The following is a 60,948-nucleotide window of genomic DNA, read 5'->3' as shown; positions in this document are numbered from 1 at the left end:
CAGCCACTAAAATGAGAACAACAATCCTGCATTTGGTGTCTCCTAATAGAGGTACTCAATACCACCTATGAGCTATGAGGCTGATTGTGACCTTTCTCCCCCAAAAGAAAAGTGACCCTTCCTGTTAGTGTTACCCAGTGTCAACACGGGCTCAGTCTTGTTTCTTCCTCGATAACCTCCCCTTCCTGGGTTGTTTCCAAAAACACTCACCATGTTCTATCACATCATCGGAAAATACTTTGAAATATATAACTCAGGGAAAAGAACTTTTTTTTTTTTTTAATGTGACCAGAGGGTTCTTACCATACTTGGAAAATTCAGTGCTAACTCCTTAACACAATTTAAGAGCCAACCAGAGTTCAAATGACGCTGGTCTGCTTCAGTCGGAGTTGTTTTCTTATAGGCAAAGGAAACGTGTAGAAATAAGTTGCCCATATACTGTAAAACTTGCATTGTTTTTGAAGATACATTCTGAGGACAAGATAGCAGTACTGTGACAGCTTTATTTATGTCATTTTAACGAACAGCAGTGCTTTAGCCATCAGCACTTGAAACTGGTGATTTAGTTTTTCTTGCCTCTCTCCTCTTCCTCCCTCCTCCACTCTTCGCCTGACATATCTTATTCACTAAAGCTACCCAAGGCATTCAGGCATATTATTTACTTCCTGAGAAAAATGGCTCAATGTTTGTTCCGCTAGTGGTGGGAAAATAATGCACCACCTGTGTGCTTTTGTGAGTAGGAAGTTACTGCGGCTGCAGCCCTCCCAGCCGGCACCCCCCAGCCCGGCTATAAAGGAAGCCCTCCCTGCCGCCCACCCACCCTCGGCCAGCCCTGGACGTCCCAGCTGCAGCCCCCTTGGCGACATGAAGCAATTCCTCGCTCCATCCACTCTTCTCTTTGTGGTTCTTCTCTTTCCAGGTAAATCAGAAACGGGACCTAGGCCTGAGGCCCAGGGTCTCTCTGCGATGGTCATTTCCAGGGTAGGAGTCCCCTGGGCCTTGAGCAACTCAGCTCTGGGAGCCCAGCTCCTGGTGGGTTGCTCAGCAGGTGTCTCTGCCTGCGTTTGTGAACAACACTTTTTTTTTTTTGGTGCGCCCTGAAGCTTGTGGGATCTTAGTTCCCAGACCAGGGATCAAACCCACACCCCCTGCTTTGGAAGGCGGAATCTTAACCACTGGACCTCCAGGGGAGTCCTGTCAATGACACTCTGAAGGTGCTGGTGGCGCAGCTTCCCAGGAGAGAGGCTGCCAGTGCTGACTGTGCTTTCCCATTCTTTTAGCACCTCCTTCCCTTACAGAGAAGGACAGTGTGTGTCAGGAAGGACTGACATTCAGGGGGTCTCTACGACTACCTTGGTGACAGCCTGGCAGCTGCTCAGCTTAACTTCCATGGGGACTCAGGTTCCGCCACTTCCCATTTCAGACACCGCTCATCTCTGTCTCTGCCTCTCACACACACAGGTCACGTTTGCCCCTCTTCCAGCCCACTACATCCATCCTCCCCTTTCTGTTTCTGCAGCTTTGTTGAGGTATGGTCCTCACACAGGGTGCTGCACCTACTTAAGTTTGGACGTGTGCAAACACCCGTGGCCCTGTCCCCATGGCCAAGGGGATGGACACCTCTGTGCCTCCCAGAGCTTCTGTGTCGCTCTCTGTGCTGTCGTTTTCCTGTGGTTACAACACTTAACATGAGATCTTCCCACCTAGAAAATTTGGAAGCGCACAGGCCATGTTGTCACCTAAGCCGGACAGCAGGCCTGGGACATGTCCGTCCTGCATGACCATTGATGGCTGATTCCCCCGCCCCTCTCACTTCCACTCTCGGCTCGTCTCTTGGAGTATAAGCCCCTCACTCTCCTGAGTCTGTGAACATTCTCTGCTGTGTGTTTACCCTGAAATAGGACTTTCCAGAGTCACACATGCTAACCGCCAGGACCCCAAAGGTCCCAGGAAACAAGAAGAATCTCTGGGACGGGGAACAAACAGGTCTCACCCACTTCACCACCAAGTAAAGCGCTACCTTGTGCCTCGCAAGCCCCCCTTCCCGGGTAAGTGACAGAGCCCGGGATGGGTCGGTCCATGGCAGGACCTTCAGAGGGAAAATGGATGGGAGGTAACTGTGGGGGCGGGTGGGCTGAGCGGTGGAGTGTCCTGAGACAATACATGCATGACTTAGTCTGCTCTGCCTGTGGGGAAGGTTAGGGAGGAGTATGACAGGCCCCCAGGGCAGGACCCCCGAAGATCTCCTGAAACGTGGGAGCATCAAGCCAAGAGAGTGCAAGCAGAATGTGACACAGTTGGCTTGGAGACTGACTGCGGTGCTCTCAGAGTGGTCCACATACTGTGGTCTGCCTGCTGGAGGTTCTGGACCACATGACTTTTGTGTCCCCAGTGTGCTTGCCCTATGTCTCAAAGGCACATGCAAATGAGTGGAGAACGTAAACCTGAGCAGAGAGTTAGAGATCAGCTGCCCGTTCGCTGTGTAAAACCCAACACGCAGAGCAGGACTTAGCATGTTACAGGTTCAGTAATGATGTCTTGAGTCAATACTCAGGTGAGTTGGTTTTGCTTCATGAAAACAGTGCTCAGTGTACAAAATATTGTTATGAACTTGCCTTTATTGTACAGGAGACTCATAACACTGGATCATTTTGCCTTATAACTTACGGAGGCAATCCAGAAGACTAGGACGTTATCGCAAACGATAATATTTACATTCTGCTCACTTAATGTGGGTCTGTTCCAACTGCTTCCCATAATTTCATTTAATCTTCACAATAGGCTTATAGGCTTATAATCTTCACAATAGGAGATAAGCCCTATTATTGTCCCCATTTTGCAGATGAGTAAACTGAGAAGAACAAGTGGACTGTCCCCAGGGCATGACAGAGCTGTTAGCCGCTGGGCCAGTCAAAGGTCTCCAAATACTCTGCCGTCTTTCCTCTGGTTGCTCCTACTGATTGGTTAGAAGATTCCAGGGCTGGAGGCTTCTAGGATCAAAGTATGTCCCACCTGTTTTAATTAATAGGATAATGATTTGTGTATAATAAGCACCTGCGATGTGCTGGGTGCTTTGCTAGAACTCACATACAATTAGAAGATAGGATTTATCACCTCCTTTTGAAGGTCAGGCAACTCTCAGCTCCTTGAAGAGTTTCTTTCTTAAATCACAGCCACCTAAGCAGCAGAAAAGTCGTGTGGATTCAGAACTTCTTCCTCCAGAGCCTGCAATATTATCTTCTCTTGTTTCCATTCAGAGCACTAGTTTTCTGAATGTTTTATAGTTCATTTTGGTGACTAGAGATGCAGATTGAATAGGGGTCTGGACTGTGTGTGGGTGCAGTGAGAATGAGCTCCTCTGTTGGGTGACAGGTGTGTGTCGCTTCTGTCTCCCACTGGAAGGACCTGGAGAAGACAACCAGACAGTACAAACGCCTGCTCCAGAATAACCTGAAATCAAGCAACCTGTGTCATCCTGAGACTGGAGCACTTGGAGGGATACAGTAGCTCCCCTAAGACAGGATTATTTTGAGTAGATTTGAACACTAGACAAAGCCACAGAGTGAACATCGTAGAAAGTGTTGGATCCCCCAAAGAAAGGGATCCCTAACAATGACTATTGCACAGCTTAGTCTGCCTAGGGTGCCCTTAGGCACAGGGCACCCTAAACATGACATTTCTCAGCAGCGTTGAGACAATTCTGGGATCATCTGCCATCGAAGCCATAATGCAAACAATCTTTGGATTGTGTTGGGGTTTAACTCAATGAATAATAGATCTGAGGAGATAACTCTGTCTCTTGGAAGAAGCAGAGTTATATACCTGGACTTGATTTTACAGTTTTGAACTCGAAACCATGAACCTTATGGGGTATTGAAAACTATCAAAGACAGAGGAGTAGACAATCGCAACGTCTCTGGGGTTCCCAGAGGAAGCAGCTAGCGAAGTCAGTGGGACTGTTGTTCATTAGGATTAAAATTTCAGTGATGCTAGAGGTGTGCTGTGCATCATAGAGCCTATAGCTAATGGTGTGGGCTATGCATTTAAATAGCTGTTAACAGAGTAGATCTTATATTCTCACCACAAGAGAAACAAAAACAAAACAAAAAGGGACACAGGGAAATTTTTGGAGGTGATGAATATGTTTATGACTTCGATTATGGTGATAGTATCAGGGTTTCTTTCTTTCTTTTTCTTGCAGGGTGGGGGCTGGCTGTGTTGCATGGCTTGCAGGATCTTAATTCCCCAACCTGGGATCAAACTCAGGGCCTTGGCAATGGAAATACTGAATCCTAACCACTGGACTGCCAGGGAATTCCCTACATTCAGGTTTTTATAGGTTAAAAAAAAAAAAAGACTATTGTTCTGAAAATGAAGTGATAAAATAATTTGATTGATCAATTGATTCATTGATCTAATCAAGGCTTATTGATGACAAAAATTAGGACAGGGAGAGGGTAACACCTCTTCAAATCTCAATGGTCAAATCTCACATCAGCGACAGTGCCTGTGATAAACAGAGCACCCTGGGCATGGTATCCATCAGAAACCTTCCCCACTTACTTCTAAGTCTCTGAGATTGTGCCTCTGCTTTCATTGTATTCATCAACTTTTTCTTTTTTTTTAATTTATTTATTTCTTTGGCTGAGTCAGGTCTCAGTCACAGCATGCAGGAGGCTTAGTTGCTCTGAGGCAGGTAGGATCTTAGTTCCCAAACCAGGGATCAAACCTATGTCCCTGCATTGCCAAGTTGGATTCCTAACCACTGTACCACCAGGGAAGTCTCCCAGCTTTTTCTTTCATCATTGCACCATAATATATTCTTTAAGAGAAAAATTTGTTTACCAATTTCAGTACTTGAAGTACAGAGTGAGATATCAATACAATTACTCTGGTAACTTGACTCATGTTTAAGGTATCAAATCCAGGCACTCTCTCACAGTGGGGAGAAAGCACGTCTTTTTAACTCTTTGCAGTTCTACCCTCTGCTGCCCCTGCTTGCCGAGCCCAGGTGTGTCATCCCCCTTGCAGGGTGGCTCCGCCCACTTTCCTCAGGGACCCCTGCACTTAGGACTTGTCTCGTGAGGCCATGGCACTTCACACTTGGCCTCAGCAAGTCCTTCTTTGTCCCTCTACACAACTTCTAGATTATTTAAATTACAACCTTTGTATTCTAAAGTATCCCTCACCATTTCTCTTGCCAGTTGCCTCTGAATTGAAAGTTCATTTTTCAGGGAGAGTGAAGGTGACTTTTAAGCCAGAATCAAGGATCTGAGTTTGATGGTAGATCGTATACAAAAGAAGTCCATTTCCTGTCCCTTGCCATCCTCCACTGTACGCCTTTGGGTTAAGATAACTAGTGTTTGGTTCTTGAGATGGTCTTAAGATGCTAACGTTGACTGTTTCTTTATACAGATACAGACCCAGGATTCAAAGTTGTCAGGTGCATAAAAGGCGATGGCAAATGTCAAAAATTTTGTAATTACATGGAATTCCAATTAGGCTATTGCTCTAAAAAAAAGGACGCTTGCTGCTTACCTTTGAACAGAGGTGTTGACATGGAAGCCAAAACTCTGTCCGCTGCCTCCTGGGCCATCCATCCTAATGCAGGTGTTTTGGACAAGAGCTGAAAGGCTGAGCAGAGAGGAACTGGGGCTTTGTCTGTGGCGCCAATCTAAACTTTCACTGCAGCAAAGGAAAAGATGAAAACTGCCACACGTGATCTTTTGACCTGATCTTAGAGAAAACGGCTAGCTTGAGATATACAATACTTTCCAGATCAATACAGTTTTTACTGGTAGATGTGGATGTAATAAACTCTCCCAGGAAAACATTCAAATCATTTGTTCTTTTATTCTAAACATATTTTTGAGTACCTCCTTTGGTTCCTAGGCACTGGGAAATGTAATGAGTTGGAAGTACGACTATGTGGGGAGAAAGATATCTCAATAAATAAAAACAACAGGATGCTACTTATTCTAAAATGTGCATGTATCCAGCATGTGGGGAAGATAAATACAAATAGAATTAAGAAAGGATTCCTAAGAAAATTTGAGCAGGATTTTGGAGTATGATTAGGAGTTTGTTAAGTGAAAGAGAAGCAGAGATTCTCAGGCCAAGGGTGCAGTTGGTAGGAAGTTGCAGAATCTTGAAAGAATGATTTGCTAAGAAAATGTGGAAAAGCTCAGCATAACTGTAGAAGAGAGGGACTGATTACAAGTATCACATGAGGAGGGTGCAGGAAGAGCCTGTGATGTTGTCAAAGAAAGAACAGATCTTGTACTAAAGACTTGGGATGGCTAAATAAGACAAGGTTCCCAGGTGCTCCAGGGGTGTGAACATAATCATACTTGCGTGTTGGAATGTTCATTCCAACAAAAGAATTGGGCTTGGACTGGAAATGTGGGAGAGCAGAGGCCGGAAAGAAGCGGTGTTCCTGACAGTGGAGGCCACGGTCAGTGACTGCAGTGGAGACAGTGCTCTGAAGAGGGAACAATTAAGGGATTTCTGCAGAGACTGGGCTTACGCCTTGGTGATGGAGAAGGAAGGAAGGGAAAAAGTCCTGGGGATCAGGCAACATCAGGAACGAGGAGAGCAGGAGGAGCAAGGGGCTGGCTAGACAGGTCTAGGGAATGTTGGATTTGAAGCCTGCAGCATTCACCACATCCAACTGGGACCTGGAGGAACTTGATGGATTCCAAGAGAGAGGAGACAAGAAATAAGAGTCAAAGTTAGCCACAGAAAAGGATGAAATTTTAAAAAAAAAAAAAAAGGATGAAATAACTGGACAAATGGCATTATTTGTCCATAATAATGCCAACAGGATACAGTTTTTGTATATTTGATGTAAAATTAATTGTGAAAAATATGTCCAAAAGCAAACAAAAATATTTTCATTTCCAGTGTTAAGATTATTGGTGATTTTAAGTGATTTTATCTTTAAAAAATGACTCTGTGAAGTTATTGAAGTACTCTTCAATTTTACATTTAAAAAGACAGAATTGATGTACCTAAGGGAAATGGCAACCTACTCCAGTATTCTTGCCTGGAGAATCCTACGGACAGAGGAGCCTGATGGGCTACAGTCCATGGGGTTGCAAAGAGTTTGACATGACTGAAGCCACTTAGCATTAGCAAGGATAAATAAGTATGTATGTGTAAACAAAGACTACTTCAACCCTAGGCAGAGCCAGTCTATAGTAGACTTAAAACGACCTCAAGAAAGTCATAAATTTAACATAAGGAAGGACTTCCTGGGCATTGAGAGTATGAAATAGTAAAGCATGTTATCCAGAGAGGATTTTGCATTTCTGCCTGGAGACAAGGGCGTGAGCCCCCGGGCTCCTCAGGGTCAGTTCTGAGCCAGCAGCTCTGTTAGTCACCTTGTCTATCTTTTCAGGGAAGCAATTGAGCACAGGCCCCCGGGCCTGGCCAGGCTTATAGACACCTGCTGTACTCCTGGTGGGAAGAGACCCTTTAGGCAGCAGGTTGCTCTGGGTCATTGCAGAGCCAGTCGTAACACACCTGACTGCCTGCTGTCTGCTCCCCTCGCCCACTGTGTCCTCTCTGCCCACTGCACCTGGAGAAGCCTTCCCCCAGAAGGCTTTGATCACTCGGCTCCCACTGGCTCATCCACCGCCCAGAGCTTCCCGGTCATCAGGAAGCCCAGGGTGGCCCGGCTCTGTCACTCACATCCCCATTTGGCTTCCTATGACTAATAATGGCCACACCTAATCTCTCCTTCCTGTCCGCACATGCGGTGGTCATCAGGGCCCTGCAGGTTCGGCCTGCTCTGAGCTGGTTTGCCCTTATCTCTTGGGTCATAGGAGGATATCTTACTAGACCCAGGGAAGCTTTTAGCAATAAAAACAAAAATTAAAATTAGTCTGTCCTAATGAAGAGAGTCAGACATGACTGAGCAATTAACACACTGACTTTAACACTAATGAAGAGAAATTGAGTTCATTAACACAGCATCTTTCTTGATGGACCAGAGAGGTTTCCTGGGGTCACATGAGTCACATCAGTGTTACTTTTACAGCGGAGATGGGATTGACCCCAGCAGCCAGGGGCAGGGGTGCGTTCCACAGGGGACTGATGGAATGGCTCTGTTAGGCCTATGTGGACAAGTGGGCATGGGCTTCCCTGGTGGCTCAAAAGGTAAAGACCCCACCTACAATGTAGGAGACCTGGGTTCCAGCCCTGGGTCAGGAAGATCCCCTGGAGAAGGAAATGGCAACCCACTCCAGTATTTTTGCTTGGAGAATCCCATGGACAGAGGAGCCTGGAGGGCTACAGCCCATGGAGTTGCCAAGAGTCAGACCCAACTGAGCACACATGCCTCAGTGGGCACTGTGGTGAAGCTTTCGGGAGAACAAGAAGGCCTCAGAGGGTCTGTTGTTTCTCTTCCAGCAGCTTCCTCCCTTCTCTGAGTTTTGAGAGCTCCTCTAGGAAAGCTAGGAACTACTTCCTGCCTGTCCATCCAAGGCTCCTGTAATGGGTAGTTCTCATGTCTGCCCCATTGTAGGACAAATTAAGAGCAGAGTTTGTTGAGCCAACCTAGATGACGTGGCGATCAGGTGACATGCCAGGACCCTGACCCAGCTTACTTTGAGCCAGAAGTCTCAAGGTGTGGGTGTGGGCTTTTCTGCCTTACACAACTTTGCTCTACCTAAGACGACACACATTCCTTTCTCAGGATGTTTCCTGGCAGCACTGACTGGGACAGGCTTCTCAACAAGCCCTGGACAAGGGCTTTCCGGGCTGGAAGGCTTGCGGCCCTGTGAGTCCCCGATGACTGTGGATCTGAGTGTGTGAGTATAAGCAGCACTTGTAGGAAGGCCGGTACTTGAAATCTAGTCTCAACTCCAGTGATGACTGTGTTGATGCCCTGGGTAACTCTTGATGAGCACAGTGGGCAAAAATGTCCTGAGCCCAGCGACTTGTGATTGTGTGAATGAGTAATTCATCCTGGGAAGCAAGTAGCATGACCACAGCTGGTGAAGACCATGAAACAGACAGCTCTTCTGGAGACCTATTTCCATCAGTTATTTGAGAACCTCGGGAGACAAAGGAAACGTGACTGTATGGGCTTGGTGTGCTCCCCTGCAAAGAATCATGTTGAGCCTGGAAGAGAAAAAAGACCTGCAAGACACATGAGATAAGAGTTTGGTGTAAGATGTTAAGAAATGGTAAATAATCGCCCCAACTTTCTCCCTGGCTTAACCGAGGATCGGGCTAGCTGTACAGGGGGTTTGTGTAAAATGGGGGATTATAGGAAGTAACTGAAGAATTGAGTTAGGATAGTGAAAAGAAAGCCCAAAGGACTTTTCAGGGCTTGGAGGAAAGGAGGCTGGTTATGCTGACCAGTCGCTCTTTAACTGAAGTTCCCGATGGCTTAGTGGTAAAGAATCTGCCTGCTAATGTGGGAGATGCAGGTTTGATCCCTGAGTCAGGAAGATCGCCTGGAAGGAGGAAATGGCAACCTACTCCAGTATGCTTGCCTGGGAAATCCCATGGACAGAGGACCATGGTGGGCTACAGTCCGTGGGGTCACAAAGAGTCAGACATGACAGCACAACAGCACACTACAGCAGGAATAAATACAAAAGAAAGACACACCAGATGGATTCTAGGATGAGAGGAAGTCAGTGGGAAGATCACTTCAAATGGATATTGTGGCAAGAATCCTTAGCCACAAATAAGAACAACTGCCCTCAGCCAAAGTCAGGTGGTGGGGACCCAGTGTATTATTTCACTTAGTCTACACGCAAGGGCTGTGTTGATGTAATTCATGTAGCTGGGAACCAAGCCAGCTGGTTTGGTGGAAGCCAGCTGATGAAGCCTCTGATGGAAGAGGACGGAAGCCTCTGAGGAACAGAGAAATTGGTCTTATTATAGATAATCAAGACTCTCACTATGGCTTTTATGGGAGTGTGAGATAATTCCATCGGGATACCGAAGGCTGAAAATTCTGCTTATTTCTTCAGGAATAAAAGGGAGATTATGAAACACTCTGTGTGGTGAAATAGACATATGATGAGTAAGAAACGCTTCAGTAAAAGTGAAAAGCCAGTTTGGACAGAGAAAACATAAGTATGAACCTAAGCATGACTTGGAGAGGGAAAAGATGAATTTAGCCAACCACTAAATACTTTTCGCTAGTAGCTGTTACTTCCTGAACCAACAGAATGGCAAAGCCACATAGTTTTAACATTGAAGGTCCTGCTTTCTGTCCTTTGTTACAAGGACACCTGAAAATGAGTTTGAAAATGGCAAATCTAAAGGTGGAAAATAACATCTGGTATTCCTTTTCTTAAAAACAAACAAACAGGCACTGTAGGATAGAAAAAAAGGTAAATTTTACAACATTTTCAAAAATAGCATTTGGATGTAATATTTTCTGATTCCTTGAATAATTTAGAATGATTTTCTTTCTTTCTTTTTTAAACCCATAAGAGATAATCAGTTATGGAACCAAAGCATTGCAACAGTTTTCCTCTTTAAATCTCAAAGGTGCCAGTTCCTCATCTAGCATTTAGAATTGTGTGAGAGATACATAAGGCAGGTCTGCTTTTGTTCTCTAACAGGACTCCTGATTTTTGTAGGCTTTCATTTCTTTTTGTTTATGCTTTCAACATTTCATTAAGAGATATGTAACTGCAATTCTCATTTAATTGGTTTTACCTGAAAATTGGTAAGTCTTATCAACTGGCTTATTTCATTAATTTTCTACTTTATAAACTATTTTTAAATTGGATTTTAGCACTATTTCCTTTTTAAAAAGTAATTTTATTATGATAAAAACACTTAGCATCATATCTACCATATATATATTAAGAGTACAATGTATCATCGTTGACGGCAGGCACAATTTGAATAGCAGATCTCTAGCGCTTATTCATCTGAAATGTCACATGTGTTGATTAATAAATTCCTTCCCTCTAGCTCACATTACATCTTCTCTGAAAATTCTGTTTCCTTCTCAGGAATGCCATACTCTTTAGGTAGGTTGACTTGCCTTCCTCTGACTTTCGTGTCTCACCGTCTCTAACAGTTTTCATGTCTGTGTCTCTTTCCTCTTCCACCTGGATTGCCAACCAGTGAAAAGGGGAAAGACACTCCCTCCTCGTGCTGCAGAGTTTTGGTACCTGGAAGCTCCAGTGCCTTGCTGTCGTTGACAATCAAAAGAGCAACAGCCTGTTCTTTCAGGAGGCTGCAGCAGACCTCCAGTTCATTGGGCTGTCCCCAGCAGGTGGCTATTATCTATCAAATATGCCTTATTGCAAACGTGGCATCTGGAGTTTTACTTCCCTTATTTATAGTCCCCAAATAATCCCTTGAGGAAACTCTTATTGATTCCCTTACTCAGATACAGAAACCAAGGTCATAATCAATGGGCAAATTAATGCTTATTTTTTTTAAAGAACGGAATTCTCCTTACAAGTTCTAAAGTAATAGACGACTGGATTAAGCTTGCTAAGAATGGGACAGAGGGAAGGCCTTGTCCTTTTATAGGGTCTTCTAGTGATTACAGTCACATCCTTAATGTATAGAATATTGTATGTATACTCAGTCACTTCAGTTGTTTCTGACTCTTTTGCAAGCCCATACTAGCCCACCAGTCTTCTCTGTTCATGGGATTCTCCAGGCAAGAATACTGGAGTGGGTTGCCATGCTCTCCTCCAGGGGATCTTCCTGGCCTTGGGATCAAACCTGCATTATCTCCTGTGTCTCCTGCGTTGCAGGTGGAATCTTTACCTGCTGAGCCATCAGGGAAGCCCAATGTATAGAATATTGATATCAACCAACTAATGATGAAGCTTCTCCTGCTAAGGAGTTCCCAGATGTTGGGGTACTGGTGTTAAGAGTCTGTTAGTTAAGTGACAAGGTAACAAAAGTGCGACAATATATGATTAACACATTAGGACAGTAGAGTTTAAATTATGACCAGGTATGTAGGCAGTGAATATTGCACAAGGAACCAAACGATCCCCACGCTAAAGCCTATGGTTATACAATATGCGTGAACTTACACCCCCATGCTTCTGTTTCTTAACTATTGAAGCTGGAATAGTGATAACTACGCTTGTCTAGATTATGAAATTGCTAAAGAGATAAAGCTTATGAAAGTCTATTTTTAATGATAAAAATGCACAAAAGAAAGGTATTATGATTAATCTATAAAATAACTTCATCATTTAACTTCTAAATTCCGCTATTTCATGTTTCTCACAAGGCCAAAAAGAAGTGTAGAAATATCATGGAAATATGCACCATTTTGTGGTCCAAAGTGCATTTTCATTATGATAGTATGTCAAATAGGAATTTTTCTGGCATTTAAATCATTAGGTCAATCATTAGGTAAATCTTTAGGTCAATTTTTAAATTATTATTATTATTTATTATATTCCCCTGGAGAAGGAAATGGCAACTCACTCAGATATTCTTGCCTGTGAAATCTCATGGACAGAGGAGCCTGAAGGCTACAGTCCAATGGGTTCACTAAGAGTTGGACACAACTTAAATAAACAACAACAACAAACAATTTATTATATTAATGAATTTTAGAGGTAGGATCAAAAATTGCATAGCTTTCAGCCTCTTAAGGATTTAAAAATCACAAGGTTTCATTCCATAGATAGAGAGATGGAGACTCTGGCCTGAAATTTATTAAGATTTTAGAGACTATTGCATTGGTGATGCTACATCCTCAATTTTGTAAGGGTAGTGAAATATATTTCATTTTGTTTGGATACGTTGTGACTGAACATTCCATAAAGAATGAATTCTACAAATAATGTGACTGAACATGAATCCACAAAGAATTCTTTTCTCTTTATGGAATTCTACATAATTTTATCAAGAAGTCCTTTGTCTTCAGTTCCAAAAGCATCACAAATTGCCACCTATAGACATAAAGGTGGGATTGAAAGAGTTTTACTTTATATTTCACAAATAAAATCAGAGCACATTCTATTTGGAATGAAAACTGACATTTTCCAGTCCTGTGGCCACTGCTGAGTTTTCCAGATTTGCTGGCATATTGAGTGTAGCACTTTCACAGCATCATCTTTTAGGATTTGAAATAGCTCAACTGGAATTCCATCTCCTCCACTAGCTTTATTGGCAGTAATGCTTCCTAAGGCCCACTTGACTTCACATTCCAGGATGTCTGGCTCTAGGTGAGTGATCACACCATTATGATTATCTGGGTCTTTAAGATCTTTTTTGTATAATTCTTCTGTGTATTCTTGCCACCTCTTCTTAATATCTTCTGCTTCTGTTAGGTCCATCTGCTTCCAAATCAGCAAAGGAGTACATCAAGGCTGTATATGGTCACCCTCCTTATTTAACTTATATGCAGAGTACATCATGAGAAACGCTGGACTGGATGAAGCACAAGCTGGAATCAAAATTGCTGGGAGAAAATATCAATAACCTCAGATATGCAGATGACACCACCCTTATGGCAGAAAACGAAGAAGAACTAAAGAGCTTCTTGATGAAAGTGAAAGAGGAGAGTGAAAAAGTTGGCTTAAAAGTCAACATTCAGAAAACTAAGATCATGGCATCTGGCCCCATCAGTTCAGTTCAGTTCAGTCACTCAGTGGTGTCTGAGTCTTTGCGACCCCATGAACCACGGCATGCCAGGCCTCCCTGTCCATCACCAACTCCCGGAGTTTACCCAAACTCATGTCGATTGAGTCAGTGATGTCATCCAACCATCTCATTCTCTGTCGTCCTCTTCTCCGACTGCCTTCAATCTTTCCCAGCATCTGGGTCTTTTCAAATGAGTCGGCCCTTTGCATCAGGTGGCCAAAGTATTGGAGTTTCAGCTTCAACACCAGTCCTTCCAATGAACACCCAGGACTGATCTCCTTTAGGATGGACTGGTTGGATCTCCTTGTAGTCCCAGGGACTCTCAAGAGTTTTCTCCAACACCACAGTTCAAAAGCATCAATTCTTCAGCACTCAGCTTTCTTTATAGTCCAACTCTAACATCCATACATGGCTACTGGAAAAACCATAGCCTTGACTAGGTGGACCTTTGTTGACAAAGTGATGTCTCTGCTTTTTAATATACTGTCTAGGTTGGTCCTAACTTTCCTTCCAAGGAGTAAGCGTCTTTTAATTTCATGGCTGCAGTCACCATCTGCAGTGATTTTGGAGCCCAGAAAAATAAAGTATCTCACTGCTTCCACTGTTTCCCCATCTATTTGCCATGAAGTGATGTGACCAGATGCCACGATCTTTGTTTTCTGGCCCCATCACTTCTTGGCAAATAGATGGGGAAAAAATGGAAACAGTGACAGAATTTATTTTTGGGGGCTCCACAATCTGCAGATGGTGACTGCAGCCATGAAATTCAAAGACGCTTGCTTATTGAAAGAAAAGTTATGACCAACCTAGATTTTTCATATTAAAGAGCAGAGACATCACTTTGTCAACAAAGGTTCGTCTAGTCAAGGCTATGATTTTTCCAGTAGTCATGTGTGGATGTGAGAGTTGGACTATAAAGAAAGCTGAATGCTGAAGAATTGATGCTTTTGAACTGTGGTGTTGGAAAAGACCCTTGAGAGTCCCTTGGACTGCAAGGAGATCCAAGCAGTCCATCCTAAAGGAGACCAGTCCTGAATATTCATTGGAAGGACTGATGTTAAAGCTGAAACTCCGATACTTTGGGCACCTGATGCAAAGAACTGACTCATTTGAAAAGACCCTGATGTTGGGAAAGATTGAGGGCAGAAGGATAAGGGGATGACGGAGGATGAGCTGGTTGGATGACATCACTGACTCAATGGACATGAATTTGAATAAACTCCAGGAGTTGCTGATGGACAGGGAGGCCTGGTGTGCTACAGTCCATGGGGTCGCAAGGAGTCGGACACGACTGAGCGACTGACCTCAACTGAATTGAACTGTATTCTATTTTATATGGTGAGGGATAGAGTAGTTTGTGTGTGCATGTGTGTGTATGTACTTAGCACCACAACTCATCGCATTAGTGGAAGAAATACCTTTTGACCGTTCAAGGATCTGGTTCCTGGGACTAAAAGTAACCATCCTGTCCTTAGGTGAATTATTTTCTCTAAGATGAGGTGATTTTAACAACACAATTATTAATTAATAATGTATTAGTTGTCTATTTTATACATAGTAGTGTATATGTGTCAATCAATCTCCCAATTTATCCCTTCCTCCCCTTTCCCCCTTTGTAACTGATATCTGTAATTCTATTTCTGTTTTGTAAATAAGTTTATTTGTACCATTTTGTTAACATTCCATGTATAGCAATATCATATTATATTTGTCTTTCGCTGTCTGAATGACTTCACTCAGTATGACAATCTTTAGATCCATCCGTGGTCCTTTATATGGCTACATTGCAATTCATTTGTCCATTAATCCATTGATGGACATTTGTGTATTTCCATTTTTTGGTGATTGTGAATAGTAATGCTAAGAGCATTCATGTACAAGTTTTTTCAATAAATAAAATATTATTTAAATACATAAAATGAAAATAAGTATTTCCTAACCTAGATAGCATATTCAAAAGCAGAGACATTACTTTGCCAACAAAGATTCATCTAATCAAGGCTATGGTTTTTCCTGTGGTCATATATGAATGTGAGAGTTGGACTGTGAAGAAGGCTGAGTGCCGAAGAATTGATGCTTTTGAACTGTGGTGTTGGAGAAGACTCTTGAGAGTCCCTTGGACTGCAAAGAGATCCAACCAGTCCATCCTGAAGGAGATCAGCCCTGGGATTTCTTTGGAAGGAATGATGCTAAAGCTGAAACTCCAGTACTTTGGCCACCTCATGCGAAGAGTTGACTCATTGGAAAAGACTCTGATGCTGGGAGGGATTGGGGGCAGGAGGAGAAGGGGACGACAGAGGATGAGATGGCTGGATGGCATCACTGATTCGATGGACGTGAGTCTGGGTGAACTCTGGGAGTTGGTGATGGACAGGGAGGCCTGGCGTGCTGTGATTCACTGCAAAGAGTCGGACACGACTGAGCGACTGAAATGAACTGAACTGAACTCAAACTTATTGAGGAACCATCCAACTTTTTCTACAAACTTTTTCTAGCTGCACCATTTTGCTTTCCCATCAGCAATGTATGAAGGTTCTGATTTTTCCACACTGTTACTAATAGTGTCTACTTTCCAAAATATTATTTTTGTTACTTTTTTTTTAAATGACTTTCCTAGGGCGAGTGAAATGGTATCTCTCTGAGGCTTTGATTGCATTTCCCAAATGATTAATGATGTTGAGCATTTTTTCATGTGCTTATTGGCCATTTGTATTTCTTCTCTAGAGAAATGTCTAAGTCCTGTGCCCAATTTTTAATTGGGTTGTTTGGCTAATTATTATTTAATTGTATCAAGTTTTTATAATATATAAAAATGTTTGATGTTGTTTTCCAGTCTCTCAGTCATGTCTGATTCTTTGTGGCCCCATAGACTGCAGCACGCCAGGCTCCCCCGCCCTTCACCATCCCCCGGAGCTTGCTCAAACTCATGTTCATTGAGTCAGTTATGCCATCCAACCATCTCGTAATGGCATAAAAGTGTTTAGCTATTATCAAATGTTTCAAACCTGTGTATCTTTCATCTCTCCTTATACTGTTTTCTTCTATTTATAAGTGTAATACACACCAGAATAATTATCTTCTGTGTTGGAACAAAATGAACTTTAGTTTCTTTCAACCCTGTAATTATAGAAACCAATGAACCTATGACCAGATTAATAAGACCATTCAATGAACTTGATTTTCTACTTTAGCTTCCTTAAGAATGGCACACCTAATTCTCCAGGCTGTTTATGCAATTCTTCCTTAGCGGTTGCATTCCAAGTCTGTGACTGACTTGAAAATAGATTAAAGTATAGGGGGAGATGTGGGTGATAAAACCTGATACTGTTAATTTATTTCTCACCCAAATGAGCTGATTTTCCAACATAGTTCATGAAATTTCCAACTGTACAGAAAACAGTTTCCAAACTATAATTTCACAACTATTAGGGCTTTAATGCTAGAAAAAATATACCATACACCTTTACCTTAAATGTTCCCTACATTAGGTCAGTATAAATACCAAGGATGAACACAAATTATAAAGCATGCTTTTTATTGTGTCATTTACGAAGGTGACTTTTTAAAAAATGACCCATACAATCGAGTATATGCACTTTAGTGTTTTCATTGAACAATAATCCTTCTCTCTTATAGAGAGATCCATTTAGAATTGTAATTATTCATCAGAATCCTTGAACTTTTAGGATGTATTGTTTTGGTATGTAAGCCTATTTTCTCAGGGTTAAATCAATCCGTTTATACATTTAAATTTTCAGTTATTTTTAATTAGCGGATAATTGCTTCACAATATTGTGTTGGCTTCTGCAATACATCAGCATGAGTCAGCCATAGGTATGCATATATCCCTTCCATCTTGAACCTCCCTCCTACCTCCCACCCGATCCCACCCCTCTAGGTTGGCAATTTTTACAACAGGTGATTTCAGACATAGGTTCAGAGCAATGAGCCATAAAAAAAGAGTTTAATGTTTTAATGTTAATGTTTATTTTTAATGAAAAATTTTAATGTTTATTATTTACCATTTGAATCACACATAGACACTATCTTAATATCTATTTTATAATTACATAGTGCTTTGTGAACCTTTCTGTTGGCACAGAGAGGTAAAGTTCCCAAGTAACTTCCCCTTAAGCCCTATTTTAATAGGTGCTTTTACAAAGTACAGATAAGCCAGTGAGTAAGGGTATCCTTTGTTAGGACCCACTTCCTCTGCTTAATCTTTCTAGAACTGGAATCTCTGAACTGAATGCCTGTGCCCTCTTCTTCTGGGTGCCTACTCTGCTCACCTGTGCCCTTATTCACCTCCAGAAGTATGGGGCTGCCACCTGACATCTCTTTGTCAAAATCCATTTTCTCGGTAAGACTTGTGGTCAAACATGTTGGCAGCAAATTGGTTAAACAGGGGCAGGAGACCACCTATAAGTGGTCTTGTAGCTATTGTGCACCTGAGAGTGTGTCCATGTGTCCAACTGTGGTAGATGCTGACCAGTCAGAAGCTACTAGAAGGCAGGGACCCCATCTTTGCATGTCTCTGTCCTCATCACTTGGCCCAGCACCAGGTGCTAAGTAACCATCACCCCAGCGGTTCTTCTGCCACTGAAGCCAAGTTATTGGTCAGGTCCTGAATACGATGAAGCCTGTCTATTTTTAGGCAGAAAAGAGTATCCAGTAACTTCTGCCCACAGCCTTAGTCAGTAGACCAGATAAATGTGCTCATTCCTCATTAGTGTCCCCAAACCTATAAATGTCCCATTTTTGTGACCTGTCCTCTCCATTCCACTTGGCTCTTTCATCAGATTTGCTTTTCTGCACAGCAGGGCGGGGAGACCTGAGAGAACTTTAAAACATGAAGGTCCTCTTTCTGTTCACTGTTCTCTTCTGTTTGGTCCAAATGAACTCAGGTAAATGTCTCCTGGTCAGGGTAGAAAGCTGCTCCCAACCAGTAGGGATTAGCTGAGACAGGCTGGGGAAGGCTTTGCAGGAATTCTCTTGATGTGTGTGTCCCTGGCGGGGGTGGGTGGGAGGTGTCTGTGTGTTGGTGGTGGGTGCAGGTGGACCCCTCTGGGACTCAGCTCTGGACCATTTTGATCTTCCCTACAAAAAGGTTTTTAGAGGCTAAATATGAGTTTTCAGGGTCATAAAACAAGTCATAGAGGCATCTTTGCTCCAATACAAATAGAAAAGATTCATCACAGTCTGAGAAAAGTTCACAGAAAGAAATTACCGTCATCCAACTGTCATAGCTGGAAGGGAATGAATCTTCTATGGAAGCCCCACACTTTACAGGGAGAGGAAACCACACTCCCAAGAAAGGCTGCTGTCCGGCAGAGCAGTTTACAATCACGGTCACAGCAGCAATTCCTACTGCCAATAGCATTTCTCCAGCTTCCACAGACAGCCTATTTTACAGAGGAAATCTGAGGCACAAGCAGTTAAATGAGTTATCCAAGGAGAAATCATTAGCTACTGGGAGAAGTGAGGCCAGCTCTGATCTCCAGATTTCTGGGCTGTGGTTCTTTGACCTTCTTTAGGTATGTCGCCCTTTGCTTCATTGGGCTCCTCTCCAAACCATGGTAGAGCTGAGATGACACAGGCTCAGAGGGTGTATACCCCATTTGGATATGAGATATTGTGCAAGGTTGTTTTTTTAAATCATGTAAGACCAACACTGTGAGTGTTTTGGTTTTTGAATAATTTTATTTGTGTATTTATTTTGGGGTGCACTGAGTCCTCATTGCTGCACACGGGCTTTTCTCTAGTTGCAGTGAGCAGGGGCTACCTTTCATTGCAGTGTGCGGGCTTTTCACTGTGATGATTTCTCTTGTTGGGGAGCATGGGCTCCAGGGTGCTCGGGCTTCAGTACTTGCAGCATTTGGGCTCAGTAGTTGTGGCTCCCAGGCTCTAGAGCACAGGCTCAATAGTTGTGGCACATGGGCCTAGCTGCTTCCTGGAATATGGGATCTTCCTGGATCAGGGATCAAACCTGTGTCTTCTGTATTGACAGGTGGTTTCTTTACCACTGAGCCACCAGCAAAGCTTGTTTTTTTTTTTTTTTTTTTTTGAGTCATGATAGATTGACTTTTGCAGATCTGATATAAGACCTTTCTTTCGACCATCTCATTCTCAAATAGAAAATGCTGTTTTTGAAAAATTGAGATATATTCAACATAAAATATTAATTTCAGGTGTACAACATAATGATTCCATATTTGTATAGTTTGCAAAATAATCACCCTAAGTCCAGTCAACATCCATTACCACATGTAGTTCCTCTTCTTTTTTTTTTTCTTGTGACAAATAGAAAATGCTTTCCTTATGGGAACATTGGGTAGTTCTGCTTGACCTATAAATCCACAAGTCATGGTGAGGAGAAGTCAGTTTTCTTTATTTCATTTTAGTCTGTAAAACTGAAAATTAGGCCACAAACTGAGGATCAGAACACTTTCCTATTTTCCTAAAGACCAAGACTCATCCTTCCAATCATTCCACTCTATTCTCCAAAACTCTGTTTTTCCTTGTTGTATTAGCTCATATCCACACCAGGAGGCTTGAGAAGCCTGATATAATACAATAACATATACAAATACATGTATTATATAAAGCTTCCCAACAACTTTTAGAAGTATGTATTATTGTCCCTGATGCTGGGAAAGATTGAAGGCAAAAGGAGAAGAGGGCAGCAGGGATGAGATGGTTAGTTTCATGTTCATTCACATTCATAGATTAACCATCAACCCAATGAACATGAATCTGAGCAAACTCTAGGAGATAGTAAAGGACAGAGGAGCCTGGCATGCTACAATCCATGAAGTTGCAAAGAATCAGACATGACTTAGCAACTGAACAACAACAACAAAAGTTATTGTCCCTGTTTTATTTTTCCAGTTGAACTGGAACCTGTCCAGACAATTTTTAAAGAGTATGATAAACAGTGTGGAGGTGGCCTATGTTTATCCTTCATTTTTTGCTGTGTGAACTAATTTGTTAATTTGTTCTATCCATAGGGGATGTTCCACCTGGAATTAGAAATATTATCTGCCTTATGCAACATGGAACCTGCAGACTTTTTTTCTGCCGTTCTGGTGAGAAAAAATCTGAAATCTGCTCTGACCCCTGGAATAGGTGCTGCATACCACATTCAGAGGAAGAAAGAAAATACAGACCAGAGATGGACGGCAGATCAGGCACCTAGAACGTAAGCTTCCAGAAAGCAGGCGGGATCTTGAAGTATGCTAAGTGTTTAGAAGAATGTGTGACTCATAACAGGTGCTTAACAAACATTTGTTGAATGAATCCAGCATCAAGGGTGAAGGTCTGATAAAAGATTTTTCCCGAAAGCTTGCCTACTTTCTGATTTCCTGTTTTTTTTTTTTTTTTTTCTTTAAAGACTCTCAGAATTTCATAATATTCACCTCCTTTCCAGGGACTTCTCACAGTTAGGGGTAGACCAGAAACCAAAGTACAAATCCAGCTCATCTTCAGAGAGTCAGAAATGCAGCTAGTCTAACTGGCCTCTTTTCCACCGAATGACATCTTCTCATCAAACCCGAGCCCAGACTGATATCCTACTGATTTCCAGACTATCGTGCGCCTGATCCCCTTTCCACAGCCTCCTCAAGTCACAGGAACAATAAGTCACATGTAAATAGGATTTAAAATTTTTTTCAAACAATCTGAGGTTATCTCAGTTGATCAACACAGTCTCATGGAGTATATGATAAGGTTGAGGCAGTTCCATTCTAGGGATGGGCAGAAGATGGAAATCAGAAGGTTAAGTGAATGCCCCTAGGTTAGCAGTTCCCAAATGGATTCCTGGCACTGGTATCACCAAACCAGTGCTCATTGTTCTGTGTTCTTTCTAAAGAGCATATTCCTGAGTAAACAAAGCAAGGCAGGACTTGACGTTCACAACCCGCTGTCCTTTGTTTTTCTCTGAATCTGCTGAAACTTGTCACCCATCCCATATCTTTGAGCAGTCATCCGAAGGGCAGTAAATATTAATTACAGGTAAGAAATGTAAAGAGTGATAAAAGCAAGTGTCCTAATGTACGAGACCATGTGCCAGACTTTTTCTAGATCAGTTAGAGAGCCTGGTAAGGTACCTTCTTTCTATGTCTGTGTTCACTGCCTGAATCCAGTTTGCTCTCCCATAAGCTGAATGTACTCTAAGAGTCACAAGGAAGATCTGCCTCTGGGCTCCTGTCTTGATTCCCAGCTCAGGCATCCAGCCACACTTGGTGCAATGCCTTGGCTTCTCCCCAGGCCCTCCTACGCTCACTCTTGGTTGATTCCTAAATATCATCAGACAGGCTCATTGGGTTGTGAGGAGTGGAGCGTGTCTTAATCACAGGCATCTCTGTGAAGCCCTTGGTCATCCCCTCAAAGGACTGAGGGCCAGTTCCAGATAGGCAAGGACTGTCTTCTTGGGGAGGGATCTCACTCAGGCTTAGGTCTTGCTCCCAAGTGAAACATGATGCTCTCCATGCTTCAGGGCAGGCCGACAGATACTCTGCCAAGAGTCCTGCCATTCCAAGTCCCACATCTCTGTCCCCTGGAGATTTCACACACGCATGCATGCACACACACATACACACACACACACACACACACACACACACACACGGATGGGCCCATGTCCAGAATACTGGGGAACTGGGGTCTGGTTCTACCTCCTCTCTTGACCTTATTTTCTTAAAAAATAAAATGAGGGAGATGGTTTAGACCTCTGAGAGTCCTCACAGCTTCCCATGTGGGTGTAGAATCAGGGCCCCATCAATGATCAGGGATAACTGGGAGCAGGGCAGGGGGGACACCCAGGATTTGGGCAAGTCTCTTCCTTGGTGGAAATGGAGTTGGGAGCATGGACCCTCTACTGACCCAGGAGGGGCTGGACTCTTCCTGGTGGTGATCCTGGGCCATGGACAGCCAGGAAAGGACAGAGGGACTTGACTGAGACCAACAGGGTCCAGCATTTCTACTCGGGAGGTCTATACACCTTCTCCATGGCTTTTTTTCTGAGCTAAATATAATTATCCCCACCATTCATCTCAAAGATGCAGCTTCCTCTTCTGAGATGGCTAACGAGTAAGAGGGCAGGCCCTCCCTAGACTCCAAAGGGCTCCAATGTCCCCCACTCGGGCCCCTCCCGGGTCCTCCCCTGCCCAGCATAGTGGAATCTATCACTATGGCTCATGGCCCTCAGGCTCCTTGGTGCTTCCCTCCTTGCCTTTTTTTGACTTCCCTGGTGGCTTAGATGGTAAAGCAGAAGATCCCCTGGAGAAGGAAATGGCAACCCACTCCAGTACTCTTGCCTAGAAAATCCCATGGATGGAGGAGCCTGGTAGTCTACAGTCCATGGGGTCGCAAAGAGTCGGACACGACTGGGCCACTTCACTTCACTTCCTCCCCTTTTAGGACCTGTCACTGTGCTGCTGTGATTTATTCACATGTCTGCTTTTCTCGCTGCACCTGGAAATCCTCAGGACAGGTCTGGGTCTTACTCCTCTGCAGGACTTTAGTGACCAGCCAAGCGCAGTCAATGTGAAACAGATGAAGGAATGAATAATTCAAGCCTCAGACAGATCTCCAGTCCACTGCTGCTTCTGTCCTTTCTGACTTGAGGACAGGACATGGGATGCCCCCCTGTGATGATCGCCACATCCCTGTCACAGCCTAATGCCCGCCTCCCCTCTTTTCTCTCACAAATGGCCAGAAAGTAGGACAAAGCTCTCAGCAGCTCTGCCCTGTTGCACTGCCTCACAGCTGAGCACGTGACTCTTTCATTTTCAGGGCTCCCTGCTCCCCGCTGTGAGCAGCAGGACTAGAGGAGCGAGGCTGGCAGAAGCCTGAAGAGTCTCCACCACGAATGTTCACCTGCCACCCCCTGCCCGTCAGACACAGAATCTTAGGCCAAAAAGGGCCCTGAAAGGTCATTTAACAAAACCACCCGCTCTCCCCACCCCCACATAGGCAACACAGTGTCATGGACTCTTCACTTGATCTTAGCCAAAAGGCTGAGAAGCAATCATGAAAAGACTCTTGAGCAAGGAATCAAAACCCCCGAATTCTAGTCCTGTGACTCATCCCTGTCAAGCTCTTCATTTGTGATGTGGTCATATGTTTGTATCCGCTCATCTCAAATGGGTCATTAAACTTTTGTTATTTAATGTTGGAATTTTCTTGATTCAAATAAGACACAGGGAGAGTGAGTTGAGATTGTTTTTCGATGTGGAAATAGTACACATTATATTTGAATTCCTGTAGGTGGAGCAATTCAGTAATGAAAATACAGACATGCATATACATGGACACATTTACAGAAGCTCTTTCTCTGTACAGTTATAACATGAGAGGGTGTTTGAATCCTTCATGAGTGAAAAAGTCCCTCAGCTGAATGTCGATCATCTTTGTCTTGTTCATCTGGACTCCTCAGAAGAAGGCACTTGCTCTCCCCACATCTTGGGGTCTTTGAAGACAGAGCTGAGAGGGGCTTCCCAGGGGGCTCAGTGGTAAAGAATCTGCCTGCCAAGCAAGAGACACAGGAGACATGGATTTGATCCCTGAGTCAGGAAGATCCCCCTCCCTCCCCATGGGGAAGAAATGGCAACCCACTCTAAATATTCTTGCTAGGATAATCCCATTGACAGAGGAGCCTGGTGTGCTACAGTCCCTGGGTTCGGACACAACTCAGTGACTCAACAACAACAAACTGCAGAGAAAAGTGAGAAGCTTGCCTCTGAAGATGACCTTTGCCACCAGATCCCACCTATGAAGCCCTGTGCTGGGGAGGTGAGTGTGCTCATCTCATGAAAAATCTCTCAGGCCAGATGCCGCCTGCTTGTTTCCCAGAGCAATTCTGTGCTGTCTGAAAATTATGCTGTCCTTGGAGGCGACGTGGCAATAAAAGACTGAGATGAAATTTTAATACCACCACCAACAACAAAAAAGAAAATCGTTCCAACTAGCTCTTGTGTAAGGCCACAGGCCGTACAGGCTCACAGTCATGTTGCACTAGCTCAGCCTGTTAACCTTCCTCTTCCGGAACCTCCCGCAGAATCCTCCATGAAACACCCATAGTGTCATCTTCTCAGAAGATGCATGATCGTGTACGTAAAAGCCAGGGAAATCCAGGCCCCCAGAAGCTCAGAAATCCACCGTGGTCCCAGGCTCCATCTGTTACTTGGAGGTGAAGTAAGGAGCCTCCAAACTCAGGAGTCTGCAGCCTATCTCTGTGTCTGAGAACAAGAGTCAAACACCAGGCCTTGTCTTCAACAAGAGCTGTTGACCTCCCTGAGGTCAAGGCCCAGGACTCTAGGTTTCTCCTCAAGGAATGCTTTCTCTCTGTCTGGAATGGGGTGTTGCCCATCTGACATCTCTCTTCAGACCACTCTATCTTTCTCCATACAAACAAGCCCACCTCCCTCGGCCCCCAAGTGAGTTATTTCTTCCAGAATGTGCCTGTCTGTCTGACATGAAGTGGATCATGTGACCGTCTCCTCTGAGGGCACCTTCTCTCTCTCTGAGGAGGAGGCCCAGCCTTTCCTCTCACAGGTTTTTAGGGGTCTGTGGGATCATGTGGTGAAATTATGTTTATCAGGGTTCACTGCAACTTCTCTGTGTTCCACTTACTCGGAGCCTTAGCTGTTGGGTGGCTATGGTGGTGCCAGCGGTCATGTGACTGCAGGGAAAGGTAGTGAATTGCTGGAGGGGGTTCCCGGGATCCCCAGCTCTCTACCTGAGGCCGTGGTTCTCAGTCTGGATATACAACAGTTTCATTCAGGTGCCATTACAGAGTCAGCTAAGGATCCACCCTAGATAATCCGTCAGACCCTATAGGTGGTGCCTTGGGGGCCACATGTAATTCTTAAATGCTGCCAAGATGTCCCTGCGGACCACAGGGCTAGGGAAGATGATTGCTGAAGGGGGAGAACACCCGCCTAGACTTGGACTGAGAGCTGGTCCGTCTGAGCTCCCCCAGCTTCCTCCCAGAAGCAACACAATGACAACAACAAGTGAAATGTGTGGCTTTTCCAGTTTCCTGTGGTGCCCACCTGGAACCGCACCACACCTGCAGCAGGCATCACACCTGAACATCTTGTTCCATGAGTCACCGCGGTGCAGCCGTGAGCTGGTCAGGCCGCAGTGGAGCCAGGGAGCCCCAGGCTGGCTCAGCGTGGGAACCCACATCCTGGGAGCCCAGGCAGCCCTCCCCTCATCCCCGTCATTCAGACATCTCCGCCCTCTGCTCATGTGCAGGGAGGACACCGTGAGTCTTGGGAAAGGAATTCAGTAGAGAGACAGCTCCTCTTGAAAAGAAGGATGGAACACCAAGATGGCAGAAAGCCTCGTTCCAGGATTTCCCACTCCAGCAGCTTTCCTTTTCAGTGCCAGTCCCTATAGGTGGTGCCTTGGGGGCCACATGTAATTCTTAAATGTTGTCAAGATGTTCCTGAGGACCACAGGGCTGGAGAAGACAACCACCCCACAGTGGGTGAGGGTCTTGTGGTACCTGGTCCTCCCTTTCCTGTGTTGTCCCCTTCCCGGTGGCGTAGCTGATGCATCTCTCTGCAAGCCCTGCACCCCCTCTCCAATAACCAACTACGGAAGTGCCATTCGAGAAAAGACTTTAGGCTCTGGTTTTTGACTAGAAACTTTCCGTTGACACCTTCATTTAAGATTAAAAACATATCACCATGAAAATTTTCCTAATGGGTGTTGGCATCCTTGAAAAAAGTCCAAGTTAAACAGTCTTATAAGAATTGCTTCCTTAACATGAACAGTAGTCTTGATACGGAAATACTTTTTTTAAAAAATTCATATAAAAGCATAAAATAAACTAAGTAATTATGTCTAAACAAATTTCAGAGTTCATTCAATAGATGTAAAGTTAAGGTTCCATGTGATAAAAATACATTGTTCGTAGTTCAACTTTTTTTTAATTAATGCATTAAAAATGGTGCATTTTTACATTTGATGGCATCCGTGGAGACAAAAAGAGTGAGAGCAGAGATTTGTGTCTAATAGGAAACCCCCTATTAGACAGCTCAGGAACTGTCTTCCAGGAAATACCCCCTCTACCTCTTCCAGATAATTAGTCCCCTGCTAATAGGGGGACATTGACTCAAGGTTAGTTCTTCAGGAACTGACACCAATTTGCTCAATGTTCATTCCTGCCTGCCAGCAAGTTTGAAAGTCTGAAATCCTTTTCCTATAGACTTCCCAAGACCTCCAGAAACCCTAACTTGCTTGAGTCTCTAGTTTCCTCAAGAAGATTTCAGGGAACCAATACAGGGCTTTAATCTGGAGGTAAAATAATTTTTCTGCTGAAAGTGAAAATTCTTGGGGAAAGAAAGGAGATGCAACCCAATTCACTTCTCCCCAGAATCTCTGCAGTCTGAGCAGCTGGTCCTGACTCATTGCCACTCTGGCCAAGTTTGAAATTTGTGTTCAAGGTTAGAGAGGAAGAAAGGAAACCAGGAAAATGTTTCTCACCCCCACCTCCAAAAAAGATCTAGAAATGAGGTGATGAATGTGTTGATTAACTAGATGCGGGGAGGGGGTGGGGAATTCTTTCAAAATGTGCACATATTTTGAATCATCTTGATGTCAGTATCATGTGTACGCTTAGTCACTCAGTGGTGTCCGACTCTTTGTGACCCTTTGGACTATAGCCCACCGGACTTCTCTGTCCATGGGATTCTCCAGACAACAACCCAATGGAGTGGGTTGCCATTTCTTTCTCCAGGGGATCTTCCCAACCCAGGGATGGAAACTGGGTCTCTCGAATTTCAGACAGATCCTTTACCATCTGAACCACATCATGATCTTACAACTTTATTTGTCAACTATACCTAAAATTTAAAAATCAAAAGTCAAAAAATTTTTTAAAAAAGGACACAGTCTGACTAAAAAAGAAAGAAAATGAGAAGAGAAGAAGGGAAGAAAAAGGAAGGGAGGGAGATTTTTGAGAACCAGGAACCAAGACAGGAACAATGAGACATGAGTTGGGGAAGTGTATTTTGGCTCAATAAAGAGAAAAATAAAACAATAGACATAGCAGCTAAAAGTAAAATGAGATCCTCTTAGAAACAGTGAGTTCATCAACATTAAAAGTGCTCGAAAAAGGCAGGATTTAACCATCACATAAAGCATTTTATTACTATGAACTTGAAGATCCCTTTAAATCTGGAGATTTTGTTGCTGTTAATAACAAAGCTAGAAAACAATCATCTTTAAAAAATAAAGAAACTCCCCTAAAAGCTTGGCTTTGACTACGTCAACTTGGTCATATTTCCTCATGTAGAGAGAAGACCCACACATGGCCCTACGCTTGGCTCATTTGGGATTTGAGAATGGTTAGTTGGAGAAGGCAATGGCACCCCACTCCAGTACTCTTGCCTGGAAAATCCCATGGATGAAGGAGCCTGGTAGGCTGCAGTCCACGGGGTCGTGAAGAGTTGGACACGACTGAGCGACTTCGCTTTCACTTTTCACTTTCATGCATTGGAGAAGGAAATGGCAACCCACTCCAGTGTTCTTGCCTGGAGAATCCCAGGGACGGGGGAGCCTGGTGGCTGCCATCTATGGGGTCACACAGAGTTGGACACGACTGAAGTGACTTAGCATAGCATAGTCTGAGATGAGTTAAGACTTCCACCTTGAGCTCTTCTCCCCACAGAAAATGAGGGTTGATTCTTATCTGTTATCTCTTTCCCCATGAACCTTCAAGATGCGTCATTACAGAGCTCTGTAGCCAGATTTATGGACAGGAGGGGTCTGTGTGTTCTCGTCACGCTCTCCCACAATCACCTGGCTGGAGAAGGAAACTTCCTGGTCAGGAAACTCCCTTGGGTGCAGAAGGGGATTCCCAGAGCTGGAAACACTCAGAAGGAGACTTCTGACGTGGAGAGACCCAGAGACCATGGCGCTCTCCTCCAGAGCAGAGGAAGAGAGACCACTCGGGGGGAAGACACACACACACGGAGACAGGAGAACAGAGGCAGAGAGAAACAAGAGCGAGACACACAGGGGAGGTGAACGAGATTCGGGAACACGTTATGGTTTCCTTTCTTGAGTGAAAAGGTGCGGTCTTGCAGGGGCTCTGCAAGCTGGTATCAGGAGCTTCCACTTCCCCACGGAAGAGGCAGATCTCAAAAGGGTCCCAGAAGTGAGACTTAAACAGAAACTTCAGGCAGCTGAGCAAGACAGCCTGTGATACTGAGCATCACTGTCTCTAATTAAATCCACTTCCGAAGAAGCTAGAGAAACCACCACCATTGTTCAGTCACCTAGCCCTGTCTGACTCTTTGTGACTCCGTGGACTGCAGCACGCCAGGATTCCCTGTCTTTCACCATCTCCTGGAGTTTGCTCAATCTCATGTCCATGGAGTCAGTGATACTGTTTAACTATCTCGTTCTCTGCTGCCCTAGAGGCAAATGTGACCCTTTAGAAAGCAGTACATCCTGCCCTAGGCACCGCAGGGGCTTTTTGCTCAGTGAGCCATCATAGTCACAATAATATAGGACAGTCTGGTGACTCAAAACACCAACCTCCAGGAGAATAAAGTCCAGGCCTTTATCAGTTATTTTTCCTAAAATGTGTACTGTGCTTCAAAACATCTAGAGATTTCATTGATTTTTTTCCCCCCAGTTTTTGTAGGTTGTCATCCGGAAGACAAGTTCCTTAGCTGGGCATGCAGGCCTGGATAGGTGTTGTAAGCTGTGCGTACGTGTACATAACTAGAGAGCTAAACCCGAGATTTGGCCCTGGGCCAGAGTGTTTCCAAAAACAGACATGTCTTGTGAAATGCTTATTACCAAACACAAAAATACCCCTGAAACAAAACACATTTTAAGACACAGTAATTTAAACAGGTCTATGTATACATATATTATATAGACTGTATTTTTCATGAACTGATCACTAGTGCTCTAAAGAAGAAGATACACGCAAACAGCACAGATAAATAGAAACATGTGCCCGTGATTGTCAAGTAGAGTGGTGAAAAGGAAGGAAGGAGAAAGAATGGGAAAGAGGAAAGAACAGAAACTCTCTTTTCATAGAGATTGTTAGAGGATAAATGACATCATTTAAGAGGAGTGGTAAGGACCTGCCAGAAGCGGAAAAGGGGGACATTTTTCAGGCTCTTATGTATCAGGAGAGGGGGAATATAAGACACACGCAGGTTTCATCTGAGCTAGAGTGACTTCTGTCATTCTGTGTGTGTTCGGGTGTGCATGTGTCTCCCTGTAAAGGCTGTGGGAGAGAGGAGAGGTCTTCTAGCTCTGTGGTGGGGAGAGAGAACATAGGAAAGGTGCCGACCAGACGCACAACCTGCTGGGTCTCCCTGAGGTCTGGGCAGCAGGACCCATGGGTGCAGCTATCATGACACAGCTGGGTTTCACAAAGTGTAGACGGAGCCATTACATGGGCAGTGTCCTGGCCTCAGACATAGTCAGAAAGTAAGAGAACACTGTTGCTGTGTTTTAAGGGAGTTCTCAAAGCAAAATGGAATATAGTCTAAGCAGCTCCCTAAAGCCCTTCAGAGCCAGGCATTATGACTAAGTGAGACAGACCAGTGAAAAATGACTCAGGGTCCCACCCTGCTCTGAGGGTCCCATTCTGTATAAAGGGGGAGAGATCTTTGGATACTCCTTGAAGTTACAGTATAAAAATATGAATTAAATCATTTAATTTTCCTGAAAATGCCAGAAATCTGGGTTTTTCTGTAGAATCTTTAGTCCTTTAAATGTTCATAATTATATCATAGTATGCTGTGTTTTACCCATGGGTTGCCAATTCACAACTCTGGCTCAGAGGCAGAAATCAGTTTGACTCAATTAAATGAACTATGAAGATTTAAACCTACAATAACCTCAGAAATGCGTGACTCCTGTTTCTTCAGCAGGCAGAGAGGAAATGGAAGGCCCACACTGGGTCAGCAGCTAACCTAAATTCACACAGTCAATTTGTCAAAAACCTTGAGACCGAAAATCTCGTCTCTAGATCCCATAAAGCATTGTTTGTAGAACACCTCACCATAGTAGTTTAACCATCGGTGGGTAACAAGTGACCTCAAAACGTAATTGCTGAAAGCAGCAAACGTTATCTCACAATTTCTGTGCATTGTGAAAACCATCACAGTTATGCTAATGACTCAGCTGGGTGCTTCTCGATTAAAGCACTCAAGGAGTTCCAGTCCGGCAGTCAGCCAGCCTCTGGTTCTGTTAGAAAGCTCTCATCTCCAAGCCCACTCAGGGAGTTGTTGGCAGGAGCTGGTGTGTCCCAGGCTGTTAGACTAAGAGTCTCAGTTCCCACTGGCTGTTCCCACCAAAAGTCTTCTTCAGCTCCTGGCCACATGGGCTTCTCAGGGCAGCTCCAAACATGGCACCTGGCTTCCCTCAATGGCAGCAAGTAAGAGAGCGAGTAGGCACCCAAAACTGAGCCCACGCTCCTCTTATCTCAGGAGTGGCATCCATCACTTCTGTGTGTTAGAATTGAGTCAGGGAGGCCAGGCCACAAGCAACAAATGGGGGTTACACAGCTTTAGTAGGATAGGTGTCTTCAGAGGCCACCCACATACTCATTGTCTCACAAATATACGCCAGGGGTCAGCCCACTGGCTAAACCCAGCTGCTAACTGTTTTCATAAATAAAGTTTTATGGAACAAAGCCATGCCCATGTGTTTATATATTGTTTATGACTGCTTTTGCATTTCACCTGCAGCATTGAGTGGTTGGAATAGAAAGCATATGACCAGCAAAGCCTAAAAATATGTGTTGTCCGGTCTTTTACAGAAAAAGTTTTCTGGGTTTCTTTTTAAAAAAATTTTTTTGTCCACGCCACACGGCATGTGGGATCCCCATTCCTCAACCAGGGATTGAACCCATACTCCCTGCAAGGGAAGCACAGAGTCTTAATCACTGAACCACCAGCAAAGTCCCAGTTTTCTGATTTCTGATGTAAGCAATCATAAGATATTTTTTTAAATATGGAATATTGAGGTGGAGATGCCAAATTCATCATCTGAATTTCTCTTGGGGCTCTGGCATTGTGAATGTCAGGGTGGTTCTTCCATTTGTGTGCTTGAGGTCTGAGTCACTTCAGTCGTGTCCGACTCTTTTAGACCCCGTGGACTGTAGCCTGCCAGGCTCCACTCTCCGTGGGATTCTCCAGGCAAGAATACTGGAGTGGGTTGCCATGCCCTCCTCCAGGTGATCTTCCCGACCCAGGGATCGAACCTGCATCTCTTACAGCTTTTGTATTGGCAGATAGGTTCTTTACCACTAGCGCCACCTGGAAAGCCCAATACTTCTGTAAGAGAGTTAAATGGGAAATCTCAAAACAACTCTACAGTTTGGGTCGAGTGGGTGAGGTCTAACTTCAATCCCCAGGTCCTTCTCTGCTCATTCTCTACCACATCAGTCATTCACCCTTCCGTTGGGAAACCCCACTCCCAAAACCTTTGACAAAAAGATGGATACAAAGCATAGTTGTAATGACCTCAAGTGGTAAAGTAGATATTTAGCACTCTCTGTGCCCCTAATGGGGCTTCCCAGGTGGCTCAGTGGGTGAAGGATCCACCTGTAATGTAGGAGATGTAGGAGACTTGGGTTCAATTCCTGGGTAGGGAAGATCCCCTGGAGAAGGAAATGGCAATGCACTCCAGTCTTCTTGTCTGGAGAATCCCAGAGGAGCCTGGAGGGTTACAGTCCATGGGGTCACAAAAAGTCAGACCTGACTGAGCACGCATGCCCATGACCCTAACGGGCCTGAACTCCAAACTTGAATTTTACCAACTTACTTTGTTTCTCTCAGCCTCAATTTTCTTATTCTTAAAATCCAGATTGTAACACTGACTTCACACTTTTTCTTATCACAAAAAGTGCATTATAGCACCAATTACAGTGCTAAGTACGTAACAGTTCGGTAGGTGCCAGTTATTATGTGTAAAGTCTTAGATGGTTTCCCATAGCTTATTTTAGCAACAGCCAATAGGTTCATTTCAAGTTTCAGTTCTTTTTGACTAGTGGCATAAGCCCTATGTTTTCAAAAGTTTTCCCTGAGTTTCCCTCTCTTCCTCCCCCGAGTCCCTGCCCATTAATGAGTTCACTACATGTCTTTTTACTAAGAGCCATTCTGGCTTTTTACTAGCCCAGAATTCCTGCTCAAGGAAGCAGCCAGCAGACTGGGCAGGCTAGTGGCAAGAGTCGCTGCCAGGTGAGTTTTCACTGGGGCTGAGGGTGAAATGCAAAGAATCTGATTAAAGTATAAAAGTATAGACAGAAAGTAAAGCATCCTGCACACTTCATTCTACTTGGAATGAAAACATTGCTGTCAGATGGGTAGGAGGAAGTCTTTCGGGAGACTTACATGAATCTTTGAGGTCCTGCCCTCGCTTTTGCCCTCAGGACTTGGGAGAGTAGCCCCACCTTGTTGGGTGTGATTTTAGACTGGAAAAGTGCACACTGCACCACATCACTACTAAGCCTTCAGATTCCTCAACAAGCTGGAGCCTGTTAAAAGGTGTCAGTCACGTCTCCAGTCTGGCTCTCTCTCCAGAGCGTGTTTTCCTTCAGGCCCACTGGGAGTCACCACCTTGATCATCTTTTCATGTTGATGACAATACCATCTACCTGAACACTGGTGGTCTCCCGAGTCTGCTTTGTCTCACTTCTAATTCCTTCTTTCATGCTCAGTCATACCAACTCCAGATTTTACCTTCTAGGTGCTTCTCACTCTCAAGTCTGTCTCTGTATCCCATTGTTTTGGGGGGTAAATAAACAGTCCTCGGTTCAGCTCTTGGTTTCCTGACCTTTAGCCTAATAATCCTCTATCCTGGATTATATTTGCTGTAAATTTTGTTTGCTAAAACATAAATTTGTTTGGATTGTTGTCCTTTGTAAATCCTTTGTTGACTTTGCATTACCTGCTGATATTCTCTATTTCCTAACTCTTCTGATATTATTTCTCCTTTGTAATAGTTTTTTCCCCTAAGTTTCTTGGTTAAAAATACCTAAAATTATTCAAAGGATGAAAGCAGTGTAGGACGTGAGTGTGTACTTTCTCATTAACACAAGGACACAAATAAAAAGGCACTGTCTGTTAAAGAAATGTCCACACGTAGTGATAGGATATGACATTTACTAAGGAGTTTGGCAGTAGCTCCAAGTGCACTACAAAATACGCCCTGCATGAATGCAAAGGAGGGAGCAAGCACTTTCAGCCAGGGCGGTCAGCGTCGTGAACAGTTGGCATTTAGTCTGGCTTTTGTATTAATAGATTATGCAGACAAGTGTGGAATGAATTGACTGGACACACAGATTGCATTTGAATAATTTGGAAAAGAGAAGAATCAGAAAGACTTTAATTTCCACCTTGTATTGCCAAGCAATTGAAAAGCCAAGATGATGGAAGGTTACATGCTGAGGTGATGATACAGTCCCAGGCAGTGTGCTCTTTAGAAAGATGTACAGATCGGAAATTGAGAGAGTGGTCCAGTGTAGTGATAAAGATGGAAGCCATCTGTGTAGAGACATAGATAACCCACATCGCAGGGATGACAGGAAGCAATGAGAGGACCAGAAGTAAAATTTTAATATTCAATATATAAAGATGACAGGGTACCTTATCTAGCCTCTCTATGTTGTGGCTTCCTCATCTGTGAAATGCAGATAATTATATTAACCTTATTGAATTATCGCATGATTCACATGAAATAAATGCTCGGCAGAGTGTCTGGCACAAAAAATGTCTGTGCTCAACAAATGTCAGCTATCATGATGGTGATCATCATTATTATTATCACTATGATAATGTTAAATTCTTGAAGATACTCTCTTTTAGGGCCTTGAAAGTGAAAGTGTTAGTTGTTCAGTCATGTCTGACTCTTTGCAACCCCAAGGACTGTAGCTCACCAGGCTCCTCTGTCCATGGAATTCTCCAGGAAAGAATAGTGGAGTGGGTTGCCATGCCCTTCTTCAGTGGTTCTTCCCAACCCAGGGATCAAACCCAGGTCTCCTGCATTACAGGTGGAATCTCTACAGTCTGAGCCACGAGGGCAGCCCTTTAGAGTCTTCAGTTCAGTTCAGTTCAGTCTCTCAGTCGTGTCCGACTCTTTGCGACCCCATGAATCGCAGCACGCCAGGCCTCCCTGTCCATCACCAACTCCCAGAGTTCACTCAGACTCACGTCCATCGAGTCAGTGATGCCATCCAGCCATCTCATCCTCTGTCATCCCCTTTTCCTCCTGCCCCCAGTCCCTCCCAGCATCAGAGTCTTTTCCAATGAGTCAACTCTTCCCATGAGGTGGCCAAAGTACTGGAGTTTCAGCTTTAGCATCATTCCTTCCAAAGAAATCCCAGGGCTGATCTTCAGAATGGACTGGTTGGATCTCCTTACAGTTCAAGGGACTCTCAACAGTCTTCTCCAACACCACAGTTCAAAAGCATCAATTCTTCAGCACTCAGCTTTCTTCACAGTCCAACTCTCACATCCATACATGACCACTGGAAAAACCATAGCTTTGACTAGACGGACCTTTGTTGGCAAAGTAATATCTCTGCTTTTCAATATGCTATCTAGGTTGGTCAAAACTTTTCTTCCAAGGACTAAGCATCTTTTAATTTCATGGCTGCAGTCACCATCTGCAGTGATTTTGGAGCCCCCAAAAATAAAGTCTGACACTGTTTCCACTGTCTCCCCATCTATTTCCCATGAACTGATGGGACCAGATGCCATGATCTTAGTTTTCTGAATGTTGACTTTTAAGCCAACTTTTTCACTCTCCACTTTCACTTTCATCAAGAGGCTTTTTAGTTCCTCTTCACTTTCTGCCATAAGGGTGGTGTCATCTGCATATCTGAGGTTATGGATATTTCTCCCAGCAATCTTGATTCCAGCTTGTGCTTCTTCCAGCCCAGCATTTCTCATGATGTACTCTGCATATAAGTTAAATGAACAGGGTGACAACAGACAGCCTCGACGTACTCCTTTTCCTATTTGGAACCAGTCTGTTGTTCCACGTCCAGTTCGAACTGTTGCTTCCTGACCTGAATATAGGTTTCTCAAGAGGCAGTGGTCTGGTATTCCCATCTCTTTCAGAATTTTCCACAGTTTATTGTGATCCACACAGTCAAAGGCTTTGGCATAGTCAATAAAGCAGAAATAGATGTTTTTCTGGAACTCTCTTGCTTTTTTGATGATCCAGCAGATGTTGGCAATTTGGTCTCTGGTTCCTCTGCCTTTTCTAAAACCAGCTTGAACAACTGGAAGTTCACGGTTCATGTGTTGCTGAGAACAGAAAAAAAAAAATCCCATAATGAATCAAAGACAACAATCAAAGGAGAGCAGATATGAAAAGTGTTTGTCTTTTATCTTTCAAGTCATCATGCCCCAAGGTCCTAATACAGATTAACTATCCACAAAGTTTTCTGGATGTTGAAGTAGAGGGACAGGTTTCAAAATTGAACACAGTCCCACAAATCACATGTTGAAAACAGATCTAGTCAAATGATTACGGACAAAGAAACCATTGGATTGGCGATGTCAAGGTCATTGTTGAACTTGGAAAGGGTGCCTTTGGCGAAAAATTTCTTGAAACAGATCCCAGAAAGCAATAAATTTAGAACCAATATGTTGAGGGAATGTATAGTAGTATAGACCACTCTTGGGAACTTTGATAATGGAGACAAAACAAGCTTCTGCCTCTTCTGAGAGGTTCTCTCCCCTATGCAATGGCTCTCATTTTTTCTTCTTGTAATATTCTTAGGTAATTTCAAGTAAACACAGTTTTCACTTGAAGCAAAGTCAGTTAGGGTAATTTGAGAAGATTTGGACTTGCGATTCAAGTAGCACCTAAGAGGAGCTCTCTATGCAGAGTTGATGCAGACTATGGACATGGAATCACTTTGCTAGTTTATTTGCCCTTTCTCAAAGCTAACAAGTATCTCTGTGTCTGCTGGACCCATGAGTAAAATTCTGAAGATAGGACATCATCAAGGCAGTAGTGAGGAATCAGTGGATCTGGCTAGCTTACAGTGGTCCACGTTCAGAGGAGTGGGGGATACCTGTATGAAGGTCAGACATGGTGGGTGTGGAGGTAGATGTTGGTGACCTCAGCATGTTAGATAAATTAGATCTACGTCATCATGAATTCTTGTCACGGTCCCCTTGTCTTCCAAATCAAGGCAGGCTTGTCCCCCTGGCCACAATAGACTGTTGACTGTTTCCTGACTTGCTCTGTGTTTCCCCACCGTGTGCCCTGGCTCCTGAGGAGAACAGTATATCTCTGATTCTGCTCAGTCTCATTAACCAGATCATGAGTCCATGATTCATGGTGATCCAGGCATCCCTCACTCCCACACTTGTTTTTTCTTTTTACTTCCTCCCTTCACCTTCTGTTGATATTTCCTCTTTTTTTGGTACAGTGGATGAAGCAAAATGTCAAATAAAATGTTCACAGTTCAAGAGTATTTTCAGGAATCTTAGAGGGTCAACAATGTTTACTCATGCCTGGAATATGCAAAAATGCCAAGAATACTTGCTGTCTGAAGATGATATAAAATACTAGTCCACACCCAGGGGGTTTGGTGGAGACTAACAGCTCAGTCATGTAGTGTGAGATACAGCCTTTTCTCGCTGGGTCCACTTCCCCATGTCGAACTGTAGTTCTCTGGTGTGAATTTGAAGGGAAGACAATATCTTTTAAAGCCTTTGGGAGATAGGCAAATATATTAATGCATAAAGCAGGGGGATGGGACAAACTGCTAAGCTGATTTTTCAACCTGCACAGAGGCCAAATCTACTAACAAAACTAAATACCTCCATAGAGGGCCCCAGACTGAGCACCTACCATTCGCCACTCCCCAAAGGGGTCTATGTGTCTTTGCGTTCTCTGTGGTGTCCAACTCTTTGTGACCCAGTGGACTGTAGTCTGCCAGGCTCCTCTGTCAATGGGATTTCCCAGGTCAGAATACTGGAGTGGGTTGCCATTTCCTTCAGTGGGGAATCTTCCTGACCCAGGGATTGGACCCGAGTCTCTTACATCTCCTGCATTTGCAGGCAGATTCTTTCCCACTGCACCACCTGGGAAGCCCAAAAGGCAGCCTATGATTACATAGTGAAGGGAAGGTTTTGTTTCTCCTGTTTTCTTCCTTAGATTCTTTTGGAGAAAAAAATTTGGAAAACTCAGCAGTGACCACAGGACTGGAAAAGGTCAGTTTTCATTTCAATCCCAAAGAAAGGCAATGCCAAAGAATGCTCAAACTACCGCACAATTGCACTCATCTCACACACTAGTAAAGTAATGCTCAAAATTCTCCAAGCCAGGCTTCAGCAACACGTGAACCGTGAACTTCCAGATGTTCAAGCTGGTTTTAGAAAAGGCAGAGGAACCAATGATCAAATTGCCAACATCTGCTGGATCATTGAAAAAGCAAGAGAGTTCCAGAAAAACATCTATTTCTGCTTTATTGACTATGCCAAAGCCTTTGACTGTGTGGATCACAATAAACTGTGGAAAATTCTGAAAGAGATGGGAATACCAGACCACCTGACCTGCCTCTTGAGAAACCTATATGCAGGTCAGGAAGCAACAGTTAGAACTGGACATGGAACAACAGACTGGTTTCAAATAGGAAAAGGAGTACGTCAAGGCTGTATATTGTCACCCTGCTTATTTAACTTCTATGCAGAGTACATCATGAGAAACGCTGGGCTTGGATGAAGCACAAGCTGGAATCAAGATTGCTGGGAGAAATATCAATAACCTCAGATATGCAGATGACACCACCCTTATGGCAGAAAGTGAAGAGGAACTAAAAACCTGCTTGATGAAGGTGAAAGAGGAGAGTGAAAAAGTTGGCTTAAAGCTCAACATTCAGAAAACAAAAATCATGGCATCTGGTCCCATCAGTTCATGGGAAATAGATGGGGAAAGAGTGGAAACAGTGTCAGACTTTATTTTTGGGGGCTCCAAAATCACTGCAGATGGTGACTGCAGCCATGAAATTAAAAGATGCTTAGTCCTTGGAAGAAAAGTTATGACCAACCTAGATAGCATATTGAAAAGCAGAGACATTACTTTGCCAACAAAGGTCCGTCTAGTCAAAGCTATGGTTTTTCCAGTGGTCATGTATGGATGTGAGAGTTGGACTGTGAAGAAAGCTGAGTGCCGAAGAATTGATGCTTTTGAACTGTGGTGTTGGAGAAGACTCTTGAGAGTCCCTTGGACTGCAAGGAGATCCAACCAGTCTATTCTGAAGGAGATCAGCCCTGGGTGTTCTTTGGAAGGAATGATGCTAAAGCTGAAACTCCAGCACTTTGGCCACCTCATGCGAAGAATTGACTCATTGGAAAAAACTCTGATGCTGGGAGGGATTGGGGGCAGGAGGAGAAGGGGACGACAGAGGATGAGATGGCTGGATGGCATCACTGACTCGATGGACGTGAGTTTGAATGAACTCCAGAAGTTGGTGATGGACAGGGAGGCCTGGCGTGCTGCGATTCATGGGGTCGCAAAGAATCGGACACGACGGAGCGACTGAACTGAACTGAACTAAGCTAAAATAACAGTGATAAATTGGAATTCTAGAAACTGCCTCACATACACACCTGCAACAGGAAGCATGCAATTCTGAGATGCTTTAACAAAGGACCATAATAAGTTGGTAGCAACTGGCAACTCCATATCATTGTCTCGAAGCTCCTGCTGGATGCTGAATCTTAAGATGCTGATAAAGTAGATAGGAGAGAGAGTGTAGCCAAGTGGCAGTCTAGCTACACTCATTCGACAACACAGTATTGCCACCACAAGGGGAAGAATGAATAGAACTTTAATATTGCTATGATTTAGAGCATGGCTTTGATCTAACTCTTTGCAACTCTATGGACTGTAGCCCATAGGCTCCTCTGTCCATGGGATTCTCCAGGCAAGAATACTGGAATGTGTAGCCATTTCCTTCTCCAGGGGATCTTCCTGACCCAGGGATCAAACCTGGGTCTCCCGAATTGCAGGCTGATTCTTTACCATCTGAGCCACCAGGGGAGCCCTGTGGTCTTAGAAGACAGTCAAATCCAACAACTGAAGAAAATATGAGAAGTTGAAGTAAATATAAGGACCTCAAAAGGAGGAGTTTATTAGGCAATTGGTTATAGCAGTGGTAGGAGAGCTGAGAAATCAAATAAATGTATGGTGAGTCACCTCATAATTTGTAACAGCAGGGAAGTCTCTGGTGGTCCAGGGATTAGGACTCTGAGCTCTCACTTCCCCGGGCTTGGGTTCAATACCTGATTCAGGAACTAATATCCCACAAGCCACATGGTTTGGCCAGAAAATTTTTTTGCAATAGCATAAAGACACTACTATCCCTGGGACCAGAGGGACAGAGGGAGGAAGGAGGTAACCTTCCCAGAGCCTGGGACAGGGAGCACGCCACAGAAGCTGGGGTCATGGCGAAACTGCCTGAGGAAAGCCAGGCCGTGGGATGAAGCAGCATTCTGGCCGAAACTGGAAATGCAGAGGAGATGCCTTCAGAAGCTCAGGAAGACAATTACCTTGGCTTCTTACCAGTTCCTGCCTTCTCATTTTCTACAAGTGTCTCCCTTCGGCAAATCTACATGGTGCCTGGAGGCAGGAGTGCGTGAGAAATGCATGTTGCTCCCTACAACACTGCCATTAACTAGCTGGGTGGCCCAGGGAAAGTCACTCAACCTCTCTGAACCTCAGTTTCTTCATCTGCAAAACTGGGCTAATGCTTATCTTTGCTGATAAACCTTAAATAGCAGTGGTCATGACAAATTTTAAACAGCTGCAGAGGAGAGTGGCTGAGTCCCACTTACACTGTATTAAGAAAAAGAAGGGAAGTCCTAGCTCCCTTGTGAGGAGCCCATGCCACAGTCTTTAAGCTGTCTTGCTATTGCTCACCAGCCCTCACTTGTCATTCCTCCCCAGGGCCTCATGGGTGATAAATGGGCCACGTGGTAATTTGCAGTTTACAAGTCAATTTCATATCATTAACTCATAGGGCTTTCCCTGTGGACTAGATAGGATATTTATTAGTCTCTGTACTTTATTGTTGAGGTACAGATGGTCAAAGAGTTTATGAAACTTATTCAAGTAAATCCAAATAATAAATGATAGCACTGAGAATTACATGGTATGGCCTTTGGGCCCCAAACTTTTTTTTAAATTAAACTTTTATTTTTTATTTTATTTTATTTATTTATTTTTTTAAGCCGCTCCAGCCGCTACCGGACGGACGACGGTTACAGCCCCGGCCGATCGCGCCGCCGCCACCACCACCGCTGCGCGTGCAGCCGGAACCAGCTCTCCTAAATTAAACTTTTAATTTTGTATTGGAATATAGTTGATTAACCATGTTGTGATAATTTCAGGTGGACAGCACTCAGTCATACATATATAGGTATCCATTCTCCCCCAAACTCCCCTCCCATCCATATGTTATGTTATGCTACATAACATACAGCAGAGTTCCTGTGATATACAGTAGAACCTTCTTGGGTTATCCATTTTATATAGAGTAGTGTGTACATGTCCATCCCAAACTCTCCCACCATCCCTCCCCATCCCTCCCCATCCCTCCCCATCCCTCCCCCTGGCAACCATATCTTTGTTCTCTAAGTCTGTGAGTCTGTTTCTCTTGGACCAAAAACTTGATCAACCAAAACTCTACTCCAGATTTTAAAAACAGAGTTCAAAACAAAACAGGATTAGAGGAGATTAGGAGAAGTCTGACCTGAGAGAAAATAAGTCTATCCTCTCTCAACCTAATCAACATCAAATTTTAAAAAAATGCTGGCTCAGAGTTACCAGGAAAAAACCCAGCTGGTCCTGCAGGAGGGTTGGGAGGGTCTGCATCTCTGAACCCAGTGACTCAAGCCCCTGAGCCTGGGGCATGGCCTCAGTTCTTGTCAATGTCAGACTCATAGGTATGTATTAATTATTCAACAGTAAATGTGCACCTATTAATTGAGAGGCCAGAAGTATTTGTGACATGTAAAACGGTACAATAAGACAAAAAGGAGGCAAACCAGAGTTAGCAGTGGTTCCCCAGGCTAGAGAAGTGAAGAACAGTCTCACTCTTCTGCTGTGTGAATTTTCACCACAGAAAGTTTCACCCAACTTTTATAAACATCTTAATATATAGAAATGTTCCCCAAAATTCATTCTGTGAGTGGGGCAGGTACCACAGCCATAGCCCACTCCCCAGCACCCAGCTTCCAAATTAGCTGACAAGAACAGGTGCCTTCCACTCTCAGAGAACCTCTGATTAAACAGTCGTGTTGCTGTAGAAAGGCCTCCTGTCTTTGAAGGGACAGGTTAGACTCAGGGTTCACGTGGAGGTCTGGTCTCCAAGAAAAGTACGTCATTGCAGGTAAGCAGAGCTCCAGTGATGCCAGCCCTGAGCCTGGGCTGAGCGCTGGTTCTAACTCTCTACAGCACCCCAGCCACCCTCTCTTTTATCTCATGTGAGACCAGGTATGAGAGCCCGCCGGCCGTGTCTGCACTTGAGACTGCAAACTGGTGCAGCCACCATGGAAAACGGGATGGAGGTTTCTCAAAAAACTAAAAACAGAAATGCCATATGACCCATCCAGGTGTATATTCAAAAAACTAAAAACACTATTTGAGAAGATACGTGCACCCAGTGTCTGTTATAGCATTATTTACAATAGCCAAGACATGGAAGCAAGCTAAGTGTCCATGAACAGACAAGGGAGATGTGGCATTTGTATATAGTGGAATACTACTCAGTCATAAATAATAATGGAGCTTTGCCTTTTGCAACAATATGAATGGGCTGGAAGACATTATGCTCAGTGAAATAAGCCCAACAGAGAAAGACAAATGATGTATGAAATTGGGTAAACATGGAATCTAAAAACTGTAACAAACTAGTAAACATAACCAAAAAAAAAAGAAGACTCACAGATATAAGGAACAAACTTGTGGCTACCATTGTGGTGAGGAAGGAGCAGAGGCCAACATAGGGCTAGGGGAGTAAGAGCTGCGAACTATTATGTATAAAATAAGCTACAAAGAAATATTGTACAACATGGGGAATATAGCCAATATGTTATAGTTTAAAAGGCGTGAATCTCAATATTGTACACCTGTAACATATAATATTGTACATCAACTATAGTTCAATTAATTAATAATAAAAATGTCTACTTTGTCTCATATCTTGAACTGAGGAGGAAAGTTAGGTTTTAAAGATATGAAGTGTCTATAACTCCAAATTCTTCTTAAACCTTTGATTCAAACTTGCCTTTCTGTATGAATTACATTTCTTCTGCATTTCCATAGCCCTGTGCTTGAACCCCTATTACGGCCCTTTGTCAAAATCCACTCTCTATGGTTGACTTGGCTCTGTGTCACTCTACATGGGAGTTCCCTGAGAGAAAGAGGCAGAACTGGCCCCTCTGTATTTCACCCTTCTATCCCTCACCTACCCCAAGCCCAGGGTACTTTATCTGTGGTAGGAGTTCAGAGTTTGCTTACAGAATCCAATAGGTACAACAGGAGTCTGAACCTACAGTCCTAGACCCTGGGGTTCACCCCAGAACTCTGGTGGATCTGTTACAATTGCTTTCACACAAAGTAATAGCCAACCACCTCCATGAGGACTTCAGCTTCCAAGAAAATGACCTCTTGAGTATAACCCCCTTGTTAGATTCAATAACATTTAATTAAGCCTAATAATTTTTTGTAAAGGCAGTTGGCTTCCTAAACATTGAATCTGTATCTAGTGGAAATCCCAGATCCTCGACTTCCTTGTATGTCACGAGCCAGCTGTAACCAGGTGTCGTAAGCCCAGGTGTCTTCCGAAGCCCCTCTTTTGTAGAGAGTGACACTATCAGTGAGGAAACACCTGCCTATAAATTACATCATCCATCTGTCTCTGATGAGGGAAAATGAGACACCTTCCTGACTCACGAATTTGGTGGTTTTCAGAATGCAGCAAAGTGTAAGCTGTGTTTGACCTGAGATGTCACACTTCATCACAGGCCAAGGACACAGGGCAGGGTCTCTGGAATGCAGCCCATTTCCCCTCCCTTCCCACACTACTTAAAAGCTGATCCCATTTTGGGCGTATCCATGCAGGTTCAGGGCGTGACCCAGCCCCAGTTTACACCTAGATTCTGAATACACCAGCCTTGGACTGGACTGATGGGGCTCAGGCTCTCTCAGGACTTTAGAAAGAAGGCAAAAGCTTAGAAGAACCACAGTGGGCACAGGTGAGCTCCCAGCTACACCCCCCAGGACTGCATCCAGGAGTGGGCAGGTCTTTCCCATCTCAGACAGCCAGACATGAGCCAGCCCTACAGGAGCACCCAGAGTTCAGAGGCATCAGAATAGCCCTATGTTCACATCAAGCTCTGAATCTCCCTTAGGTTTGTAATTAAGTCCTGGGGGGAATGGGCGTGGTCTGCTTTGTAAGGAACCTTGGCATGAAGCATCAGGAAATACGTCATATTGTCATCACTATAATATTACAGGAATTGCAGCTGCTGAATGCTTCTCCCTATGGCTGCGGACCTGGAGCCTTTATAAAGTGAGCGGCCACACCATCCTGTCCAGTCTCAGCTGGGAAGCCAGCAGCCATGAGGCTCTACTACCTTCTCTTTGCGTTGCTCTTCTTGTTCTTGCTGCCTGTTCCAGGTAAGATGCACTGGGAAATGAGAGGGCTGAATGGATTGAGAATTTGTCATTCAGAGTCAGCCCTCTCCATTCATTTGGGAATTTTAGATAAAGTAGATTTATTGTCTGGGAACTAGACATTACCAGTTTTTGTTTTTGTTTTTCTTGACAAAGATCATCAAGAACCTCAAAGCAGGGTCTCCATCCCTTCTGATTCACTCTTAAGAGACTAATCAGCTCACAAACCATCCCTCCATGGGAGAATTGTTATACCTGTTCATGAGACAGGAAGAAAGTGATGTAAATCTTTCCTACCAACAGGAAAAATGAACTTCATCTGAGGACAGAAGCACAGATTCCCTTTTATTAGCTTAGTGGTTGGAGATACAGTCTTTTGGCCTCTTAAGGGCCCGGGGAACCATCGCGGCCCCTGCCTCCCAGGGGTCAGTTTACAAGGGGGCTGCCATGGTCACGCCACTTTCTCAGCTGAGCCAAACCCACAGACACATTGTTAGTAGCTAGCCCCACCTTCTTCTTTACTCCAGATGGTAAAGAAAAAGGAAAAAGACATAAAAGAATAAAAAATGGCACCAGATAACTTATTAGAGGGATTCCAAAAGCCTAGGACTTGTACCACAGCCTTCCTAAAACCTTCCCGTGTGCTTCGTTTCTTTCCTGCAGGCAACGGCGGCATCATAAGCGGGTTACAAAGGTATTATTGCAAAATAAGAAGCGGCCGGTGTGCTCTGATTGGCTGCCTTCCAAAGGAGGAACAGATAGGCCGCTGTTCACTGAGTGGCCGAAAATGCTGCCGGAAGAAGAAATGAAAAATCCAGAAATACAAGGAGAATGTCACAAAGCGTGAAAATGCCTCCTCCAGAAGCCAATCAAATTAAAGACTTTTTACAAAAAATTAGAAGCTTGATTATTATCATTATTATTTTTTAACATTCTGTTTATTGTGCTAGTTGTTACCAAACAGGCAACTTAGAAAGTGTTAATGACTCACCTTTAATTCAAATAAAGTATAATCCATAGTGAGAGGGTCCAAACTGATGTTCCAAAGATTGTCAGATTTTATTCCTCTTTCACAGCTTTCACCACCCCCCAACCCCACCAGTGACACTGGACTGCTTGTTCTTTCTAAAACACTTCCTTTGCCTTCTGTCACCCATCTGAGCTTTGCAGTCTGTCCATCTGTCATAGCATCTCCCCACCAAATCCATCTCTGAAACTTCAGGGCATCCCTGAGAGTCTTCCCAGGTCCTTCTGAGCACTTTACAGCTCAGAGACACGGGGAACCTGGCTCCTCCTCGACCCTGCCCTCAGCTTTCCTCTCACTCTTGCCTCTGTTCTGACTGACCTCAGGCCTGGATGAAATCTCTCCTCCAGCTATGTCTCCAAACCCATCTCTCAGGGGCACCTCAAATTCTACCTCCTTCTTAAAAACACAGCTGGTTTCCCCAACAAATATGATCTTTCCTTTTGAAAATGTTCTGATCTGAGTGCTCCATCTATGAATCCCACTAGATTTTTACATTCACTACATTTGCATATTTCCAATCTCCATATTTGGTTGCAGGATTTTGAAGGGCACTTCATCCCTTAATCACCCCTGGCCCAAGTGTTTTGACACAAAAGCTGCTCAACAAGTGTTTATCGTGACCCAATGGACTGGGGCCCACCAGGCACCTTTGTCCATAGGATTCTTCAGGCAAGAAGACATGGAGTGGGTTGCCATGCCCTTTTAGTGAGTTGAAGTACATTCCAAGGCCTTGGAGGCGTCGTGTTGTAACTATTTAGTGGTCTCTGGAGGTTGATACAGAAAGATTCCAGCAAACATGGTGGCAGGCCCATCACCCCAACCCTGAGCCCCCAGCCAAGGAACTGAGTTCTCAGGAAGAAAGGGCACACCCTCAAAGACAAGAGCTTGGACCCCACAATTCAGCATTTAAAAAAAAAAAAAAAGGACTGTGAGGGGACTGTATACTGCCCTCCTACAGCACACAACTACGGAACCAGGCAAAACCTGTGAAACTACTGATTCAGACTCTGGCACAAGCAGTCCAGGACCGTAATTGAGGAGAGAAGAAAACAAGTGAGGTGAGGGACTTCCCTGTTGGTCTGGTGGCTGGGATTCTGTGCTCCCGATGCAGGGGGCCTGGGTCCACCCCTGGTCAGGGAACTAGATCCCACATGCCACAACTAAGATCCTGCCTGCCATGATTAAGGTCCAAGGCAGCCAAATTAATGAATTAGCTAATTAAATGTTATGTGCTCAACCATTTATAAAAAAAGAAAAGAAAACAAGTGAAGTGAGACTTCTGACATCTCCAGCCTCTACAGATTTCCAGGCCTAAAGCTCAGGCAACAAGAACCCAAACAGACCAACAATACTTCTGAGTCGAAGACAGTGGAGTCAAAGTTCAGAGAGTGCAGGCATCTTCACTTCTGGACAGAAAACCAGCAATGGGCTTCGGGATCAGGGGTGTGTGCCTGTGTGCTAAGTTGCTGCAGTTGTGTCCGACTCTGCTACTCTGTGGACTGTGGAGGTGCTGACCATTTGTGACCCCATGGACTGTAGCCTGTCTGTGTAGCCTGCCTAAAATCTCTGTGCTTTTCATTCAATTCTAAAACTGCTCTGAAAAATGAAGTCTTAGATACTAGATGGAATTTTGGTTCAGCTTGATGGGATAAAGTGTGATGCTAAAATTCTAGACACTATCTTAAGGAAAGAGATGGTCATTTCAGTAAAAAAAAAAAAAAGAATCAGATATAAACTATTAAAAACCCACTTGAGATATCAAATATAAAGGCAAGTGGATTTAAAATGAAAGGATGGAAACAGATCTGCTGTTGTCATTGTTTAGACCTTCAGTCGTGTCCAACACTCTTGAGACCCCCATGGAATCATCCAGTCAAGATTACTGCAGTGTGTTGCCATGCCCTCCTCCGGGGAATCTCCCTGACCCAGGGATCAAAACCATGTCTCTGCATCTCCTGCATCTCAGGCAGATTCTTTACTGTTGAGCTGACAGATATGCTATGGAAACATTAATTTAAAGAAAACCTGGTAGGCTGTATTGGTTAATTGACAGGCTTCCTGGTGGCTCAGATGGTAAAGAATCTACCTCCAATGTGGGAGACCTGGTTTGATCCCTGGTTTGGGAAGATGCCTTGGAGGAGGGCATGGCAACCCACTGCAGTATTCTTGCCTGGAGAATCCCCATGGACAGAGGAGCCTGGCAGGCTACAGTCTATGGGGTCACAAAGGGTCAGACATGCCTGAGTGACTAAGCACAGCACAATCAAGTAACTTTTAGGACAAGGACCAGATATAGAGAGGGGTATTTATCCTAATGATAAAATGTTTAATTCATCAAGAATACATATGAATACTGAATCAGAATGTACTTAGCAAAGGAATTTTAAAATTCTTAAAGAAAACTTACAGGAATAATTGGACAGACAGACAAATTAGCAGTTACAGTTGGAATTTCCCTGACAATCCAGTGGTTAAGATTCCAAGTTTTCAATGCAGGGGGCACAGGTTCCATCCCTGGTTGAGCCAGTAAGATCTCTTATACCATACACAAAATTCAACACAAGATAGATTAAAGGTTTACAAAAACCACAAAACTCCTGAAACCACAAAACTCCTAAAAGAAAGCATAGGAGAAAAGTTCTTTGGCATGGGCCTCCACAAGGATGGTTTTCAGCTTGACACCAAAAGCACAAGCCACAAAAACAAAGCTAAATGGTAGGATCCATCAAACTGAAAAGCTTCTGCACAGCAAAGGAAACAATGAACAAACTGAAAAGACGATGCTCTTTTAATGCTCCAGTGATCTCTGAGGCTGGGGGAGATGGCAGCAGTGTTGCGGGAAAGAGAGTGGGGTGAGAGAGGATGGTCGCATCCCAGGTCACGTCCGAGTCCCTGGGATGGCTGCCGAATGTGAGTACTTGGCTTTGCACAGGCAGGGACTCAAGAGCGAGTCATGGTGAAGGAAGGTCAATCCAGGAAGGAAACACGCTACACGGAGAGTGTGGGCCATCTTGGAAGGCAAGCGCAGCACCAGGGTATGCGGCTGTCAGTGTTTATAAGGGTGGGTCATTTGATAGGCTAATAAGTGGGAGGAGTATTCCAGCTATTTTGCAGAAAGGGTGGGGATTTCCAGGAACTGGGTCAGCACCTACTTTTTGACCTTTATGGTCAGCCTTTGAATTGTCATGGTGTCTCTGGGTGTGTCACCTAGCTGCCGTGTTACAAAGGGATTAAAAAAATATATATTTACTTCAGGTCTTAGATGCAGTATGCAGGATATTCATCTCAGCACACTGGCATAGTTGCCTCATGACATGTGGAGAAGGAAATGGCAACCCACTGCAATATTCTTGCCTGGAAAATTCCATGGACAGAGGAAGCTGGGGGCCAAGGTCCATGGGGTTGCAAAGAATCGGACACGACTGAGCGACTTCACTTTCTTTCTTTGATGTGGAATCCTAGTTCCCAGGCCAGGGACTGAATCCACATCCCCTGCACTGCAAGGCAGATTCTTAACCACTGGACCACCAGGGAAGTCCCCATCATTCTTTTAAAGGTTATGCCACGCCCAATTCCGGTCTCATTAGCACCAGATAGCTGGCATTTGACAGCACTATTCGAGCTTTCGAGTTATAGAATGTCCTGGTAAAGCTCTCAGGACACTGTTCAGACTGCAGGAGGCAGGCAGGAACATTGGAAGAGAGGTCAATTTTGCTCCAAGTTACATCACTGCCACTTAGTAGACTGAGGCCTTGGACACATCTTTTTGTTGGATTTGCAGCCAATTTTAATCGACTTTTTAAGTCAGTTTTGCCTGTGGCCTCAGATACGGCTTTCTAGTCCTCGGGACCATCTTTTATAAACCTTGAGTCATACCTACCTAGCGGGTTTGTTTAGGGGAATTCAAAGAGATAATTTGAATAAAAGTGGCCAGCTACTGAGCAAGGCCCATTGCAAAATATAATTGTAGGACAAGTTCAAAGAAGAAACTAGTAAAAGTGTCAGTGGGGGAGCACAGCATTAGACCCAGCCCTGGTCCCCTTCTGAGGGCAGGTCCCCTTGTGACTGTCAGAAGCCATGGTGCCCGCCCCGTCCATAGGAGAAGGGAACTGGGGACAATGGCCTCTGCCCAGTAACACCCAGGGCTCTGTGCTGAGAACACCTGTTTGTGGAGTCATAGATGTGAAGGGCTTTGCTCTTCAAAACCTTATCTGTAGGACTGGGACACCCCTTCTTGCCTGAAGAACTGAGGCGCTTTGCTGGAAAGAGCCTGCCTCAATTTCCTACTCACAGGTTAAGGGTTTGGGGACACAGCATTTATCTTCCCTTTAAAGAATGAAACCATGAGTTACCTCTCAGCCCAGGCATGAAGCAACCACGATCCACATGGCCTTGTTTGGCTTTGAACCTGGGAAAACTAACAATTCATGTAGGCTTGACCTAAAATTAACCCTTCCCTCTATCCTATATGAACTCATCTCTGGTTTCTGGTGAGCCACCCCATGGTGTCTTGGGTGTGTGACCTCATTGCTAAGGCAACAGGACCCTTCCCTGATGGACAGAGATGCCCCAGGTGCTATCTCCAGGATTAACATAGCTGCAAAGGAGTCATCTTTAGACCTTGCCAAGGAAAAATAAGCCACTGCAATTGTGGAATTCCTTACAAGGGCCGTGTCCCACTGGTGAGGAACCATGGCAAGAAACTCCCTTGAAACTCACCATGGCACCCTGACCCCTTTTGGAAACTCCCTTTTATGAAAAGTCATGCCCGGTCTTGCACATAAAACTGCGTCATCAGCTTCCTTAAAAGAAAAAAAAAAAAAAAATCTGCTGTGCTTCAAACCATAGATCACTAAAACACACCAATTTTTATTTTGTTTATTTATTTAGGCTGTACTAGGTTGTAGAATATTCTGAAAGAGATGGGAATACCAGACCACCTGACCTGCCTCTTGAGAAATTTGGATGCAGGTCAGGAAGCAACAGTTAGAACTGGACATGGAACAACAGACTGGTTCCAAATAGGAAAAGGAGTACATAAAGGCTGTATATTGTCACCCTGCTCATTTAACTTATATGCAGAGTACATCATGAGAAACGCTGGGCTGGAAGAAACACAAGCTGGAATCAAGATTGCCAGGAGAAATATCAATAACCTCAGATATGCAGATGACACCACCCTTATGGCAGAAAGTGAAGAGGAACTAAAAACCTGCTTGATGAAGGTGAAAGAGGAGAGTGAAAAAGTTGGCTTAAAGCTCAACATTCAGAAAACTAAGATCATGGCATATGGTCCCATTACTTCATGGGAAATAGATGGGGAAACAGTGGAAACAGTGTCAGACTTTATTTTTGGGGGCTCCAAAATCACTGCAGATGGTGACTGCAGCCATGAAATTAAAAGACGCTTACTCCTTGGAAGGAAAGTTATGACCAATCTAGATAGCATATTGAAAAGCAGAGATATTACTTTGCCAACAAAGGTTCGTCTAGTCAAGGCTATGGTTTTTCCTGTGGTCATGTATGGATGTGAGAGTTGGACCGTGAAGAAGGCTGAGCACCGAAGAATTGATGCTTTTGAACTGTGGTGTTGGAGAAGACTCTTGAGAGTCCCTTGGACTGCAAGGAGATCCAACCAGTCCATTCTGAAGGAGATCAGCCCTGGGATTTCTTTGGAGGGAATGATGCTAAAGCTGAAACTCCAATACTTTGGCCACCTCATGCGAAGAATTGACTCATTGGAAAAGACTGATGCTGGGAGGGATTTGGGGCGGGAGGAGAAGGGGACGACAGAGGATGAGATGGCTGGATGGCATCACTGACTCGATGGACATGAGTCTAAGTGAACTCCGGGAGTTGGTGATGGACAGGGAGGCCTGGCGTGCTGCGATTCATGGGGTCGCGAAGAGTCGGACATGACTGAGCAACAGAGCTGAACTGAACCTACAGCCTGTATTGATGACCAAGTTTCTTCTTTGCAGAAGACTAACCTATTATGTGAACTACACCTGACACCTATGGCCCTCCATTTCTGCAGGAGCCACATTCTGTATCTATTATCCTTTAACTTATTCTAACCACATCCTGATACTTAATTTTATCGCATCATAAACCTCCCCTTGTAGTTTGTTTTTCCCCTCCTTTGCTCTGTGTTACCTCATGTTGATGTTTAACTTCTCCTGGGAAGCCACCCATAGTGGTTTGCTTTCCCCCTTTCGTATTACAAGAAGAAAGTCACCAGGAAATCCCCAAAGGACAATGAACCCAACCACTGGGACCAACTGCCAGACCCAAATACCTAGCTACCTGACACTGGCCTATTGACTGTTTCCAAACAGCACAAAAAGAGAGAATTCAGGACCCTACACCTTTTGTCCTGTATCTCCAAGCCCTGACTGTGAGCCCCAACTGTATGATCCCCTGGATTCCGGATGGAGGGGAGACAGGCTCCTTGAGGCATGAACCTATCGTGTTCTCCATTCTGTTGGCTTAATGATTAAAGCCATCTTTCTGTTTCCTCCAAACTCTGTCTCCACAATTTTTATTCAGCTCTGGTGGGCAAAGAAAACCAAGATTTTGGCAGCAACTGTGCTGCCATCCCGTAACAGGCTAACTGGTGTGGGGAGCAGGTCAGGACCACTGGGTCTCTTCCCTCAGTGCTCCAGGGGCCAGAAAGAGTGTGGCTGTCTCTGAGGATGCTGGGAGTCAGCAAGTCTTGCCCAGGGAGTGAAACTGCCTCTGAACAAGTTAGTCCCTATTTGGGCCTGAAACAGCCTTTCATGGAAACAGTGTATGTGCTAGTTGCTTAGTCATGTCCGACTCTCTGCAACCCCGTAGACTGCAGCCCACCAACCCCTCAGTCCATGGGACTCACCAGGCAAGAACACTGGAGCGGGTTGCCATTTCCTTCTTCAAAAGGAACCATCAGTCCAGTTCAGTTCAGTTCAGTTCAGTCGCTCAGTGGTACCCAACTCTTTGCGACCCCATGAATTGCAGCATGCCAGGACTCCCTGTCCATCACCAACTCCCAGAGTTCACTCAAACTCATGTCCATCGAGTCGGTGATGCCATCCAACCATCTCATCCTCTGTCGCCCCCTTCTTCTCCTGCCCCAAATCCCTCCCAGCACCAGGGTCTTTTCCAATGAGTCAACTCTTCGCATGAGGTGGCCAAGGTATTGGAGCTTCAGCTTCAGCATGAGTCCTTCCAAAGAACACCCAGGACTGATCTCCTTTAGGATGGACTGGTTGGATCTCCTTGCAGTCCAAAAGACTATCAAGAGTCTTCTCCAACACCACAGTTCAAAAGCATCAATTCTTTGGCGCTCAGCCTTCTTCACAGTCCAACTCTCACATCCATACATGACCACTGGAAAAACCATAGCCTTGACTAGGCGGACCTTTGTTGGTAAAGTAATATCTCTGCTTTTCAAATGCTATCTAGGTTGGTCATAACTTTCCTTCCAAGGAGTAATCGTGTTTTAATTTCATGGCTGCAATCACCATCTGCCATGATTTTGGAGCCCCAAAAAATAAAGTCTGACACTGTTTCCACTGTTTCCCCATCTATTTCCCATGAAGTGATGGGATCATACGCCATTATCTTAGTTTTCTGAATGTTGAGCTTTAAGCCAACTTTTTCACTCTCATCTTTCACTTTCATCAAGAGGCTTTTTAGTTCCTCTTCACTTTCTGCCATACGGGTGGTGTCATCTGCATATTTGAGGTTATTGACATTTCTCCCGGCAATCTTGATTCCAGCTTGTGCTTCTTCCAGCCAATAAGGAACTATAGAAATAAAGAAAGTGAAGTCACCCAGTCGTGTCTGACTCTGTGCAATCCCATGAACTGTAGCCCACCAGCCTCCTCCATCCATGGAATTTTCCAGGCAAGAGTCCTGGAGTGGGGTGCCATTTCCTTCTGCACAGGAAAACAGTGGGCACTTTCAAAGCCCTGGAAGGGCGAGGGTGGGGCTGGAGAGCGGGTAAGCGAAGGTTCAGCAAGAAGTCTGTGCCCCTGCCAGGGGAAACAGGCAAGTCTGTGCCCCTTGCCACACCCCTGCCCATCAGCTGAACTGACTGCCAGGAAGAAGCTTCTTGTTAAAAGAGCAGCAGGAAAGCTTTTTCTGGGGTTTTCCCCAGCCTCATTAGCATAAGAGTGACTGACCCTGACCCTGCTTTGTGCCATAAAGGCCACTCCCATGACACACAGGGAAGAGGATCAGTTAACCAATTCCTAATAACCAAATCCACAGCCAGCCCAGAATTCCTCCCGGAACCTGGGACCTTTATAAAGCGGCAATCGCAGTGTCTTCTCCAGCATCAGCCGCAGAGCTCGGGACGCCAGCATGAGGCTCCATCACCTGCTCCTCGCGCTCCTCTTCCTGGTCCTGTCTGCTTGGTCAGGTGAGCTCTTGGGAGCCCTGGAGGGAGCCGTGGGCTCTCTCTCCTGTTTCTACCTCCTTCTGTCCTGCTACCCCCATCTACACGTGGTCAGACTAAACCCACCATATTTGATGCTCCTGAGAAGCCTGCGCTGAGTCCTTAGTAGCGAGAGGGGTCTGAGAAGGGCCCTGCAAAATTCCTGGCTGTTTCTAAGCCACTCTAGTGAGTCCGAGCTTCTGAGCCCATCTCCTCATTGGTTTCATGAGGAGGAAACAGAAGATGTCTCTGTTAAGTGACTCTTATTTTTTTCTTTTTCATAAAACCAAGAAATTTGATTTTGTCCCATGACAGAAGCACAGAATGTCGCTTTATAAATCTTTCTATCCGAAGGGTAGCGGCTCTGGGCGACCAGAGAAGTCCAGAGGTGAGTCAGGCCAAGCCTGGGCTTTGGGAGCTGCCCTTGGGACGCTCCGTGATGAGTCTCTTCAGCAGGAAAGTCCTCCAGGACACGTCGCTGATGATGAGACCCTCGCTCCACAGCTGGGAGGCAGCACATCCAAAGCAGTGTGCAGGATCGGCTGTCTGATTTTCATCTTACCCTTGATATTTCCGGAAATAGGATGAAAATATGTAGGAAGGAAGGAGGGAGGGAGGGAGAGAGAGGCTGCAGAGACTGAGACCTGAGACAACTGATTAGATGTCAAAATCAAGTTGAAATTCCCTTGTCTGATCAGTGTTGTTTATGACTGTAACCCAACTCTTAGCACAGTGGCAGGGAGAGAGGACAGGGTGTAAGGAAGACGGCCTCTCAGTGCCTGGGGCCTGGGTTCAATCCCTGGAGGGGGAACTAGAGAAGGACCAGAGGTGCCTTGTGGCCAAAAGAGAAAAGGGCCTGTGAGGAAGACGGGAAGGCCCCTGGTCAGGCATGTGAGAGGATGGGAAGGCCGCTGATCGGGAGGAAACCACAAAGGGAGGAGGAGAGGGGCTGACTGGCCCCAGTGCTGAGAGTGTTCCGAGTTAGTACAGATGATGATACAAAACTTTTTTTTCTGAACCATTGTCACTGTCAGCTGTAAGTTGCTTTGAGAGTAAGTTCTCTTTAAACAGTTCTTACACTTTCAGCTGCATCTTTTCCTCCTATCTCAGCTCTACTACTTGACTGACTCCATGAGTCGGAAAACTAAACAGTGAAAATAGACCCCTGTGGGCCGCTTCTGACTCCTGGCGGGAAGGTGGATGTAGCAGAGCTTCCTGGTCTTTGCCCTTGTGGTGGAGCTGACCCCGCACACAACCGGGGTCCTCACACCCCAGTCCCTCAGCCTCTGGTTCTGGAAACGTGAGGGTCCACCAGAGCCTGGGCAGGGTCAGCGTCTGTCTGCAAACTGGTCCACAGGGTCCTGGACTCACATCTTGTTGTCACGAGGCCATGTCCGCATCTCAGCACAGAAAGCCCCAGGGCCTTGCTCAGAGGGGACACAGCTGGCCTTCTCGAGATGCTGCTTTCCTGCTGACACGTTTTTCCCTCTCTGTTCTCTTTTTAGGATTTACTCAAGGAGTAGGAAATCCTGTAAGCTGTGTTAGGAATAAAGGCATCTGTGTGCCGATCAGGTGTCCTGGAAGCATGAAACAGATTGGCACCTGTGTTGGGCGGGCAGTAAAATGCTGTAGAAAGAAGTAAAAGAAGGCCAAGACACAGCCGGGATCAATGCCCAGTCAGAAACTGCGCCCTTTGACAGAGCGTCTAAAATTTAAACCAGAATAAATTTTGTTCAAAGTTAAAGAATCTTGCCCACTGGTCACTGAGGTTGTTGTGTGGTGTCTGATCCCAAATGAATTCCGAAATCCCTGAGGATGCTCTCTGAGCTCCCCACGTGAACCATCGGGGAATCGTGGTGGGGTGCTCTGTGCTCCCAGGGGTGTGACCCCCTGTTCCTTGGGGGCCTGACCTTCCCCAGCCCCTATGTCTCCTGTCCTTCCTGCTTCCCAGCCCAGGGCACCCTGTCCTGCCCCGTGTCTCCCCTCAAACATGCACCCCAGGGGTCCAGAATCACCAGCACACCAGTCCCATAGGAAAGCCCCCGCCCCCGCTCCAGGAGGAAACCCCCCTCCCCTGTCCCCTGCAGCCCTCACTTCCATTTGGTTTCTGCTTCTTACTCCTGCCTTGTGCACACGTGGATACACTTCCGATTCCCTTTTGGGCTGTAAGATCTCTATAGGCATGGATTGTCCTATTCCTGTAAGTGCTGGGCATTGAGACGAGACATTGCTTCACAAATTGTCATCAACTGAATGACAGAGTTGACATGGACAAAGCATGTCTCTCTGTGTGTACATGATATGATGAAACTAGATGCTATGGAAAAACAAGTCCTGTGGAAAGCACAATTCAGTGAAGACAACACAGCACAGGACACAGAGACCGCAGGGGGCAGGGCGAGCATGCTGACCTCAGCCTGCTTGCAGTTTCTTCAGAGGGTTTGCTAGTTAAACCAAGAGCCTTGCTGGTGCACGCTGTATGTGTGAGCAGCTCTTTGGTCTTTGCATTAATTCTTCCCTCAGTGCAAGCTGAGGTCACCATGGGGATGGTGTTAGGAGACAGGGCCTTTGGGAGGTGATTTGGTCATGAGGGTGGGACCCTCCTGGGTGGAATGAGGGCCTTTATGAAAGAGACCCCAGAGAGATGGCTCACCCCTTGTGCCCTCTGAACACAAGGAGAAGACCACCATCCACCAGCCACCTGCTCTGTCTTGATCGTGGAGCTCCCAGCCTCCAAAACTGAGAAGTAAGGATCTGTTGTTAGTAAGCCACCTATTACAATACCACATGTAAAATAGATAGCCAGCAGGAATTTGCTGTGTGACTCAGGGAACTCAAACAGGGGCTCTGAGACCAGCTAGAAGGGTGGGATGGGGAAGGAGATGGGACAAGTTTCGGGAAGGAGGGGGCATGGGTGAACCCATGGATGATTCTTGTTTTTCTATGACAGAAAACCACGAAATTCTGTAAAGCAATCATCCTTCAGTTAAAAAACAAAGTGCAAAGAAAGAGCCACCTGACCTATGGTGTTTCTGTTTCAGTAGCCTGAAAGGGCAGACACATGACAACTGAGAATTACAGCACAGGTGAATTAAGGTACCTAAGCATTCAGCCTTAAGATAGGGAAATGACGTGGAGTATCTGGCTGTGCACAATGCCATCTCATTACAAGGAGCCTTAGACATGAAGGAGGGACGCAGACCAGTGTCAGAGATGCACGCTGAGAGGCTAAACCGGCCTCTCATCAGCTCACACTGATGTGGAGAGGCCATAAGCCAAGGAGGGCAGGCAGCTTCTAAGCGTGAGAAGGAAGGAAGCCTCCAGAAGGAACGGCATTTTGCTGACACCATAATTTGAAGCCAATGAGACCCATTTGGGACTTTGGATCCTCAGAACCACAATAACAAGTATGTGTTCCTTTAAGCCACGTAGCTTGTGGCAATTTGCTATAGCGGCAACAGGAAATCAATACAGCAGTAGCTTAAAATCATGCCTTGAGCCTAAATTTAGCAGCTCAAAAGAGACAAACCTGTGTGTGTTTAATGGAGGAAAAAAATGATAACAGCTGTCAACATTTTACTCAACTTTATATTTCTTTTTTCACAGAAATGCCCATGGTGTATCTGCCAAACCTTTTTCATCTCAAAGGTTGTATTTGGGACTCAGTCTTACACCTCATATATCTTGTATCCCTTTTATCCTTTATTTTTAGTTTGTTTTATTATCATGGAACATTTATCTGCCATTAAGTGTGGTTTGGTGGTACTGTTTATATTAAATTTTTATCATATTCTTTGTTGGGATTTCAGTTTTTAATTTCTACTTAATTTTAAGTTGCATTCTTGTATCTGTTGATGTTTTATTGCCATAACATTTCTGGGTGTCATGTTGGACTCCTGCATGGGAGGAATGCTCCTGTCATTTCAGCACCGGGAAGATGATGGCTTTCCCATGTGACTCATGAACCAAATGGGCTCATGCTCTGGTCCAAGGCAGTTTTTCCACCTGGGTCCTGGGTCTCATTTCTCATGCTTACTCAGGGGTGAGACCCAAACCATCTCCACCTCTTGCCCCCGTCTAGTGCAGCTACAAAAACTAAAAGCAGGGACTTCCCTGGTGGTCCAGTGGTTAAAACTCCAGCTGCCAATGCAAGGGGCATGGGTTCAATCCCTGGTCAGGGAACTAAGATCTCATATGCTAAAGTTCAGTTCAGTTGCCCAGTTATATCCAACTCTTTGCGACCTCAAGGACTGTAGCACGCCAGGCCTCCCTGTTCATCAATAACTCCCGGAGGTTACTCAAACTCATGTCCATCAAGTCAGTGATGCCATCCAACCATCTCATCCTCTGTCATCCCCTTCTCCCACCTTCAATCTTTCCCAGCATCAGGGTCTTTTCAAATGAGTTACTTCTTCCCAACAGGTGGCCGAAGTATTGGAGTTTCAGCTTCAGCATCAGTCCTTCCAATGAATATTCAGGACTGATTTCCTTTAGGATGGACTGGTTGGATCTCCTTGCAGTCTAAGGGACTCTCAAGAGTCTTCTCCAACACCACAGTTCAATGGCATCAATCCTTCAGTGCTCAGCTTTCTTTATAGTCCAACTCTCACATCCATACATGACTACAGGAAAAACCATAGCTTTGACTAGATGGACCTTTGTTGGCAAAGTAATGTCTCTGCTTTTTAATAAGCTGTCTAGGTTGGTCATAGCTTTTCTTACAAGGAGCAAGCATCTTTTATTTTCATGGCTGCAATCATCATCTGCAGTGATTTTGGAGCCTAAAAAATAAAGTCATCTATTGCTTCCACTGTTTCCCCATCTATTTGCCATGAAATGATGGTATCAGATGCCATGATCTTAGTTTTTTGAATGTCAAGTTTTAAGTCAGCTTTTTCCACTCTCTGCTTTCAGCTTCATCAAGAGGCTCTTTAGTTCCTCTTCACTTTCTGCCATAAGGGTGGTATCATCTGCAATCTGAGGTTATTGATATTTCTCCCAGCAATCCTGATCCAGCTTGTGTTTCATCCAATCTGGCATTTCACATGATGAACTCTGCACAGAAGTTAAATAAGCAGGGTGACAATATACAGCCTTGATTTACTACTTTCCCAGTTGGAACCAATCTGTTTTTCCATGTCTGGTTCTAACTGTTGCTTCTTGAGCTGCATACACGTTTTGCAGGAGGCAGGTCAGGTGGTCCATCTCCTTCAGAATTTTCCACAGTTTATTGTGATCCACACAGTCAAAGGCTTGAGCATAGTTGATGAAGCAGAAGTAGATGTTTTCTGGAAATGTCTTGCTTTTGCTATGGTCCAACAGATGTTAGCAATTTGATCTCTGGTTCCTCTGCCTTTTCTAAATCTAGCTTGTACATATGGAAGCTCTCAGTTCATGTACTGTTGAAGCCTAGCTTGAAGGATTTTGAGCATTACTTTGCTAGCAATCAACAGTCTGCATTGATAACTAAGTTTCTTCTTTTCAGAAGACTAACATATTATGCAAACTACATCTGTACCTGTTGCCCTCTAACTCTGCAGGAGCCACACTCTGCATCTATGATTCTTTAACTTATTCTAGCCATGTCCTGAATTTAACTTTAGTGCATCATAAACCTCCCCTTGTAGTTTGGTACCTCTCTTTGCTCTATTTTAACCTCATGTTGATGCTTAACTTTATGGTGCACTCTCTTTGGAAGCCACCCCTAGTGGTTTGCTTTCCCCCTTTTGAATTACAGGAAGAAAGTCACCAGGAAATCCCCAAAGGACAATTGACCCAACCACAGGGACCAACTGCCACACCCAAATACCTAGCTACCTGACACTGGCCTAGTGACTGATTCCAAACAGTGCAAAAAGAGAGAATTCAGGACCCCTACACCTTTTGTCCCGTATCTCCAACCCTTGACTGTGAGCCCCGACTGTATGATCCCCTGGATTCCCGATGGAGGGGAGACAGGCTCCTTGAGGCAGGAACCTATTGTGTTCTCCCTTCTGTAGGCTTAAGGGTTAAAGCCATCTTTCTGTTTGCCCCAAACTCTGTCTCGGCAAATTTTATTTGGCTCCAGTGGGCAGAGAAAACCAAGATTTCGGTGACAACAATGCCATCGAGTCTGGCTGGTCCCCCACCGCTTCACCAGGATGACTCCTGCCAACAGGGATCAGGAGGCATCCTGTGTGACCTCACTCACCCCTTCCTCCGCCCTTTGTTGACCTGGCCGATAATCGTGTAGCCATGGACAGGGGCTCCCAGGTGTCTCTGCCGCAGTCCACCTGAGAAGGGCAGAGGAGCCAACTGCAAGGTAGGTTTCCAGGAGAGAGAGAGAGACATCTGTGGTTGAAGAAGGGGTGGGAATAGGTGCATAACATTTAGGGAGTCAGTGTAATGGATCACTTTCAGTATAAAAGTACAAGAGAGAAATGTGGCCAATTGCCTGTAGTCTATACTTTCTTTTTTATTATTATGAAAGTACTGTTGCTGGGGCCAAGGAAGTAAAACCCTCACAGCTATTCTGTAGAATTAAGTAAGACTTATTTAAACAGCTTCCTACAAACACTTACTCTATTTTTAGGTTGATGTCACTAAACTAAAATAGATCTCCACTTAGTGAAAGATTCAAATGCTGATCAAAAGATTAAAAGTGAAAACACTTTATTGCTAAGTTGCCTCAGGAGAGAGAAAAAATGTCAGAACATATAGTTCAGGTAAGATGGAAGAGAGGTAGGGAGGGAAGGCTAGAGACCATGATGTATTATGACCTGCTTTGACCTGTTATGTTGGGAGTGGGTGAGTGGGTGTTTGTGCTCGGGAACACTTTGGGGTAAAGCAACTTAATGGGCTCTCTCCAGACCCTCAAAACCCTAAGGATTATGCCCAAGCCTTCCTTTCTTTTCTCCTTCCCTCCCTCATTCCCTCCATTCATCCATTTATTCATTCACCTATATGTTGAGTCTTCCATACTAGTACGTATTCGTAGAAAAAAATGTTTGACTACCTGCTCTATGCCAGGCACTGTTCTAGGTGCTGAGACTGTGAAATAATAAAACAGGACTTGTTATTTTGGAGACTTACATATAAAGAAAAAGAGAGATATGAACACTGTAAAGCAAAACCAAGTGGAGAGAAGAAAGACATGGAGAAAAATATCAATGATTTACATGGTATGCATGTGTGCTAAGTCACTTCAGTTGCGTCCAACTCTGTGACCCCATGG

The 60,948-nt window shown here is 44.7% G+C and overlaps 4 protein-coding genes across 6 annotated transcripts; all 4 read left to right on the top strand.

Annotated features, from left to right (window-relative positions):
- The first annotated feature begins 864 nt into the window (after positions 1-864).
- LOC783025 (sperm associated antigen 11B) lies at positions 865-23,631 on the top strand. The gene is made up of 6 exons (NM_001098154.1): positions 865-919; positions 1,902-2,048; positions 2,843-3,001; positions 17,832-17,962; positions 20,610-20,800; positions 23,395-23,631. Exons 1-3 carry the CDS (start codon positions 865-867, stop codon positions 2,848-2,850), a joined length of 210 nt encoding a protein of 69 aa, NP_001091623.1. The 3' UTR covers positions 2,851-3,001; positions 17,832-17,962; positions 20,610-20,800; positions 23,395-23,631.
- Positions 18,368-23,771, top strand: SPAG11B (sperm associated antigen 11B). Of its 2 annotated transcripts, XM_005225933.5 has the most exons (3): positions 18,368-18,506; positions 20,610-20,800; positions 23,395-23,771. In XM_005225933.5, exons 1-2 carry the CDS (start codon positions 18,452-18,454, stop codon positions 20,795-20,797), a joined length of 243 nt encoding a protein of 80 aa, XP_005225990.1. In that variant the 5' UTR covers positions 18,368-18,451; the 3' UTR covers positions 20,798-20,800; positions 23,395-23,771. The 2 variants fall into 2 exon arrangements, with proteins under 2 accessions (XP_005225990.1, XP_010818522.1); XM_010820220.4 differs by lacking the exon at positions 23,395-23,771 and having other exon boundaries at positions 20,610-20,942.
- Positions 23,772-41,979: 18,208 nt separating this feature from the next.
- Positions 41,980-45,312, top strand: LOC789175 (beta-defensin 103B-like). 2 transcript variants are annotated; one of them, XM_005225932.4, is made up of 3 exons: positions 41,980-43,868; positions 44,130-44,292; positions 44,953-45,312. In XM_005225932.4, exons 2-3 carry the CDS (start codon positions 44,235-44,237, stop codon positions 45,096-45,098), a joined length of 204 nt encoding a protein of 67 aa, XP_005225989.1. In that variant the 5' UTR covers positions 41,980-43,868; positions 44,130-44,234; the 3' UTR covers positions 45,099-45,312. The 2 variants fall into 2 exon arrangements, with proteins under 2 accessions (XP_005225989.1, NP_001108334.1); NM_001114862.1 differs by lacking the exon at positions 41,980-43,868 and having other exon boundaries at positions 44,210-44,292; positions 44,953-45,098.
- An 8,344-nt stretch (positions 45,313-53,656) lies between these two features.
- TAP (tracheal antimicrobial peptide) lies at positions 53,657-55,475 on the top strand. The gene is given in 2 exon segments (NM_174776.1): positions 53,657-53,720; positions 55,241-55,475. Coding segments are annotated over 2 exon segments (195 nt in total). The 5' UTR covers positions 53,657-53,662; the 3' UTR covers positions 55,378-55,475.
- The last annotated feature ends 5,473 nt before the right edge of the window (positions 55,476-60,948 follow it).

This window comes from Bos taurus, chromosome 27, assembly GCF_002263795.3.
Source record: "Bos taurus isolate L1 Dominette 01449 registration number 42190680 breed Hereford chromosome 27, ARS-UCD2.0, whole genome shotgun sequence".
Classification (NCBI taxonomy): Eukaryota; Metazoa; Chordata; class Mammalia; order Artiodactyla; family Bovidae; genus Bos; species Bos taurus.
The sequence above is the reverse complement of the archived record's forward strand: the minus strand, read 5'-3'. Positions and strand labels throughout refer to the sequence as shown.

Bases quoted from the DNA above. Each gene is read 5' to 3' on its own strand.
- LOC783025 (NM_001098154.1), top strand. From the start codon at position 865: ATGAAGCAATTCCTCGCTCCATCCACTCTTCTCTTTGTGGTTCTTCTC. The intron at 920-1,901 runs GTAAATCAGAAA...ACCCTGAAATAG, and splicing joins TGTGGTTCTTCTCTTTCCAG to GACTTTCCAGAGTCACACAT.
- SPAG11B (XM_005225933.5), top strand. From the start codon at position 18,452: ATGAAGGTCCTCTTTCTGTTCACTGTTCTCTTCTGTTTGGTCCAAATG. The intron at 18,507-20,609 runs GTAAATGTCTCC...TTCTATCCATAG, and splicing joins TTTGGTCCAAATGAACTCAG to GGGATGTTCCACCTGGAATT.
- LOC789175 (XM_005225932.4), top strand. From the start codon at position 44,235: ATGAGGCTCTACTACCTTCTCTTTGCGTTGCTCTTCTTGTTCTTGCTG. The intron at 44,293-44,952 runs GTAAGATGCACT...TCTTTCCTGCAG, and splicing joins GTTCTTGCTGCCTGTTCCAG to GCAACGGCGGCATCATAAGC.